General features: G+C 43.6%; 2 protein-coding genes across 6 annotated transcripts; both read left to right on the top strand.

Moving 5' to 3' along the window:
* The first annotated feature begins 30,847 nt into the window (after positions 1–30,847).
* On the top strand, positions 30,848–54,071 carry LOC140504014 (C-signal-like). Its single transcript, XM_072608497.1, has 6 exons — positions 30,848–31,077; positions 38,272–38,323; positions 38,649–38,836; positions 44,000–44,155; positions 51,046–51,156; positions 53,698–54,071. The coding sequence occupies exons 1-6, from the start codon at positions 30,937–30,939 to the stop codon at positions 53,809–53,811; spliced, it is 762 nt and encodes a 253-aa protein (XP_072464598.1). The 5' UTR covers positions 30,848–30,936; the 3' UTR covers positions 53,812–54,071.
* Positions 54,072–55,918: 1,847 nt separating this feature from the next.
* Positions 55,919–59,019, top strand: AURKAIP1 (aurora kinase A interacting protein 1). Of its 5 annotated transcripts, none has more exons than XM_072608499.1 (4): positions 55,919–56,085; positions 57,317–57,407; positions 57,945–58,396; positions 58,859–59,019. In XM_072608499.1, exons 2-4 carry the CDS (start codon positions 57,356–57,358, stop codon positions 58,958–58,960), a joined length of 606 nt encoding a protein of 201 aa, XP_072464600.1. In that variant the 5' UTR covers positions 55,919–56,085; positions 57,317–57,355; the 3' UTR covers positions 58,961–59,019. The 5 variants fall into 5 exon arrangements, with proteins under 5 accessions (XP_072464600.1, XP_072464601.1, XP_072464604.1 ...); XM_072608500.1 differs by having other exon boundaries at positions 56,067–56,176; XM_072608503.1 differs by having other exon boundaries at positions 56,068–56,100.
* The last annotated feature ends 12,332 nt before the right edge of the window (positions 59,020–71,351 follow it).

Raw genomic sequence — 71,351 nt, 5'->3', positions numbered from 1 at the left:
AATGACAGGGAGGCTTAGTTGTGTTGGGCTCAAGCCACATGATTACCTGTGTCAGAGAGGGTGGGATGTGACCCATCTTCTCACACTCTGATTAACTGAGCACACACTTCTTGGGAGGCATACTGGCTCTCCTTGGGAGACCACTGATCTAACCTACATCTCTCCATCTTGTTTACAAGAACTAGCAAGCAGGATCCCTGGGAACAGAGTGAATGAGTCCAAATCTTATTCAATCTATAGCATAAGAGGGAAATGAGGGGTGGGATGGGGTTGGTAAGTCAGGGGCCAAAGGCTTCCCCTGATTGAGGATGAAGATACTGAGAAGCTTCATGTAGAATGCCCTGAATGGGTGAAGTCCTAAGAACCTGACCCTTATGTCTGCTCTAGGCTGTGTTTTCCCCTTTCATCCACTTTGTATGTATGTGTGCATAAACACATAGTTATTTACATGTTGTCTTCCCCATTAGAATGTGTGCTCATGGAGGGCAAGGTCTACTTTTTTTTCTTTCTTTGTATTCCTACCTCTTAAGCTGGCACATAGTAAGTACTTAGGAAATGTTTGTTGAATGACTGACTGTTTTCCCAGGGCCCAGATGAATTGTCGCTCTGTGTCTGTCAATGGGGAAGGAGAGGTAAGAGCCTCCACATTCTTCTATTTTGCCCTTAGCCAATGCATAAAGCGAAGTGAAGCTTCTCCAATGTGGGGAAGCATTGGAGAGGGTTTCCCAAGGCCTTGGGGGCTGAGGAGAGACTCTGAAAGAGTTTCCTGCAGATACTGAAGAGGAAGAGGGGCTGGGGGGTTGAATTGCACAGGGTCTTTGAATAATCCCCTTCCCAGGCCTCGGAACCCAGAGTTACAAAGTCCGAGGAAGTGGGAGGCCTAGATTGGGGGTTGCCTGGAGAAAGCCCCTTTCCTGATTCCAGGGGCTTACCATTCCAGAGCCTCCCCCTCATCTCCCCCCCGACGGAGGGGGACTAAGCTAAGCTGGGCTTTGGGGAGTAGCAGCTGCTGCTAGTGTTGAGGGAGCCCCAGTAGGATTTGGGGGCCAGGAATGGGGCTGTTTTAATAGCCTTCGCCTCCTGCAAGCCATAAATAGGGGCCTGGTGGAAGCCCAGGCCAGGCTTTTTTATGGGCTGTCCGGCACGGAGCCAGCTCCTCCACGGAGCCCTCCTCTTGGGGGGGGGGAGATGGAAGGAGGAAGGTCCACAAGGGCTTTCTTCTTTGTGCAAATACAAAAGGGACAACATTTCCAACCCTCCCTCGGTCCCAGCCCCCCATTTCTCAGAGCCTTGCTGGGGAACAAAGAGGGGGGGTAGAAGCAGCAATTAGAAATGGACGGGGGCTTCTGAGGAGCCACTGCACAGGCTCAGAGACTCCAGCTTCTCTCCTTGAGACTACTGCCTATAGTGAGAGGCAGTGTATGGGGAAGAGAACAGCGGTTGGGGGTCAGGGGGCATGGGTTCAAACCCTACCTCTGACTCCATGACTCTGGTCAAGTCATTTAACGTTTCTTTCAGCCTCCGTTTGCTCACAGGGACAACAGAAACAAGAGAAGTAGAAGAAGTAGCTGTTTCCTGCCAGGGGTGTGTGTATGAAAAACACAGAAGATTTAAAGTATGAAAAGTGTCCTGGAAATTCATCTACATGGTACAGTAGACAGAGCATTAGGCTTGGAGTCACAAAGACTTAAGTTCAAATCTTGCATCAGACGCTAGCTGTGTGACCCTGGGCAAGTCACTTCATTTTTGCCCTGCCTTAGTGTCCCCATCTGTAAAATGAGGACAATAAGATCAGCTACCTGCCAGAGTTATTGTGAGGATCGAAGGATTATCTCATAATCGTTACAAATATTGTCTGTTTGTAAAATGCTTCTCAAACCTTGAATTATTAGGTAAATGTTAGCTATGGTTTCATCATTTCCATTGCAGTTGTTATGTCCAGGCACTCATCACAGCTCTACATCTTCTCTCCTTCACTTTAGATGCCTTGGGTTGGTGTCATACCCTTGACAAGTCAAGCAGGAAGTCCTTCCTGGTATCTGACCTCAATTACTGTCATTCAAGGCCATCTGTGTTTAAATTTCAAAAAAGGAGGCAGCTAGGTAAGCACAGTAGATAGAACACCAGACATGTAGGCAGGAAAACCCAAGTTCAAATATGGGCTCAGATACTCTATACTTACTAGCTGTGTGACCTTGGGCAAGTCACTTAACTCTGATTGCATCACTTCCCTCCCAAAAAAAATTCAGAAAAGGCAGTCTGATAGCTATTAGCTACCTGGTGGCAGCAGGTGGTAGGGGTGAGGAAAGAATGAGTACAGGCGACTCTCTCTCTCCCTAATATCTAAGTAGGCTTCATCTCTGCAAAGTTTGGGTCTCCCTATCTTTTTTATGTTAGTACAGGCATGATAGCATTTTATGATAGTACAGCAGCAAGTGTCACCTTCCCCAAACACTTTCCATTAATTTTCTCACATATAGAATGGGTAAAATATTCTCTCCTATTTCATAGCTAAGAAAGCTAGCGCTATTAGTAACATAGGAACATGCTGTGTGTCATGGGGATTACCCCATCCATGTGTAATCAAGTTTTTGTGGTACCTGTAAAAGGACGTTAATTGAAGAAAGAAACTTATTCCACTTGAAGGAAGTCATCCCACCTTACTTAAAAGAAGTGATTAGATGCCCAGATACTTTAATAAGAGGAGAGCAAAGCTCAATTAATCATTCAGTCTCAATCATAGGTTTTAGATTTAATCAATCACAGCCCTATTTTAGAGTGAAGCTTCTTTTGTTTTTAAATAATCACCCAATTACGTTAGAATAATTTTTAACATTTTAAAAAGTTTTTAGTTCCAAATTCTATCCCTCCCTCCTTTCCCTCTTCAAGATGGTAAGCAATGATGTATAACATTTCCATATTAGTCATTTTGTACAAGAAGACTTGAACAAGAAAAGAAAGAAGGAAGGAAAGGAAGGAAGGAGGGAAGGAAAGGAAGGAAGAAAGAAAAAGAGGAAGAGAGAAGGGAAGGAAAGAAAGAAGGAAAGAAAGAAAGGAAGGAAGGGAGGGAGGGAAGGAATGAAGGAGGGAAGGAAGTAAGAGAGAAAGAAAGAAAGAAGGAAGGAAAGAAAGAGCTCTTGACAACAATAGGCTAGGTGAAACGAGGAACCCAGAAGTACACAATTAAGGCATTGCAAAAGGACATTCCCACTGCAGTCACAATACTTACTACTTACTTGACTAGGGAAAAATCTCTGATTCTCTCCAGTTTCCCACATTTTCTCTAATTATCAATCTGGCTAGTTAACAATCCTAGGGCATGGGGTGCTACCAGGCTGGCAAACTCCTGAGGAAGCCATGGTCACTCAGCTACTTCCCCACCTGGTGGTTGTCTCCACAGCAGGTCCTGGAAGACATGACCCCACTACCCACACTCCTTCTGTTCCCTATCACTAAAATGGCTACACAGTCAAACAAAGGTTGACACATTTTTTATTTTCTATTTCTTTGGGATAGACCGTAGCATGATGAAAACCCAGGAAAAGTCTGGAGAGCAGGAAGAGCTGGAGAGCTCATTTTATCAAAAATTGTTTCCGCAACAACACTAGGCTTCTGTCTCTAGGAACAGGGGTACGTTGCCTGGTTCAAGTCTTTCCCCTCCTCTTACAAAGGAGGAAAGCCAAGTTTTTCTGGGCTTGGGGCTGGGGAACTGTTTGGTTCCCAGAGGCAGAAGGGAAGGTCCAAGAGGAGGGTCTCATCAATCGCCATTTGGCCTGTTGTGGTCTGCCAGGATGGCCACAGCCCCGTCTGAAGGTAACTGTGTCTTCAGTGTGCCTCCAAACAGCACAGTTTTTGTAGAACAAGAAAAGGGAAAATAGGCATCCAACTCTAGCACCTGCATCACATCGAGAATGGAAAGTGACTCTGATGGTCGGTCATTCTTGTGACTTGGCATTATCTGTTATTCTTTTCCCCAAAATTCTTTGCCAAAAATCCCAGGGGGTCCCTCCACCCTCAAGGCCAGGACCTCAATGACCCATGGAATCCTGGGAAATCACTTACATCTCCAGTGACCTTGATGCAGGATCCGCTTTTATATCTCTAGATTTGGAGTCAGAAGACCTGGGTTCATATCCTTGAATATGTTACTGAGGGTAAGTCATTTCCTCTCTGAGTTTTTCAGTTTCCTCATCTGTAAAATGTGGACGTTCCTCTAGGTGACCTTTCCATTTCTAAATACTGGTTATCGCAGAGAAATCCTCCTTTTTTGCCTTAGGATCTGGATGCAGCAAAAGTAAGTCCATATAATAATTTAGAGAATAACAAAGTATGAAAGACAGCAGCAGCACACACACAAGGCAAGGCAAGAAGCACTTATTAAGTGCTTTCTGTATACTTGGCACTTGTGCCAAAGACACAAAGTCATGCCAAGTTAACCTAATGTAGCTGTGATATGTGGGTGATGCCAGCCCCCAAGGGAACTAAATATAAACAAGAAAACAATTAAACAGAAGTATACTCAAAACATGCAGCAATGAACAAACACATGCAAGGCATACAGTCATCACACAGGAAAACATTAGCATTGTCATCCGGAGTGCCACGGGAATCATTTTTCTCACTTTTGGCTGGTCATTGGTCAGAGAGCTGGCTCTCCATGGATTGGCTGACCTGTCTGCTGCTTCCTGTACCTGAACCCGTTAATGGCATAGGCTGCCCATAGTGCTAATCAGAACTAAAGTCTTACATCCTAATCTTTAACCAGTTGATTGATCAATAAACATTTATTAAGCTCCTACTATGTGCTAGGAACTGGGCTAAGCACTTTACAGATACTGTTTCATTTGATCATGACAACAATCCTGGGAGTAGATGTTATTATGATCTCCATTTTACACTTGAGGAAACTGAGGCAGAGGGTACGTGACTTGCTCAGCGTCAAAAGCCTAGGAAGTGTCTGAGGTAGGATTTGAAGGGAGGTTGTGACTAGTGGTAGGAGTCTTCTAGCTACTCTTTCAACTTAGATACCTACTTGGCTGGGAGTAACCAGAAGGCTCTCCATCCTTTTGTCCTTGGTGGTGGTGGGGAGTAGCCAAAGTCTCTCTATCCCAAGAGACTCCAAAGTACAAGTCAATAGGAAGGTGTGGCTCATACCCAAACATTAGCAGACCTGGTGCAGTCACATGTATGTACCAGAGGCCATCTCAAGTTGTGCTGATCTGTATCTGGCCACTGGACCCAGATGGCTCAGGAGAAGAAAGTGAGGCTGGTGACCTTGCACAGCCCTCCCTCACTTCAATCCAATTCACTTGTAAGTCCAGGCATCACCTTCCTGGTGTCATGGTCTTCTTCAAGAACAAAGGACAAACAAGTTGTATGCCAGGAATGCCATGTGTTGATTCCATTGAAATTTTGGTTCTGATCTTAGTGCCCCTCACATCTTCAGTAGGGTGGCATTGAAATGCCAGGCTATGGGTCCCCTTGAGGATGTCAAATGCAGTGTTCCCACTAGCTAAAGTTGACAGTTCCTTAAACAGCATGCTTTCAAAATCTCTGCTATGATCTGGATGGATCCTGGCACAAAGTCTCTGCATTAAGAAATGCTTCTCCTATGACGCATTAGCAACTGTGGAAGCTTTCTTCCAGGTTCAATATGCCCATGCATATCAGGAGAAATGCAGTTAGGTGGTGTAGTAGTGGATAGAGCAAGAGACCTGGAGTCAGGAGGATCTGAGTTCAAATTTGAGTTCAAATCAGATACTCACTAGCTATATGACCCTGGGCAAGTCACTTAACACTGTTTGCCTCAGTTTCCTCATCTGTGAAATGAGTTGAAAGAAATGGCAAACCATGCCAATATCTCTGCCAAGAAAACCCTCAAAGAGGCCACAAAGAGTCATACACAATTGTACAACAACATCATGAGAAATGGTCAGTTGTCACATTCTTACTGTCTCTTTCTAAAGTTAGAAAGTCAATGCAGACAATTTCCAAGGTTTGTGAGTACTTATATTCTGTAATACGGAGCATGCACCAATATTTTTCTTTTTACTCAATGAGCATGAACCTTGTACTTCCTGGTGAAATTTGCAGCCATCTTGGGCCTGTAGAATCTGTCTCTCACAAGCTTCAGGGTCCTCTCTTGACCCTTATGTCCAAAGTCATCTTTTTTAAAATTTAATTAATTATTTATTTATTTTTCACGTTTAACATTCATTTCCATAAAATTTTAAGTTTTGAATTTTCTCCCCCATTCTCTCATCCTCTTTCCCCAAGTTAGTGTGCAATCTGATGTAGGCTGTCCTTATCAATTCTACTATTCATATTAAACATATTTTGTCCAAAGTTATCTTGAAAAATGTTCCTGTAGTACCACCTATGGGAAAAGTAACAGCCCAATATCTCACTCCACTTTACAGCTCCGATCTCTGCCCCTAGATGTCTCAACAACAGAATACATTTGAGGGAACAGAACTCCAGGCTTTTGGAATCATGGACTCACTTTGGGGTTTGTATTACTTCTTGAAGATCTTCATCTACCATCTGTTCTCACTGCTGGTCATCCATGGACAGCTGAGGTGCAGAAGGTTGATTCAATGAAGGAAGATCCGCATATGTTGCTGGCATGTTGTCTGTATACTACCATTTGCATCCTGGATTTCAGAGTTAGAACTCATCACTTTTTAAAAATAGTTTTATTTTACTTATTTATTTCCCACTTAATAGTGTTTTATTTTTTTGTATTACATGATAAGGACAGTTTCCAACATTCACTTTTGTAAGATTTTGATTTCCAAATTTTTTTCTCCCTCACCCCGCACCTCGAAGACAGCAATCAATCTGATATAGGCTACACATGTACAATCATGTTAAACATATTTCCACATTAGTCATGCTGTGAAAGAAGAATCAAAACAAAAGGGGAAAACCACGAGAAGGAAAAAAGTGAGAGAAAATAGTATGCTTCTATCTGCATTCAGACTTCATAGTTCTTTCTCTGGATGTGGAAAGCATTTTGCATCATGAGTTCTTTGGAAATGTTTTAAATCATTGCATTCCTGAAAAGAATTAACTCTCTCAAAGAAAGTCATCTCATAATGTTGCTGTTACTGTATACAGTGTTCTCCTGGTTCTGCTCATTTCACAGAGCATCAGTTCACATAAGTCTTTCCAGGTTTTTCTGAAGTCTGCCTGCTCATCATTTTTTATAGCATAATAGTATTCCATTATATTCATAAATCAGAATTTGTTCAGCTTTTCCCCAATTGGTGGGTATCTCCTCAGTTTCCAGTTCTCAGCCACCACAAAAAGAGATGCTATAAATATTTTTTGCACATGTGCCCCTTTCCCTTTTCTTTGATCATTTTGGCATGCAGATCTAGCAGAGGTATTGCTGGATCAAAGGGTATGCAAAGATTTATAACCCTTTGAGCATAGTGCCAAGTTGCTCTCTGGAATGGTTGTTGATTCAGCTCACCACTCCACCAATGATGAATTAGTGTTCCAGTTTTCCCACATCTTCTCCAATATTTATCATTTTCCTTTTTTCATATTAGCCATTCTGATAAGTGAGAGGTGGTATCTCAGAGTTGTCTTAATTTGCATTTCTCTAATCAATATCATTTATTTATTTCTCTAATTAGAGCATTTATTTTTAAATTTTATTTAGTATTTTATTTTTCTCCAATTATATGTAAAAATTTTTTAACATTCATTTTTAAAACTTTGAGTTCCAAATTCTCTCTTCCTCCCTTCCCACTGCCCTCACTGAGAAGCCAAGCAATTTGATATAGGTTATACTTGTATAATAATGCAAAACATATTTCTATATTAGTCATATTGTAAAAGAAGACATAGGCCAAAAAAGTAAAAAAAAACTCAAGAAAAATAAAGTTTTAAAAAGTATGTTTTAATCTGTATTCAGACACCATCAGTTCTTTCTCTGGGGATGGATAGTATTTTTCATCATAAATCCTTCGGAGTTGTCTTGGATCATTGTATTACTATGAGCAGCTAAGTCATTCACAGCTGTTCATTCCCATTATTGCTGTTACTTTGTACACAGTACATTTCACTTTGCATCAGTCCAGGCAAGTCTTTCTAGGTTTTTCTGAGAGCATCCTGTTCATAATTTCTTATAGCACAATAGTATTCCATGACAATCATATAGTACAATTTGTTCAATCATTCCCCAGTTGATGGGGATTTCCCCAATTTCCAGCTCCCTGCCACCAGAAAAAGAGCTGCTAGAAACATTTTGTACACATAGATCTTTTTCTCTCTTGTTTTTTATCTCTTTTGGATACAGACCTAGTAGTGACACTGCTAGGTCAAAGTAGTCTTTTGAACACAGCTCCAAATCACTCTGAAGAATGGTTGAATCAGTTCACAACTCTACCAACAGTGCATTAATGTCTTGTTTATCCCATATCCTCTCCAACATTTGTCATTCTCTTTTTCTGTCCTATTAGCCAATCTAATAGGTCTGAGGTAGTACCTCAGAACTGTTTCAATTTGCATTCCTTTGGGGTAGAGGGGAATATACATTCAATGAAATGGAAGGCTTTCAAGCATTCTTGAGAGTTGACAGCTCTGGAAACAGCCACTGCTGTTGTTGATTCAGTGGCTCCCAAGATCTGCTCCTGGTTTGCAGGGATCCAGTCTGCAATGGTACTGCCTGCATTGGACTGGACTTTACTCTCACTCAGGTGCATCAGAGCTTTCCTGCTGACTTTCTAAGTTGTCTTTGGCCAAAAAATTATTTCACCCCATCTCACTTCAGTAATTATTTTATGGCATTTTAAAAATGCGTTCAGAAGGATTTGGGGGAGAGCTCAGGAGAATCCCTGCCTTTTCTCTGCCATCTTGGCTCCACCTCCCTCATTTCTTCTTTAAATAACTCTATAAGGGGGCAGAGTCAAGATGGCGGAGTAAAAGCAGGGACTTGTTAGAGCTGTTCCCCCCAAACCCAGCCAAATGCCTTTTTAAAATGACTCTAAACAAATTCTGGAGCTGGAGAACCCTCAGAATGATGGAATGAAGCAAATCTCCAGCCCAAGACAATCTAGAAGGTCAATGGGAAGCCCTCAAGGAGCTCCAAGTCTAATGAGGGAGATACCATGCAATAGCTATGTATAAACAAGACAGATGAAAACTTGTTCATATTTTTCCATCCATTATCAATCATTACTTGCCATTCACTCTGTTTCTGGGTCCCTTCAGTCAGAGAGGCATGAATGAGATCGGTACTTTAGGAATGGCAACATCATTCTTTTCTTCTTTTTTCCCCCAATTACACATAAAATCAATTTTTAACATTAGTTTTTAAAAATTTTGAGTTCTAAATGTCCTCCCATTCTTCCTCTCTTCCCCACTCATTAAGAAGTTAAGCAATTAAATGTCTCAGTATAATTTCCCCCCAGTTAATAGTATTTTATTTTTTTCCAATTTTGTGTTAAAATAGTTTTCAACATTCACTTTTACAGGATTTTGAGTTCCAAATTTTTTTTCTCCCTCACTGCCTTCCCAAGGTGCCAAACAATTCCATATAGGTTATACATGTACAATCACATTAAACATAGTTCCACATTAGTCATGTTGTGTAAGAAGAATCAGAACAGAAGGGAAAAACTATAAGAAAGGGGAAAAAAGAGATCAAATAGTATACTCACATCTGCATTCAGACCCCATAGTTCTTTCTCTGGATGTGGATAGCATTTTCTATTGTGAGTGTTTTGGATTTGTCTTAGATCACTGTATTGCTGAGAAGAGCTAAGTCTATCAAACCTGTTCATTGTACTAAGCAACATAATTCTTTTTAATTTTTTAATTTTAAATTATTTTATTTGTTTTCAGTTTCCTACAATCCCTTCCATATATCTTAGATTTTTCCCCTTTCTCCCTGAGATGGCATGAAATCTTATATAGGTTCTACACATACATTCCTATTAAATACATTTTCACCTTAGCCATGTTGCATTGAAGAATTAAAATGAATGGGAGAAACCATAAAACAAAACAAAACAAAGCCTAACACAAGAGAAAATGGTCTGCTTTATTCTGTGATCCAATTCCATAGTTCTTTCTCTGGATGTAGAAGTCATTTTGCCTGGAGTCCATTGGGAATTTTTTAGTTCCTTGTATTGCTGTGAAGGACTAAGTCCACCAGAAAAATTCCTTGCACACTGTGGTTGTTTCTGTGTACAAAGTTCTTCAGGTTCTGCTCCTTTCACTCAGCATCAGTTCATATAAGTCCTTCCAAGCCTCTCTGAAGTCTTCCTGGTCATCATTTCTTATAGCACAATAGTGTTCCATTACGTTCATATATCACAACTTGTTCAGTCATACCCCAATTGATGGGCATCCCCTTGATTTCCAGTTTTTGGCCACCACAAAGAGAGCTGCTATAAATAGTTTTGTACATGTGGGACCCTTTCCCATTTTAATGATCTCTTGGGGATACAGTCCTAGAAGCAATATTGCTGGGTCAAAGGGTATGCACATTTTTGTAGTTCTTTGGTCATAGTTCCAAACTGGTCTCCAGAATGGTTGGATCAGCTCACAGCTGATTTTAGTGTCCCAGCTTTCCCACATCTTCTCCAACATTTATCATCTTCCTGTTTCATCACGTTTGCCAATCTTATAGGTGTGATGTGGTACCTCAGAGTTGTTTTGATTTGCGTCTCTCTAGTCAATAGTGATTTAGAGCATTTTTTCATATGACTATAGATAGCTTTAATTTCTTCCTCTGAGAACCGCCTGTTCATATCCTTTGACCATTTATCAACTGGGTGGATGACTTGTATTCTTGTAAATTTGACTCAGTTTTCTATATGTTTTAGAAATGAAGCCTTTATCATAGACACTAGTAAGCAACACAATTCATAAGGATTTTTTTCTTTTTAAAAAAATTTAGTATTTTGTTTTCCCCCAATTACATGTAAAAACAAATTTTGACATTCATTTTTAAAACTTTGAGTTTCAAATTCTCTCCCCACCCCCCTCACTGAGAAGGCAAGCAATTCAATATAGGTTATACATGTGTAGTCATGCAAAACACTTTTCCATATTAGTCATGTTGTGAAAGAAAGCATAGACCCCTCCCCCCCAAAAAACCTCAAGAAAATGAACTAAAAATAGTGTGCTTCAGTCTATTAAGACACCATCAGCTCATTCTCTGATGAAATAACGTATTTCATCATAAGTCCTTCAGAGAGGACTTTTTGATAATTACTTAGGAAACTTAGAAAAGTCCTTGGTCTTGACAGTTCTAGTTGTTCAATTATTTTCATTCATGTCTGTCCATGACCTCAGTTGGGTTTTCTTGGAAGAGACACTGGAGTGGTTTGCCATTTCCTTCTCCAGCTCATTTTACAGATGAAGAAAATGAGCAAACAGGGTGACTTGCCCAGGGTCACACAGTTAATAAGTATCTGAGGCAAGATTTGAACTCAGGTCACCTTGACTGATGACAAATCATCTATGCACTGCACTACCTAACTTCCCCTTATTAAGCACTGCCTCTGCTTCTGCTGCAGGTATCTTGGAACTGGTGCTGTCAACTTCACCCTCCAGGAATGGGGTCCCTTGTGCTCTATCCACTGTGACACCTAACTGCCCCTTGAAGTTTCTATAGGTATGGCCAAATAAGGAGCATTCTTTTCTTCTTTTATCAATGATACCCTATGTTGTCACCCACGTACTTACCAGAAACTCTGCAAATCAGGCACTTGTCAATTGACAGCTTCAGGTCACTTTCTTCAGACCAATGGGTCACTTTTATCAATTTCTCCTCATGTTCTTCCAGTATCTTCCCAAAGACAATGATGACATCAAACTATATGAACACTTTTATAGGACATGTAGGTCTCCCACTACTTTCTCAATCCATCTCTAGAAAATGGCAGCTGCCTCCAGGATACTTTGGAACCAATAATCAAAAAGCAACAATCCTACTGAGCAGAGAAACCAGGCTTTCTTCTATCTTCCTCTACCATGGGAATCTGATGGTAACTGGTGCCCAAGTCCAGTGCTGGGGACCACTGTTTGTCTAACAAGGCAGGTCTGGCATTTGATATGGTGTCCTGGCCCATTACCAGGTTCTGAGACTTCAAACTTTAATATTCCCCCAAGTTCCTTTCCTTCATCAGTACTATCACTAGAGGTAACACATACAGGTGACTGGACTCTGGGATGACATCATTATCTCCAATCTTTGAAGTCGTTGGATATTTGAAATAGTCTCTAAGGTCATCTATCACAGATAAAGGGAAGTTTCTGGAAGGACTGGGAGCCATTGAGTTGGATCCTGGAGGTTTCTTTTCAGGCAGATCCTGTATCCCACTAAGGCAGTGAGAATGTGCCTATCCTCGCACTGGTCTTCTGGTCAACTGCTCATTCCATTGTTCTGGTCCTGAGGAGTCACCACAATGGAACCTCTTGGAATCGACTTCTGAGACTGAGGAACCTGTGCTTTTGGGATGGTCACCCTCCCCACTTGCCTTGATTCTTCCACAAGCCTTTGTCCACAAAGTCTGCCTAAGAAGTTCAGGGTGCAGGTACTGGGGTCCCAGCTTTGCTTGGCAGTATTCCCTTACTTGAACAATATGGAATTGGTTCCAATTAGTGATGGCGCTCCATGGACAGATGGTAGATCTGCACGCTGCTCTATTGATGCCACTTCCTTGGGAAATTTCAAGATATTTTTCTCAACTTCTCAGAGGCTGACAGGTGCAGTGGGTAGGATGCTGGGCTTGGAGTCAGGAAGGCCTGAGTTCAAATATGGCCTCAGATACTTACTAGCTGTATGACCCCAGGCAAGTCACTTAATCTCTCTCAACCTGAATTTCCTCAACTGTAAAATGGGATAAAGATAGTACCTACCTCCCAGGGTTGTTCTGAAGACCAAATAAGATAATATTTGTAAAACCCTTAGCACAATGCTTGGCACATGACCAGTGTTTAATACAGGATTACATCCTTCCCCCATCACCCTTTATATGTTTCTTTCATAGTGTCTAGAACATGACAGTCACTTGTGTGTGATTGTCCAGGCTGGCAGCATGTTCATATTAAAAGTCACCTCTTTATGGGCCCCTAGGATTCTAGGTTGAATGGAATCATAAAGAATTCAACCATTTCTTAAGTCAATTGCAACTGATAAACTTTTATTAAGCACCTACTACATGCCAGATACTGTGCTAAGTACTGGGGGTACAAGAAGCAAAAGACAATCTTTGCTCTCAAGGAACTTAAACTTTATTCGGGGGGAGATAACACACAAATAAATATAAAAGCTATATATTGGATTAATAGGAAATAATGACAGAGGGAAAACACTGGAATTAAAAGGAGTTGGGCAGGGAAGAGGAGATTTTAGTGGCATCTTAAGGGAAGGCAGGAAGGTCAGTGGTCAGAGGGGAGAGCATTCCTGGCATGGGGGACAGCCAGAGAGAATGTCCAGAGCCAAGGGACATGGAGGGGGTCTGGTTCCTGGAATGACCAGGATTCAGTTTTACTGGATGGAAGAGTACAGGTTGGAGAGTAAGGTGTAAGAAGACTGAAGAGGTAAGAGGCAGCTGTTATGAAAGGTTTTAATGCCAAACAGAGCACTTTGTATTTGCTCCTACAGGCAATAGGGAGTCACTAGTGTTTACTGGGTTGGGGGTGGAGGGAGTTGATGTGACTGGATCTGTGCTTTGGGTAATAACTTTGTTGTTTTTCATCCTTTGTTCTTGAAGAGGACCAGTGATATCTCAGGAGATATCCTGATTTGCGCATGATTTGGATTTAAGTGAGGTGGAGTTGTCCAAAGTCATTAGACTCACTCTCTCTTCCTGAGTTACCAAAGTCCAGTGGCAGGACAAAAGTCAGGACAAGTCATGATGGCCTTGGCATCTTCAACGTCTGACCAAGGTCTAAGCTCCATAGAGTCTGCTTCAGCTGCCTTCATGGCTCTTGGGACAAACTGCTCTCATCTACCCATTCTGCTGGGGGAAGTCTTCACATGAATGGGGTAGATACCCCCAACTCACTGACAGATTTGATGCATGTTGGTGACCCTCAACCTGATTTAACCTGTCTTCAGAGATGATTTTACTGGGTTAGGGCTTCTTGGAGCAACGGGTGAGAGTTGGGTGAATCATGAGGACACCAAAGGTGAATGAGCAACCCTCACACCAAAGGTGCTGATCCTCCTTGAATGCCCAACTTCAGTGGATGAACGAAGTGTGGATTGGAGGGGAGAGACTTGAGACAGGAAGACACCCCTCCTCCTGGCAGCTATTGCAGCAGTCCAGATGTGAGATGATGAGGATCTGCACCAGGATGGGAGCAGTGTCAGAGGAGAGAAAAAGGTATATTCAAGAGACGTTCCACAGGTGAACTAGACAAGCCTTGGCTACAGCTTGAATGTGGGGGGGGGGGGGGGGGTTGTGTGTGAGAAGTCCAGGATGACTCATTCCTAGGTTGTGATCCTTAAGACTTGGGAGGATGGTGTTTCTCTCTACAGGAAGAGGAAGGCAAAGTTTAAGAGGAAGGTAATAAGTTCTACTTTGGACAGAACGTGAATGCTGAATTTAACTAGACATCCAGTCTACTAGACATCCAGTTTAAGATGTCTGAAAGGCAGGAAGAGTTCAACAGAGAGATCAAGGTAGGATAGGTAGATCTGAGAATCATTAGTATATGTTATTAACTGGTTAACTCTTTGTGACCCCATGGACCATACCACATCAAGCTGTCCATGGGGTTTTCTTGGCAAAGATATTGGAGTGATTTGCCATTTTTTTCTCTAGTGAATGAAAGCAAACAGGGTTAAGTGACTTGCCCAGGATCACAAAGCTAGTAAGTGTTTGACTCTAGGCCCAACTACTTAGCTACCTCTAACCATCAGCAACAGATGGTAATTATGTCTATGGGAGCTGAAGAGATCACCAAGTGGAGTAGTGTAGAGGGAGAAAAGGGTCCAGGACAGAACTTTGAGGGACACCTATGGCCAGGGGAGGATCCACCAAAGGAGACAGAGAAGGAACGGTCAGAGAGTTAGGAGCAGAACCAGGAGAGAGAGGAGTATCCCAAAAATCTAGAGAGAAGAGAGTGTCAAGGGGAAGAGTGATCAATATTGTTGAAGGCTGCAGAGAAATCTACAGAGATTGGGCATCTTTGTAGGCAGTAAGGAGTGAGTCAGTAGAGAGGGAATTGAAAATAAATGAAGGAATGGGGATAACAGAGGGGTCAGTCTGTTGGACATGAGATGGAACGGGATCACTTGAATAAGTAGAGAGGTCAGCTTCAGTGTATCAGGTCTTGTGCAAAGCACTTTATAAATATTAACCTCATTTTATCCTCACAACAACTTTGCCAGGCAGGTGCTATTATTATTCCATTTTACATTTGTGGAAGTGTACTTTTTTTTAAAAACTTCCTTTTAGTTTCTCTAAAAATATTAGGAAATACCATTTCTCCAACCTAAAACCCTTTCTGGACTTTCCTCTTTCTGCTTCCAGTAAGAAGAACAAAAGCCAGAGTCTTACTTGGAAACCAAATGTAACTCTTATCTGGATGGGATGATTGCTTGAGTATTAGACACTCTCTTGGGAAATTCAAGGTTAAAGATACTGGTTCGTGGAAGGAATCAAGGGATGATTATTCTAACGTGATCTTTTCCTTGTTCAAAATTCCTGTAAATGTTATCTGAAATCTTGGGGTGTAGAGAATCATGGTGAAGGGCATGGGAGACTATGCCATGTTCAACATCTCCCTCTCTCCATCCCTGCCCCCTTCTTTCTCTGTCTCTGTCTCTACCTCTCTTAACTAGAAATGGGTTGAATACAGGTTAATGTTAAATTCAATTAAATTTTTTCTGGTAGACTTGAGCCTAAATGACAGAGTACATTATTGGTATAAATTTTTTTTCCCTCTATGCAAGCTTGAATTGGATGATAGGAGCCATCCCATGGAGCCTGCCCAGAGTTGGCATTCCAGATTCCAGATGACTGAGGATCCAGAACCAATGACCTAGAGGATGTATGGAGGGAGCAAGTGCCCTTTAGCTTTGCTCTTCCCCTCAGACTGTCAGGACTGTTTTGAGCTGCTTCCTAAGGCAGAAATGAGGAAGGGGGCTGCTTATCTGAAGTCCCACAAAGGTTTCCATGAAATGCATCTATACCTCACATCTTGCATAGGCAAACCAGACCCTGGGTTTGAGCTGCATCTTTGAATTATTCTTTCCTGATCTGAAGTGAATAAGTATGTATCCTGAGATAAAAGTGTTCAAGGCTTAGAGGAGATTTTGTGATTTCAAGAGGTCTGGAAGTCCTGGGTGCTATCAATTGAGAATTAAATGGCAGCAGAGGAGGACTCCCTGGCAACTATCCCAGTTCTTTTGGAGTGAGTGGTCACCCACAAGAGGATAGACTGAAGACAGGATATTTCACCAGCAGACATGCACCAGAAGTTGTTCGGATAGTGCAGAGCAGAGGTAAAATCTAATGCCTAGTCAGCAGTCCTATAAACTGTTCTATATTCTGATAAGATTTAAGAATCAGTTTCTCAAGGAGTTATAACAGTAGCTATAAATTGTTACCAAATCTTGTTGGGTTCTTTTTTTAGTCTTTTTTTTTGTAAGGCAATTGGGGTTAAGTGTACCCAAGTTCATACAACTAATAAGTTTTCAGTGTTTAAGGCTGGATTTGAACTTAGGCCTTACTGACTCCAGGGCCCATACTCTATCCAGTGTGTCACCTAGCTGCTCTGTAAATCTTGTTTTAATTAATTTTGTTAATATACATTGTGAGTCTTGCCTGTTTAACATTTCTTTTATGTGTAGGAATAAATTGCTTGTGCCTTGACTGATTCAAATTGTATACTGAATACTCTTTTACTTCTTCTTTTTGGGGAGACCCTAGATGTGGATCATCCAAGCCAGGGCTTCTTCAACTCTTTCCAGAGTTCAGTTGAGCTGAAGTAAGGACCAGGCCCAGGAACCTCAGCTGAGCCACCTCCCTAGCAAAGACATTGTGCCCGGGAGGAGTAAAGAAAAACATGAAGAAATAGACTTTGGGACCCTGTTGTGCTGGAAGTGTGTGTTACCTTGGCCAGATATGTTCCTTACATGTACACCATGCCTACTTTTCCTACTGATGCTCTGTGTATTTGTGGAAGAGGGAACCATGGCTTTCTGTGGGAGATGTTTTATAGTTATTGTTCTTACTCAATTATTTCAATTAAAAAAAAACCCAACCTTTTTCTTTGAGTCAGTTATATCTTTTGACTGCTTCTTAGAGTCAAGTGCGTCAGTGGGGGCTCATGAGCTAGTGTTTTCAAAGTGGGAATCCACTGCCTCCGAAGCACCTTCTCAGGATTAGTTCTCATTAATCCTTTTTTGACACCTTGAAAATTCTATTCCTGTTGGCCTATTTACTGTTCACCAAACTAAGCATTTTGTTTCCTACCTCTCTCTCTCTCTCTGTCTTAGTACAGGCTACCCTCCTTGCCTGGAATGCACACCCTGCTCACCTTTTAGAAACCTTAGCTTTCTTTAAGGCTCAGCTCAGGGGCTACCTCCTCGAGGAGACCTCTTCTGATCCTCATAATTACACTCGCTTTCTTCTTCCTTATTTTCTATTTATAGAGCACTTAATATAGTGCCTGACACAAAATAGCTGTTTAATGAAAGCTTCTTCTCTTCCCAGGCAACTACTACACTTTTGCATGTATTCTCAACAGTAGAGTGTAATCTTCTTGAGATCTGGGACCCTTTTTCATTTTTGTCCTTGTACACCCACTTCTTGGGTTGCTCTGGAGATATAAAGAGAAAAATTAAAATCTCTATCCTCAAGAGAATTCAAGGAAGACTTCCTTTAAGTTGGAAGGACCCCTTATGATGAAATGATGAGAGGACACAGGCAAGAAATGGGATTTAGCGAAACTAACCATAAAAATGAACTGAACCTGATAAGATAGAGAGATAGATGGATGGGTAAATGGATAAATGGGTGCACCATGACCATGGGTTGCTTACATATACATGTGTATACATACATATATAAAATAAGAATCTACATATATACACAGATATGTATATATACATACATATGTTGTAGATAGCTACATACATGGATAAACAGAGAAATGGATGGATGGATAGATTTATGAACCTACATATATAATAAGACTCCACATAGATATGTATACACAATGTATATATATAAATATATACATATATATGCGTGTGTGTGTGTGTGTGTTTGTGTATTCTTGAGCTGTCTAATATAAAATTGCTGGTCCATGGGTTATGTGGATAAGTGGATGTCTGATCTGAGTTCTGCAAAGCCCCATTCCACGTGTCCAAAGGGAGGTTGTGATTTCTTGGTGGGGAGTAGGAGGAGGGTTGAGCTGAATGCTCACTCCTTTACTCTCCTATCACCAAGAGGATTATTGGGCTAGACTTTATCTACCATACCTCAGCTTCCCTACAATTCTATCAAGTCAATTGAAGAATTTCTTGGTATCTTCCAAAGGAATAAAAAATGGAAAGAGAAAGAGAGAGACAGAGACAGAAGGAGAGGAAGAGAGAGAGAAGAGAGAGAGAGAGAAGTACAAACAAGGGAGCAGCAAACAAGGGAGATTTTCCCAGAGCCACAGACACATGGGAAGCTGGTCCCCAGCATGTCCCCTGACTACAATACTAAAGACTGTTGAGGATGGTTTCTTCCCCCACAAACACTTTCTCTCTTTTCAGTTTATCTGAGAGCTCATCTATCTTCTGAAAGAGTATTTATATTATGTATTTATTCCTCTATTCCAGGTTCTCCAATTTCTGCTGCTTACTAATTACTCAGATGAAAAAGTATACTAGATTTTCATGACTGTCTTTTATATCACCAGATTTTGGTAGAAGGAAAGGAACAAGGGACAGTAGTTTTTATTTTAAATCCCTAAAGCTGTCTATTAATGTTTTCCCTGATTTTCTGTTTTCCTTCTAATACTGCCTATGTTGGTTTTATTTGTACAAAACCTTTTTAATTTAATGTGACAAAATGATCTATTTTTACATCTCATAATACTCTCTGTCTCCTGCTTATTCATAAATTCTTCTCTGATTCATAAATCTGACAGGCAATATCTTCCATGTCTTTCTAATCTACTTTTGATATCTCCCTTTATGTCTAGGTCATGTGTCCATTTTGACCTCATCTTGAAAAATGATGTAACATATTGATCTATACCTAGTTTTTGCCAGAATTTGGGTATATTTTAAAGGGAAAAAATAATAATTACTTACTTTGTTGGAAAATGAAAAAAAGATGACTTAGAATCCTCTTACTTAAACTTGTTTTGTTACTTGGGACCTTCTACTTATCCAAGGTCATAAAATGTTATTGGCTTTGTGAAATAATTTCCTAATGTTGTGAAATTCTAAAATAATGAATTGGGTTACTGAAAAAATGGGAACCCTCTTCACTAGAAAGTAGGGGCTTATAAAATTGTAAATATTATAGAAATAATTTATATGATGATCTGTGACTATGAAAATTGTGAAGTTATATCTGAAATAGTATATATTGAAGTTACATCTTCAGCCAACTTAGTCTCAATAAACTCTACTTTTAAAGATTTATTTTGCTTTTGGGATTAATATATAATGCTTTTAGAGATGGATATCTGTTAGTCTGGAAACTTGCACTATCTAGTCAATGTTTTTCTGAATTTTGAGTGAACTATCATATATTTACTATCTATGTGAAATTCCAAAATGTGATTATTTTCTTAATTTATAGTGACTAATTTTTACATCAGGATGAGTTTAAATTTGAGAAGAGAAAGAATAAAAGGATGTTGAGTGAATTTTTTTTGAAAGGCCTGGCAAACTTTTTATTGTTAGCTGTTACAGCAACAATACGAGAGAAATAATAACTCTATCTAACCCTAAGCTGTGATTGGTGAAACTTGCTATTTGAGGTAAAATTTCTTGGGACTGTAATTTGATATTGTTCTGAGTCTTGGATTTGGGTATAACTGTCTGAATGATCATTAAATCAGTACTCTGTCATTCAAGGTAGATGCCACAAGCTGCTTAAACCAAGTGTCACCCAAGAACTGCTACAGGGAGATGTCTGTGACTGAGAAAGTAGAAGAGATGACCTTGCATAGGCAAAGGTAAAAGCCTTCTCACTCAGTTTATCCACTGTGCTATTTTCCTTTTTGAATAGGAATGTTTCCCCCCGGTTAATCCTCAGCTTGCCTATGATACCCTATGAATAATGTGGAACTTTGCTTTATGATTGGCTGTTGCAAAAAATTAACTATAACTTATAGAAATCAAACAGAACTAAGGATGTTTTACCCTATCTTACTTACGTTAAATCATTCTGTACCTTTAGGCTTAGGCCTGGAGAAACAGTCCTGATGTTGTTACAGCCATGTCCCTCCTTCCTTTCACGGTAAATCTCTCTAACCACAGAAGGTAAAACTGTAATTTTTATAAAAATGCAATGAATCTTGTTGCTGCCATACTACAGTACCTCTGAAGTGCAAGGATAAGGTACCTTACTGGGTAGCTCACTTTGATGTTTTTCATATAGTTTTGTTGTTCATAAGAATAGTTCCATAAGGTCTGAACTGTTTTTCACCATGTGAACTAATTATTGGAAGGCTAATCAGATTATACTTTTGTCACGTTTTACAAAATTGTGCTAAGTCCTATCACTACTAGGCTTTAGAAGCGTTACCTAGACCTAGAGGATCTCCACAAGTGACCTGGAACCTGGAGATAGTCAAACCTGCTGTGATCCTTGCATAGATGTTGGAGAAATGCTTGCCAGACTTCTGAAAACCATGGACTTTGCCAAAGGACTTGACACTCTAAAGCTACAGCTATATTGGATTTCATCCTATTGAGGTAAATTATGATTATTTTATTAGTTCTGTGTGTATTATGGGACTGTTATCTATTCTGTACACTATCATTTCGGCTTGGACTGATACCTATTTGGGAACTGTTCAAAAAATGATTTTGTGAGACTATTAATAGCCTCAAGTGGGCACTGTGGGGGTACTACCACCCTTGGATTTTTGCAAAGTCTCCTCCAAGCCTAGCCATATCTATCTGGGGATAAACAATTGTTCACCTAAGATCAGTAAAGAAAACACAACAGAAGAGGTATCCAAGGATTTAAGTACAAACTTTAGCTTCTACTTGGGCAGAATTGTTATGACACTAAGTTGGAAAAAGACTAGCTTTCCCCCAGTCATCCCTGGAAATCTCAGAGTTGTAAGATGATGCTTGGTGGGTTGAAGGAAGAGAGTATCTCATTTGAATGGATGCAGCATATCCTCTGCTGCTGTCACAGGTTAGGGGAAGGACCAGGGAACTACTCAGGACTTGGCAAAGTCCTTTCAGTGCTTGATCAATACAAGAACAGAGGTGGTTGGGAAGTTCACCAGTTGATGTGCCCATATGCTGAACCACAACGTTGTCTGCTGGGAGCAGACAAGGGGTATCTGCCTGTTCTCTATAAAGCCCACGTTACATTCTTAATTAGAGTTAGATGGTCATATCTGGGGATAGCTCCTTGTACATTTCACTATAGCCAATATATTTTCAAGATGGGGCAGCACACAAAGAGCAATGTTGCTGAAATGTTGTTTGTACTGTATTTGTATGAGCTAGTGACCAATATTTGTCTTTCCCTGACTTAAAGTCAACAGAGTGACTCTATTATATGATACTAATAATAATATAATATGATATAATATAAAATACTCTATTATATAATACTCTAAAATAAAATTTTGAAGAAATTTGTGTGTCCTTAAGGGCAGATCCTGTTTTTTTATTGTCTTCCCTGGGTGCAAGCCCATTGCCTTGAAATTCAATTAACTGAAGTAGCCACACAATAAAAACAGCAACAACTAGAATTTATATAGATTTTTAAGATTTGCAAAGAGCTTTACATATGCTAACTCATTTGATCCTTACAAGGAGGGGGGTAGGGATATAACATGCATCATTACCTCCATATTACAGGTGAGGAAACTTGGCCTCCAAAAAGCTAAAGTGACTTGTGGATGATCACATACATGGTTGATAATTGTCAGAGGTGGGATTTAATTCAGGTCTTTTCTGATGTCATGTCAGCTAAGTGGCACAGTGGATAGTGTGCCAGACCTGAAGTCAGGAAGACTCATCTTTGTAAGTTCAAATCTGACCTTAGACACTTACTAATCATGTGACTCTGAGCAAGTCACTTAACCCTCTTTGCCTCAGTTTCCTCATCTGTTAAATGAGCTGGAGAAGGAAACAGCAAAACACTCCAGTATCTTTGCCAAGAAAACACCAAATGGGGTCATGGAGAGTTGGACATGACTGAAAATAACTGAACAACAATGTTTTCTGACCTCAGGTCAGGCATTCTAGTTGTGATAATGGGTCCCTGACATGTGCAGGATTGGAGGTCCACATATTCTGAGAGGGAGAGACTTGGATCAAGAGACTGAGAGACACAAAGAGAGGTCAGAGACAGACGAAGAGAAAGAGTCAGACACTGGGAATGAGCCCAAGAGATACTCAAACAGAAAGAGACTGAGACAGAGAGGCAAAAGAGAGAGAGACTGGGAAATGGAGAGGTAGAGAAACTGAGGCACAGGCAAACCAAGGCAGTGCTGTGATATAGACAGAGTCCCAAATTTGTGGTCAAAGAGATTGAATCCCATCTCTACCACTCAACACTGTTGTGATCTTAGGGTCCTCAGTTTCTTTACCTGTAAAAATAAGGCAGTTGGACAAGATGAGTTCTAAGGACCCTTCTATTTATCTCTAAATCTTATGTTCTTTTCAAACATGGGGAGAGACTGGTTCTCTCTCTCTTCCCCTCTGTTCCTCTGAACCCCCAGATGTGACTTAAAAGGCCTTGGTTTTGGACTTGTTTCAGCTGAGAAGTTACGAGCTCATTAACATGAGGCTCTCCAGAGCCCCAGTTCCAGGGAAACCCCCCAGAGACTGGCGGCTTACTCAGAACAGCAGCTGGTGTGTGTGTAAGTGTGTGTGTGTATTTATGAGAGTTGTATATATGGGGATGGAAGTGTGTGTGAACAGTTTGTTCTCCCAACATACATAGATTTCTGGGGACTGATGCAGGGTAAGGGGAGGAGGACTGGGAAGGCCTGGGGGTCAGAGGGGAACTTATATCATCTTTGCTGAGGCTTCCTGTGAGCCCAGCCCCTGGAACTGATGGAGATACCAGCTAAACTGAGCAGCTTCAAGGTCCAAGGGAAAAAGAAGGCTCCTCTTTTACTCCATAATCCAATGGTTCCCCAAGGACAGCACTGTCATGAATCAATCAATCAATCATGGACAAGCATTTATTAAGCTCCTGCCATGTTCCAGGCACTAAGCTCTAAGACGCCTCCTCTTATTACCTCCTCCCCTCTTCCCTGCAATGTCCTGTACCATAGGGATGGAGCATCCTTAGTCATTCCTGAAAAGTTTGCAGCTCTTTCTCAGTTTGTCCCTGATGTGATGCCACCCCCTCCCCACCTCCAGCCAAAAGCTGATGGAAATCCCCGATTTAAGATGCAGGGAATGTAAAGCAGAATTAACTTGTGTGTGGAAGGTGCAGCCAAAGCTATACCTGCTCCCCGAAAATCTACTTCACAGAATATGCTTTTGTTGGAACTGAGCTGGAGGTTGGGGACTATACTCCTTTAGCTGTCTGAGGTCAGGGATATCTCACAATGGCCTCAGTGAGAGTCCACTGGGGGCTCACGTATACAGAGAAATGCCAAAGAGGTTGCTGTTGATAACCAACCAGCTCTGACCCATCTACTCTGCAAGTCCTGGGTGAAGTTGACTTGGGGGAAAAGTCTGGGACAGGCTGTATTTCTTTAATCTTATCTACTCGTCTTATTCCCCAAAGAGACCCTGGACAGCTGTTTATGAGGACCTAGTCTTTCTCTGCTCAAGGAGGACCCTTCTACCCTCCCTACTGGGTAATCTGGATCTTGGGTCTCAGAGCAGGGTCCTAGTAACTTCTCTGGATTCAGATGTCTGATAAGAGAAGGGTAGTTACTACAAGCAACTTTACTGGTGGAAATTCTTCATTTAAGACCCTGGGAGTGTGAGGTGGAAAGCACATAGTAGGCATTTAATAAATGTTTATTGATTGACTGAAATGGAAGAAAATATGAGACTAACTCATAATTTTAAATGTTATTTAAACATTTAAATAATATTTAAATAAATCATCTAATAAAATGAAAAAGTGACAGACTAGATAAGAAAACATCCCCTCCCCCCCAATCTGTGGTTTACAAGAAACACATTTTAAAAACAAAAATATATGGAGGAAAAAATGAGGATCTGGGAAAATATTTACTATGCTTGAGTGCATCCAAAAAAGCAAAAGTTATCATTATGCTAGCAGACAAAGCAAAAATAAACATTCAAAACATAAAAAAGGGATAAATAAGGAAACTGCATTATGCTGAAAGGAACTATAGACAACAAACTAATTACACTTACATGCTCCAGATGTATTAGCATCCCTATTCATAAAGCATATATCAAATGAACTACAAGAATACATAGATAATAACATAAAAGTGGTGGGAGATTTTAATGTCTCTTTCTCAGTTTTGAATAAGTCTAACAGAAAGATTGTGATTTGTCCTTCATTCTTGAAGAGGACCATGACATTAAGAAGATGATGACATGACTTGCAATTGACTTTTATCTGAGTGAGGGAGGATTGTGCAAAGTCACCAGCCTCACTTTCTCCTCCTGAGCTGTTTGGGTCTAGTGGTCAGATATCCATCAGGATGATTAGAAATGGCTCAGGCTGCAGTGGGAGACCTTGGTCCTTTTAAGCTAAGGTCTTTTCAGGTTCTCATTCTGAGTGAGGCAACACCCATTCAGTGAATAGGCCTCTTTACGAAGTGAGTCAAAGATTGTCCCTTTAATTAAAAAAAAATCAAACTGGGAGGGGAAGACCCTCAGGCTTGCTGACCAAAAGAGAAAAAGTTACTATTTGCATTCACTGTGAGCCAAGAGAGCCAAAAAAATAACCATTAAATGGTGCTTGGGCAGGGAGGTATTCTTGTCCAATCCATGAAATCCAGAGTGAATTGGGTTTAAGGCCTGGTCTTTGAGAAAGAAATCTAGCCGGTAAACCCCTAGGTAGCTACATAGCTTTCAGTCATCAAAATTTACCTTCCTTTGTGCAGAATACCCTCAAGTAAGGGGAGAGAAGAGGTGAATTTTTTTGTTGTTGTCATACCCAAACAGAAATATAAACAAAAGGGAAAATAAAGAACTAAACAAATTGCTGGGAAAAACTAGAGCTAAAAGACTCATGGCATCTTCTAAACAGAACTACAAAAGAATGTATGTATTTCTCAGTATTATAAAGAACATTTACAGAAATTGACTATGTATTAGGGCACGGAGATATTGCAAACAAATGTGAAAAGGGGAGAAACAACAAATATGTCCTTTACAAACCACGATGCAATAAAAATAGTTAGCAGTTCAGGGATCACACATAAAAGACATAGACCCAAAATGGAGACTCGAATGGAATGAAATCCTGAATAATGTGGTCAAAGAACAAATCAAAGAAACAATAACTACATACAAGAAAATGATAATGATGAAACAACATACCAAAATTTCTGGGATACAGCTCATGGGGAAAAATCATATCATATTTAAAAAAATAGAAAAAGAGAGAATTAATACATTAAATATGCATTTGAAAATGGAGAAAGCCAATCAACAGATAAACCTAAAATAAACACAGGAGAGAAAATATCAAAAATTAGAGGAGAAATAGATAAACTGAAAACAAAAAATCTCATAATGTTGAGGACTAAGGGACCCCAAAATTCAAGGACAAGCAACATAGGCCCTGCCTCAAATGAATCTGAATTAAGCCTTCTTTCACCCAAAGACAGGATTTATTAGAACACTGGCCTGGGTGGGTGAGATTTTAAGAATCCATACTATTGTGATACTTCTATTGACAAATGGGCCAGACTGAATTTGAGTCTTGGCCAGACTCTTAAGGAATCTGAACAATTTAGTGGGGGGCAAGAAAGTCTTTATATACAGAAAGACCGTGGGAAGCATTTAACCCTAACCCTAAATGCCCTAACCCTAAAAGCATCTAGGAGTGCCCAAATAGTCTGGAGTGACTGGGAGGTAACAGAAAAGGACCAGTGCCCTGGAAGAATGCCAGGGACCTGGGCCACATGGAAGTAGGTCTAGATGAAATCAAGGAGTGGTGGTCTAGGGTGGGGCCGGGTGGGGACAATTAAGGTCACAATGAAAGGATTATTAACTGGAAAGGGCCAGGTGTCCTTTCCCTTTGTGGGGTGCCCAAGCAAGTGACAGGGACCTGGGCCATATGGAAAAGTTCAGGGGCTTTTTCTTTTTTTGGGGTCCAGATCCCAAAGACATGGTCTTTTCCTTTTAGGGGTTCAAATCCCATCCCCCATCACTAGAAAGATAAACAAAATTAAAAGCTGATTCTTTGAAAAGACTAATAAAATTTAGAAATCTTTAACTAATTTTATTAAAAAGAAGAGAGCAGAAAATCAAATCAACAAATAGCAAATGATTAGAATGAATCACAACAAAATCAGAAGAAAAATGATCATTAAAACCAATTTTATATGGCTGTATGCTAATGAAACAAAAACAAAAGAAATTTTTATTAATTACCTAATTTTTAGTTTTCAACATTCACTTCCATAAGCTTTTGAGTTTTAAATTTTCTCTGCCTCCCTCCCCTTACCCCTCTCCAAGATGGCACAAAATCTGATATAGGTTCTACATATACATTCTTATTAAACATATTCTTATATTAGTCATGTAGTAAAGAAGAATTAGAATGAATGGGAGGAACCACAAGAGAGAAAAAAGCAAAACAGAAAACAAGAGAGAACAGATATTATGCTTTCATCTGCATTCAGACTCCCTAGTTGTTTCTCTGGATTGGATAGCATTTGTCATCATAAATCTTTTGGAGTTGTCTTAGATCCTTCCATTGCTGAGAAAAGCTAAGTCTGTCAAAGTTAGTCATCCCACAATGTGGCTGTTACTGTGTACAGTGTTCTACTGGTTCTGCTTACCTCACTTAGTGTCAGTTCATATAAGTCTTTCCAGGTTTTTCTGAAGTCCACCTCCTCATCGAAATATTTTTAAAAATACAAAATACTCAAACTGACAGAAGACCAAATAAAGATCTTAAATAACTCAATCTGAGAAAAGAAAATACAACCAGCTTTAAAGAAACTAACAAGAAGAAAAACTCCTGGTTTTGAAAGGTTCACAGTTGAATTCTATCAACCTTCTAAAGAATAATTAGTGTCCATACTACACAAATTCTTTTAAAAAATTAATAAAGAAAACACCCTGCCAGAATCCTTTAGTGAGACAAATATAATCTTAATACCTAAACCAAGGAAAGATTAAGGAATAAATTATCTGGGTAATCAATCGACTAAACTACACAAAAAACTTGTTTCGACTTTGTTGCAAAGTGTTCCTTACATAAATAAACAAAAATTTAAATGGCTGGAAGAACGTTCAGTGTTCATATCTAGGCTGTGCCAATATCATAAAAGTAACAATACTACCAAAGTTAATTTAAACTTTTAATGCTACACCAATAAAATCATGAAAGAGATACTTTATAGACTTTGATAAAATAATAACAAAGTTCATTTGGAGAAAACAAAATATCTAGAACGTGAAGGGCAATGATGAAAAGAAGTGGAAATGAAAGGAGAATAGTACTTACAGGTCTCAAAGTGTATTATTATAGTTTCTCAAATACTCCAAAGTTCTCAAACTGCATTATAATAGTTTCAAAAATACACAAAAAAATTTGTGGCATCACTTTTTGTGATAGCAAACAATTGGAAACAAAGTAGATGCACACTGATTGGGGAATAGTTAAAGAAATTGTGGTACATAAATATAATGGAATATTACTGTACTATAAGTAATTATATGCATGATGAATGCAGAAAAGCATGGAAAGGTCTATATCAACTGATGCAGACCGAAGTAAGCAGAACCAAAAAAGCAATACACACAGAAACTATAACAATATATATGGGAAAAATGACACACCAGAAAACCAAAAGTGAATATTGTGAAATTATAAAGCACAAGTATGGCTCAAAAGAAAAGAGAGGGGATGACACCAACTCACCCATTTGCAGAGGTGAGAGGTCCACAGGTGTTGCACATTACAAATGTTTGGGGACTTTTTCAGTGTATTAATTGGTTGGGCTGATTCCTCCCCCCTTTTTTCTTTCTTTCTTTTTGTCTTCATCATTTGTTAATATAAGATGGTTCTCTGGGATAGGAAGGGAGAGAAATACTGAGGAAAACTATAATGATGTAAAAAAACCCAAAAAAATATCAATAAAAACTTATTTTAGAAATATACATTCTTCAGATATTATGACTAGAATTTCTCTTTTTCTTCTTGCTTGGTTTTGTTGGTAATGTACAGAAAGTCTGATGATTTTTATGGGTTTATTTTTTGTCCTGATACTTTGCTAAAGTAATTAATTATTTCAATTAATTTATAGTTGAATATTTTAGGTTCTCTAAGTAGATCATCATGTCATCTACAAAAACAACGACTTTGTTCTTCTTTACAAGATTTCATCAGTTTTCCCCCTTATCTTATAGCTATAGCTAGTACTGAAAGTAGACATTCTTATTTTACCCCTGATCTTAATGGAGAGTCTTTTAATATGTTTCCATTAAATATATTGCAGGCTCTGAGTCTGAAATAGTATATTTATCATATTAAAGGAAGATTAATTTATTCCAGTGCCTTAATGTCTTTTGGGGGGGAGGGCAAGGCAATTAGGGTTAAGTGACTTGCCCAGGGTCACAAAGCTATTAACTGTCTGAGGTTGAATTTGAATTCAGGTCCTCCTGACTCCAGGGCCAGCACTCTATCCATTATGCCACCTCGCTGCCCCAATGTTTTGTTTTAACAGAAATGATTATTGTATTTTGTCAAAAGTCTTTTTCTAAACATGTGATTATATCAATAAATCTGTTACCCCTTGATAGCCTTCTCTTCTCTTTCTCTAGCCTAGACCTAATCACTTTCTTTCTCCCTTTTTAACCCTCCTCCCTTTTATGGTCCATCCTCTGAAGTTGGAATTTGTTTTCCTTGCAATTATTCCCTCCTTAAGTCCCTCTCTTTCCTTATTCTTTCTCCTTCAGTCATGTCCTCTCCAGGGACCTCCTCCGTAACCTCCTTACTAACCACCTCCCTATTTTTGGATAGCCCCAGCCATGCTTTAGTTCACACCTCCCCCTTCCTCCCCCGACTACTTCTGTTACAATCTTTTAGCCAATTTCTTCAATACTATGTGTATATCCTTTCCGCCTCCCCTTCTCTCCTCCTCCTCCCAACCCCAGTTCTGGAACTATGAATCACAATCAAATCAACTGTCCCATAGCTCTGTTTGCCATCCTTGTAAACTTTTGGACTAATATGTTTCTTCCTGGTCATGATTCCACTAAGGATGGAACTTAACAAATAATATTCCATTCATTCATTCATTTCCATCTATTTACCTGTTAAATGTATTCCTACAAAAAACTGTGTGTGTTCAATTCTCCTTTGTCTGGTTCAAATATCAGTGTGATGTCCTACTCCTCAGGGAAGGTAGCTACTGGCTTCAGGTGGTCCTGGAGTGTTTCTGGTTAGAGGGCTGGCAAGCTTCTGGCTTGAGGATTTGCAATTCTAAACTGGTTTCCCTTCTCCAAGCCAGTCTGGCCTTTATGTGGGATCCTGGGCTGAATAAAAAACAAAAAGCCAAAAACACCTTAGATACTTTATCCAACCCAACCCAATTTAACAAACATTTATTAAATGATTACTATATGCCAGGCACTTGGCTAGGTGCCAGAGGTATAAAGCCAAAAATAAAATTGTATTTGCCTTCCTGGGGTTTACATCTCCTGGCGTGGGAGAGGGGAAGATGTGTCCGCAGATAAGTAAAAGCAAATTGTATCCACATAATTTCCAGAAGAGAGCCCTGACAACTGGGGAAATCAGAGAAGGCCCCCTGTCGAAATTGGCTGGAAAGTGGGGGAAGTTTGGGAGGCTGAGAGGCAAAAGCAACCGGAGGAGTAAATTCCTGAAATGGGGGAGCAGCCCTGTGGAAGTAGGGGAGCAGCCCTCACAGTTAGTGGAGAATCCTAGATTTTTCTGGGCCCATTCTGGAACCTCAAGTCTATGTCCTGAGCCAGAGGACCCCAGGTCTGTAGCAGCTCAGCTCTTCCTGGTACCCGAAACACTCTCACAGGACTGGCTACAGAACCAAGATCAATTTTCCTTGCCTTGGTGGGGCAGAAATAAGGGTTGGGATCTGCGGAGTTTTGGGTTAGAGGTGGAGGGAAGTAGGGAAGACTCTGTCCTGCTTTGGCCCTCAGCAAGAAGATGTAGGGCTGTATGGAAATTCTTTTTCTAGCTCTCTAAATGCTTCCCCTGGGGAGCTTACAGTCAGGGTGCTTCTTTCTCTCCCTGTACCTCAGTTTCCACCTCCCACCTCTCCCCACCCCTGACACCCTAGATCCAACCAGCGGGGAGTCAGTAGCTCTTTGGCTGTACGTGATGCCAGATCTGTTGATGAACTTCCCTCACTCGTTGCGAGACTCTCCGGACTAGCGACTGATCTGGAGAGTTTGCAAAAGAAAGGGATTTGCAAGATGGGCCAGGACATTCCTGGGGTGGTGGTGTAGCTAGGTGTGATGAAGGAGGGTGGGGCTGAGGGAGGGGCTTGGAGAGAGGCGGAGCCTGGGGCGGGGCTCAGCCCTCTTTATCCCTCTGGCGGCGGACAGCTCCATGCTCCTATTTGCACTTTGGCGCGCTCAGATCTTCGATCGCTTGCACCATGGCACTTGGGATATGCCGGGCGGTTCTCATCACCGGCTGCAACCGCGGCATCGGCCTGGGCCTAGTGAAGGGGTTCCTGTCTCGGAGCCCCTCTCCGGACCTAGTCCTGGCCACCTGCCGCAACCCGGACCAAGCGCAGGTAGGAAGCTGGGATGCCTGGGTCCCTTCATGGAGTCAGGGGTCAATCTGAAGGAGGCGGAGAAACAGCACCTGGGCCCTGGGGCCCCAGCCAGCGTAGCCACAGCAGGATGGATGCAGGTCAGACTTAAGGAGGGACTTTCCATCTCGGGGTGGTCACTTCCATCCCTAACCTGGGATCCACCTTGTGAGAGAATTGGAGTATGGACAGTCTGATTCCAAAAGCTCCCTGCCAGTCCCTGCGCTAGCTCAATTCAGTTCAGCTAGTTTTGACTAAGCACCTCCTAGGCGCCCAGCATTTTTGGCGTTGGGCACACAAAGACAAAACGAAATAGCCACTCGGGCTCACGAGTTGGGCACCACCGGGCAGGAGGCAGCCTGGGTAGAGACCAAAGGAAGTGACAAGATGCGGGGGCGAGAATGCTGTTTTAGCTACTCTTTCTCTCTCTCTCCTCCTTTCTAAGCCCAATTTCCGTCCCTCCCAGTCCCGTCCCTATTGCCTTTCCTAACCTGCCCCTGCTCCCCAATCTTTTCCCCATCCTAAGGCTCTGTGTAGTCTTGGCCGTATGGTAAAGACTGACCCACCTCGCCGGACTCCCATTCTCTGTTCTGGCTGTATCTCCTGGCCCCTTTTTAGAAGACACAGCTAACTCCCAGTAGAGTTCTGCCACACACACCCTGGTCCTGGCCAGGGTCACAGTCTTTTCAAATTCTTTTTTAAAATTTGTGTTAAGGTATTTGTATTCAGGATTTTCTATTTTACTACATGGCAGTTAAATAACGGAGAACTCAGTCCCAACCAGCCTCTCACATAGCCTCAACAATACATGCTCAATTTGAGGGACTTATTCTCAAAACGGATAATCTGTTCCCCACCCCCCCCCCCCCAAGACTAAGGACAGTTGTTCTTAAGAACAGACCAGACCACAAATTTGTAGAAGCAGTTCCTGAAATTCTGTCAGTAAAACACCGAGCACTCCAATCAAGGTCCACTCATTCCATTTCAAAATTGAGTTTTGCCTTGGGTGGAATTTTTCCATCAGGGTGTTTTTTCTTGTCATAAACCCATTTAGACTCAATCTCCAGGCAAGCCCTTTGTCAAAACAGTAGCAAAAACAGTTCCGTCCTGTAATGTTCCTGTGTACCAGCAATGAACACCACCTCCCTTTTGGGGAAAGTTAGCTTTATCTCCCTTCTTAAGAACAGATTTTGTATATTTTGGTGGACCCTCTTCAGGCTTGACTTCTTTGGATTTCTCTTCATTAAATTTCACTTTTCACCTGTTCTGCCACTTTCGCAACACTCTCAGGACCATTGAAATACTTACTTTCAAAAAGGTGGTTAGAGGATGTGACCAAATGATGCTTGATTGCTGTCTTGGCCACATTTTTTATGTGTCCTAGTAATTTATATTTTGCAATAAACTTCATGTGTTTGGGCCAAATTACAACCTCCCTCAGCCTTGGTTTCCTCATCTATTCCAGTCTTTCCAAATCCTTAAGGCTTTGGGGTCAGGAGAGGGAGTAACAGAGTCTGAAGGCCTGGGATGGGTGGGGTTGGTGGGGGCAATGGGAACTGGGAAAGGTGCACAAAAGTCTCTCCAGGTGTCCAGTACTGGTATGTGGAATCCTTTCTCAGTGGCTTCTAAAGTATTTAATTTCATGTCAAGCCAGCGTTTCCTTCTTTTGCTTGATTTTAAACAGCTGCAATTTAGTTTATGGATAATTGTTTAGTGTAGGGAGGTATCCACACAGCCAGCACCTCACTCCACCAGGCCAGCCGAGGAACTCTCAGAAGAAACCGCCAGTGTCACAAAAGTCTAAGTGCCTTTGAGCTTCTCTACTGTTAAAGCTATTAAAAGTTCAAAGGGGCAGCAAGACTTTTGGGGAGCCCTGTGTTTTAATAACAGAGTTAAAGCCCTCTTTCCGTTAGGAGGGAACACAGCCTTAATGTCTAGGAGAACTTCCCAGAGGAATGCATGAGACGCTGGACCTAGCAGTAGGTAGCTGGGTGGGACTGTTAGGAGCCGAGCAAATGCTCAGGATATGATATGATATGATATGATATGATATGATATGATATGATATATGACTGATACATGACATAACATAATAATATATAATAACAGCAATAATTCCCAGGACATGATTTGAAGGCTGGTCCTTTGCTCTTGTTTCAGCCAACATTTCTTAAGTGTGAACTATTCAAGTCACCCTTTTCATCTGTGAGTCACAAAGACTGACCACTCAACCCCCTGAAGGAGAGCTGACACCACTACCCATGAGTCTTGGCTCTGTTTCTCCTCCTTCATCCTACAGAGGGAGACAAAAATTACAACCCTGTTTCTATCCTAACCTGTGTGATCTTGTGCAAGTCACTTAATCTCTTTGTTGCCTCAGTTTCTTCATCTGTAAAATGAAGGGATTGGACTAGATGAACTCAAAGGTCCCTTCTAGTTCTCTGTCTATGAACAGCAGGGGTCTGAGGCAGTGAAGGGCGGGGAGGGTCAGCATCTGACCTCATCCAAAGGATTCTTTTAGCCACAAATTCTTCTTGGAATCCTGAGCTGTATTCTAATGCAGGGAACTGGGTTGGGGAGAGACAAAGGGAAAAATGAATAAGCAAGAAAAAGGAAGAGGGATGAAAAGGAGGGAAAAGATAACTAGGGTGGGATAGGGGAAGAAATGGTGGTAGGGAATTAATGAAGAAAGACGCAAATAACAAAAAGAAACAAGAAGAAAGAGACGAACAAAACTAACAGTCAGGTGATGGAGCGGGTAGAGTGCTGGACTTAGTGTTAGGATTGCCTGGGTTCAAATTCTACTTCCAACCTTCATTAACTGTGTGACTCTGATAAAGTTACTTAGCCTCAGTTTCCTTGTTTATAAAGTAGGAATAATAATATCTACTTCCCAGTGTTGTGTAGATGAAATGAGATAATGGGTATAAAGCATTTTACAAACCTGTAAAGTGTTATATATATATATATTCATTATAACTGGGCTTTTTGGGTTTTGGGGGGTTTGGGGGTTTTTTTGCCTCTTAATCACTATCCACCCCGAGGCTGTCTCTTACCCAGGCATAATCTAAACTTGGATCTTGCCTTGGAGTAGGAAAGAGTTTGGGATAATGAAAAGAGCACTGGACTAGGAGAGAACTGGAAGATTTGGGTTCTCATCCAAGTTATACCAATAATAGTTGTTGATCAGTGCCCAGAAAAGGAAAGAGAGAGGCAGAAGGCAACCAAGAATTGAGAAAAGCACCAGCTACTGTCTCAGGTTCACCGGAGACATACCTTCCACTGTAATGTGTTGCTGCAAGTCACCATGACCACTGGGGGTAGAGTGTCCTGGGGAATTCCTCAACCAAGAGACTCTAAGATCCTCCTGGGGAGTAATTCCTTTCACCGAAGTCCTTTCGACTGGAGGTCAATAAATCACTAGGCAAGTCCGGAAGATTAAAAAAAAAAGTCTTAATCACCACCAGCTGGTGAGTTGCTGCTATGTGGATAGCTATGACCCCAAACAAAGGGAGATACACATATTAGGGTCTTACACAGTCAATCAATTGCAAACAGTAATAAGGAATGCATTAACCTTGGGATCTAAGGAGTTGCCAAAGATCAGTTTTCTTTCAGTGGGATAATTTTTTCTCTGTGGATAATCTTATCAGAGAGCCAACTAAGTGGTGCAATGGATAAAACCCCAGCCCTGAGTTCAAATTTGGTCTCAGATACTAGCTGTGTGACCCTGCGCAAGTCACTTAACTTTGTTTACCTCAGCTTCCCCACCTGTAAAATGAACTGGGGAAGGAAATGGCAAAACCATTCCAATATCTTTGCCAAGAAAACCCCAAATGGGGTCATGGAGAGTTGGACACAACTGAAATCTCTCAACAGCAATCTTATCAGAATCTAATATGCAGGTAAGAAATCTCTAAGGTAATAAGGCCTCCTCCTAGATAGAATCTGTTAGACTCAGCCTGTTCTTACCATCTTGAGGGTCTTGATTTCCATAGTACTACAGCCTTGTTTTTTTGGCCTTTATAATTTCTTTTTCTAGGGAGAAGTTTCCCCCAAACTCACAGTACATAGGTTTACTTACTTCTTCCACATTCTCCAATTTGATACACTTTCTAGGAAGTATTATCAAATCTAGGGTACTTGATATATAGCTTCAGAGTACAACAAGGCAGCTGTTTGCACAGCAAAATTGGAGGACAAATCCGAAGAGAATTATGGAAGTGATGAAACAAAAAAATACGTGGACTACAAATCATACAAAATCCAGAACATTCTCTTAAAGACTAAATAGCGCTCATCAAGTGTACTGAGAGAAACTGAGAAGGAATTTTAAAAGTAGCTTCAACAAAACCTCTTGGCAAGATTGGAGGTTCATAATAATTTCCTCAACTCAGTTCTTTGGAGCTACCATTTTGAATAGTAGTAACTATTTAGCAAAATTATCCACACCTAAAGGTCCAGACACAAACTGCAAGAGTGACATCTTTCTGTGATACATTAACGCCAATAATTTTACAAAGAAACAGAACATAGAGGACCTGGGTTCAGACTTCTAGTTTTTATCTTAAATCTGGCACCTGGGTCTTAACCTTCCAAAAGGGTTAGGATGCTCTAAGAAACAATAGACAGTAAACATAGTTCTATAACTAAGAGTATGTAAGAAATGAAAGTGTAAAAATAAATGAGAGTAAATAAGGGAAGAGAATGCACGGTTTTTTTATAATTAAATTACTTATTTTTAGTTTCAACATTCACTTCCATAAATTTTAAAGACGGCATGCAATCTGATATAGACTCTACATATATATGAGGAATGTATCTTAACATCCATTTAGATAAGAGGCATATTGTTCCATCTTGGGTTTCATTGTCTACTTCATGAAGTTATCTGCTTCAGGAAGCATTTTCCCTTGGAAATTCTGCATGAAAAGAGGTCTGTCCCAGACCACTGACCCTCAATTGTCCAGCTTGGCTTGTTTACATTGAGATGGAACTCCCTACCTTGTTTCTAGGGAGATAGTCACACGTTGCCACTTGAGGAGATTGTCTAGGTAATGTTGCTCAAACCTCCTAGTGATAAGACAGGATAATTTAGTAGGGTCTGAACAAATCCAACTATGATGGCCTTCTAGTAGCTAGTCCATGTGGTAAAAACCAGTGCAAATCTTATGGAGTTAACACCACAAACATCAGGGCCCTGGGAAAAACGGTCAGACTAGGTGATCTGCAACTCATCTGAAAGTTTGGAGAATTTCGATATTCAAATACTAATTTTTCATCCTACCTTTTCCAAACCCTATAGGTGATATGGACAATGTAGTTTATGGATTGGAGGGAGAATTTAAAAAGAATGATTGGTGAGCTAACTAGTGAAATGAGTCCTTTCTTTTGATTTTATCAGAGAGAGAGAGAGAGAGAGAGAGAGAGAAAACAACTGTTAAAGCAATTCTATATACAGAAGCCTGAGAATGTATAGACAATTACTAAAATGCATCCAAAGCTTGGGTATTTAGGCATTTGTATAAAAAGGCATTGGTGGATATTCAAATGGGCCTTCTGGAGGAGGTTAGGCACCTTGTTTTCCTTTTTCTAGTCTTGTTCTCTATTATCTGTTTCCTTTGCCTCAAAGGTTATTTTTCAGGGGAGAAGATATTTTCCCCTCATAGTACATGATTTTATCTACCTTCTTCATAGGGGAAATCCCCACCTAAGTCTTCTACTGGAAGACCCAAGGAAGAAAAAGTCTGTAACAAAGAAGAAACATCCAATAGAAGAAGAGATGTTTTCACTGTTTGTTCTGATAGGCCATGGGAGGGGGGAGGGGGGTTGCTTCTATACATATCTATATCCCCACCTCCCTCAGTACTAGACTCTCCCTCCCTAATCATCTTTGGACCAGGAAAACCAGAGTTCAAATCTGACCTCAACTGTAACCTTGGGCAAATCACTTAACCTCTGCCTGCCTTAGTGAGGATAATATAGATAAAATGTGGATCATCATGGAGCCTACTTCCCAGGCTTGTTGTGAGGAATGAATGAGTTTATATTTATAAAATGCTTAGTATAGTGCCTGGCACATGATAGGTAGAAATGCTGGCTATTATTATTAATATTAATTATTTATAATTAATATAATTATAATTTGTAATATAATTATAATTATATAATATATAAATGCAGGATATTATTATTATTTATAATTACTATAATTATAGTTTGTTATTTGCATACAAATGCTAGCTATTATTATTATTAAATCAAGAATCCATTCTGTCCTTTCAGCACAAGGGCCAGCGCCCTTGTCCAACTCCTTGGGAGGGGCTCCAGTTGATAACGGTCCACACTATGTAACTTCATAAAGTGGATGGGAGAGAGGAGGAAAATTTTGTCAAAATGAGCCTGATTTCCACACTTACCCTCACTGTCTTTGCGCAACCTGGAGAGCTCCATTATGGGGAAAAGCAGCCCCTGTCCATACTACCAAGGCTATTATCTACTTTACTTGAGTTTCATGTGCTAATGCAAACACCCGATTTTACAGATGACAAAAGCAAGGTCTAGAGAGAAAGAATTTGCCCAAGGTCGTGTTGGTTCTCAGGGGAGGACCTGTGTTGTGCTGTGTACTATTGGGTTCCACAGAGAAGATTTCCTTGATTTGGGACCTCAGGGTGATAAGTCATCTCATGAAGACCCCAGCCTCTGGGCATTGCTTATGCCTCAGATCACTTCTAAATGGTTAGGCACAAAAGCAGATGAAATCCTACACTCCATTTTCCATTCTCCCTCATTCTTTTCCCTAAGAAGCTAGGGGATTAAGTGGATAGAGTTCTGAGTCTAAAGTCAGGAAGACCTGAGTTCAAATATGGCTTCAGACACTTATTAGTTGAGTGACCCTGGGCAAGTCACTTAACCCTGTTTGCCTGGGAGGCAGCTAGATGATTCAGTGGATAGAGCACTGGGTATAGAGTCAGGAAGACCTGAGTTCAAATCCTGCCTCAGATATTTACCAGTTGTGTGACCCTGGACAAGTTTCCTCAAATGTAAAATGGGGAGAATCATAGCCCCTGCTTCCCACAGACGTTGTGAGGAGGAAAGGATGAAATTATTTTACAAATAATTGTAAAATGCTGAGAATAGGTCCTGGTGTTTAATAAATGCTTATTCCCTCCCCAGGAACTCCAGCATCTGAAAAAGCAGCATCAGAATCTCAGAATCCTGCAGTTGGGTGAGTGTCCAGGTGGGAATGAGGGCCACAGAATGGCCCCTCCCCCACTGGGCTCTGTGGTTCAAGTCCCACAAGCCCTCCCAACACAGAGCCCAGCATCTGATTTCCGCTATCCTAGGGCTTGGCTGCTGTCTATGGTGTGGATTCCCCCAGACCCACTAACTGGCTTCAGTTCCTATGCCTGGGCTGTTTTGATCTCCACTCTCTGGATTTCTCTAGCTCCCTAACAATTTCCATTGGTCAACTGCCCCAGTGCTTGATGAATACTGCCTTTCCTTGAATTGTCTCCTCTCTCCTTCTTCCTCTGCTCCCATCTCCACCCTAGACGTTGTGTGTGAAAACAGCATCAAGAAGGTGGTACAGGAAACGGAGGCCCTGGTGGGAGAACAAGGCCTTAACTGCCTCATTAACAACGCGGGCATCAACAGACTTGCCACGCTGGACAGCGTCACGGCCCAGGATATGCGGACCATCTATGAGACCAACACAGTGGCCCAACTCATGGTCAGCAAGGTGAGGGAGACTAGGCCCCTGGGTGAGGCAGGGAAGGGCCCCCCAACGCTTGGCAGAGAGGTAGGCAGCTGTCACTCTGTTTACTCATTCATTCAGCACATGTGCCAGACATGCTGAGTTATTAAAGCAAAAGTGAATGGGTCAAAGAACTGACAATCTATGGGGGAAGGGCAACAGATCACAAAGATTAATAAATACAAGATATATACAAAGGGGTTTTCAGGGAGGTGGTGGAGCTTGAGATGAACCTCTCCTGGAAGTAAGAGGCAGAGGTGAGGAGGGATGACATTCGAGGCAGGCCATCAACCCATGCAAAGTTTCAGAGGTGGGAAATGGAATACTGTAGGTGAGGAACAGGAAGCAGGCCAGTTTGGCTGGAACACAGAGTATCTGGGGTAGAGTAAGGCTCAATAAATCTAGAAAAGTTGGCCAGAGCCACGTTGTAAAGGGCTTTAAACGCTGATCAGTAGTTCTTAGTTCATCTTAGAGGCAGTAAGGAGCAATGGATGCTTCCTGAGCTGGGGTGGGGTAGTGCTCAAGGGAGGGCAAGTTGCTTTATCTATGTCTACCTACCTCAGTTTGCTCAACTGTAAAATGGAGATAATAATAGCACCTCTCTTCCAGGGTGATTATGAGGGTCAAATGAGATAATGTTTGTAAAGTGCTTATAGTAGGTGTTTAATAAATGCTTATTCTCATCCTTCCTACAACCTCTATGGACCAGTGTGGTATATTACCTAGAAGCACTGGTCTTAGAGTCCTTAAAATAAGTTACTCTAAGGCCTTCTCAGTCAAGTTAGGCCTTAGAATAAGTTTCTTTTTAGGGAAAACTTCTCTAAGCCTCAGTTTCCTCATCTGAAAAATGGGAGTGGAGTTAGGCTAGATGGCCTTTAGGGTACTTCTATCTCTAAATCTATAGTTGTATGATCTCCAAGTTGTTGTTCAGCCACTTTTCAGTCATGTCTGACTCCACGATCCCATTTAGGGTTTTCTTGGCAAAGATATTGGAGAGGCTTGCCATTTTCTTCTCCAGTTCATTTTACAGATGAGGAAACTGAGGCAAACAGAGTTAAGTGACTTGCCCAGGGTCACACAGCTAGTAAATGTCTAAGGCTGGACTTGAACTCAGGTCTTCCTGACTCCAGACACAGCACTCTATTCATTGTTCCATCCAGCTGTCCCTGTGATCTCTAAGACTGAGATTCAAATCTGGCCTCAGCCACTAAACCATGTGACCTTGGGTTTAACCATCATTAACTTATGGAGCTCCTCAACCAAACATTCTTAATTCCAGGTCCATGGACAAATTTCATGTGGTTCATGAACCAGGATAGGGAAAAAAACAATCATAACCTTATTTTCACTAACTCTATTTTTTAAAATGTACTTAAAAACATAGTTCTGAGAAGAGTTCTGCACAGACTGCCCACAGGGTCCCGGGCACAAAAATGGTTAAAAATGACTCCCTATCTTAGAGACTATTCTTTCCAGCTCCTTCATTTTGAAGATGAGAAAACAGAAACTCAGGATATTGATTTACCCGAGGTAACATAAGCAGTAAATGGCCAGAATTCAAATTCAAGATCTCCCTCCCAGGGTTCTTGTGAGATGATGTTTGTAAAGTATTTTGTAAACCTCAAAGAGCCATTAGCATGCTCCATATTATTGTTAATGAAATCTGTGATCATATGTCATCTTCTTCCCCTGAGCTTGGTGATCAGCCCAGACTGCTGTCAGAGGAAGGAGTGGTACCTCGTAGTGTTGAGGTTTCATGATGTGTTTTGGTGGAACTGTCTCAAAGAATTCAGTCAGACCACCTCCAACTCAAGTATAGGCATTTATTGAGATGGATGCCTCTCATGAAGTGGGCTAAGTTCCAAGAGGAACCAGCAACCTCAGAGAGAGCAAGATGGACTTTTATAGGGTAAAGATGCAATAACATAACAGAAATTTACATAGAATATAGGAATATGATTAATATAGAAAAGGCAGGAGGAGTTTGTTAAGGGATTAGGTCATGGAAGAGGGGCCCATCTATGGTTTGGTGGTTAAACCTTCTGGCCATGCTGCCCTCCAGTTGGCTAGATATTGTGGTCCTGTCTGGTCAAGATACATAGTGAGGTATTGTGGTCCTGTCTTGGGCTATATGGATAACGTGATTGGGATGGACAATATGAACACACTTCTTTCTGTGGAAATGGGTCTGGGGGTCATGGCTGGGTAGAGGCAGTGGATGTGTTCCCATGCCTGCTGTTTTTGTGAGAACCATGAGTTTCAGAGATACACCTGTTGTTCTAGTGAGCAGTGAGGCACATATGAAAAAGTTAGGATGTGGGGTGGGGGGTAGGCAGGTACAGTGAGCCTGTAATGAAATTAGACTGTTGGGGTGGGGGACAGCTCTATTAGGACTCCCATCATTTTCCCCTCAGAGAGTTGGGACCCAAATTCATTTGGGAAAAAGAACAAAGGTCTCTGCTTCAGTAGCTTCTTCAGGCTGAAAAGGGGCATAGAGCTGTCCCTATCTCAATGGGTCTGGGAAAGGAAAATTGGCTGGAATCAAGGATAGATTGCATCCAGGGGATAACGTACGAACTGGTGTCCACTGTTTGATGATGGCTGTAGGTGAATTGGTCTGAGAGATACAAATCTGACAGGCAAGTTTAACATGCAGGGACCCAGATAGAAAGAGAAAGACAGATCTATCTAGTAACAGGCAGTTGACTGTACCAAATATCCATTTACTAAATTATTTGGGCTGTAGAAAGGAATATGATTTTAGGCTGAATAGCTCAGATCGAACAAGTATTTTTAGCAGCTCAGATGTATCCCAGTCTTAGTATGTGGGATAATGCTTAACATTGTGTCTGTAACTTTGTTTCATAATCTTAGCAGGCAGATGATAAGCCTGTGTATTAATTTACCCAGTTCTTTGCAATATGGAATGACTACACATTCAGATTGAAAACAGCAAGATTTCACATGCCTGCATTGTACTCATATCTGTTACGGACCACTTGCTCTAATTAGAGAAATATGCTATAAAAGAAGCCGGGACATGCCAGATATGACAGGATAAAGGATCCTTATCTCTGTTTCAATTCAGATAAGAGTCACTTTAATTCCATCTCATAGCCAGACTCAGGAATAGCCAGGTGCGAAGCATTCCTTTTCATAGGAAAACAATGGGGAAACTGAGCCAGGAGGCTAAGATTGCCCTCTCGACTTCCGGAAAAACCTCCACCTGTAGCAGGATTACCTTGGAATAGCTTGTGGAATTTCTCTCAGATACTGATTCAATGCAGACAACTATATCTAAATTCAAACTCAAAATAAAATTATTTGTGTTCCCACAAATGAACTTTTCCCCTCAAATGACAAGTCTCAGCAATCACAGCTTAAGGCTAGATACAATTGTTTTTACTCTTATAGAGTCGCAATAAGCGATAAACATTTAAATGACTTACTCAAATAAATTTCTCAAATAGTAAATTACTTAAAAAGATTTCATTTCTCAGTAAGCCATGTTCATCGTTTAGGAGCTCCGTAATCCAAACAAACTTTTGGTTTTTTTCCAGGGGCTTATGACCTTGTTCTCTAGTTGATTTCTGGAAATCTGTCAAGTTTGCAAATAAGGAGAAATCAATAGGAGCCCCAAAGAAGGAGCTGATCTGTCCACCCTATAATATTCTTTCTCTGAACTGGTGAAAGCCACATACTTTCTGCAGGGCAAGTCCCCTATTTTCAACTTTAATTTAATTTGTTTTGTCTTGACTGATTTTTCTTTTTCTTTGCCGCAATGTCTTTCAGGTTCCTATATTTTACTTTTAGGATCCTAGTAAATGGTAGCTGACACATGTGGTCTCTGGTCACCTTGGCTGAGGGAGGGGAATAGGGAGTGTCTACCCTGTCTACCCTTAGAGCTGCTGTGGGATCAATTTTAGGTTTTAACCTTATAACCATAATCCCAAATAATTTAGTTCATGATCTTATAATTTTCATATGTGAGAGCCAACTTGTTTTAGCTGTAAGACAGGGTTAGCAGGGCTTAATAAAATAACATAAGTGGTTTTAAACAATGTTCCATTGTCTTTGGGTTTCAACAAATTCAGTTTAAAAGTTGCTTTGTCTAAGTTTAAAAGTTGCTTTGTCTAACACCTTTCTTAGCTCATGGTGGTCACTCAAGTTTTACAATATGAAAGAATTTTACTACAGTTTAGAAGTACAGTTAATAACACAAACAGCAAACTTCACATGACGTTAATTGCATTTTGAAATCATCACGTATAAAAATTATTGAAATGGTCACACAGCTTACCATTTTCATTCATTTGGTTGGGTTTACCAAGTGTAGGGACTGGCTGGATGGCTTCTGACCCTGTTTTCCCCTCTTCTTTTCTCCTCTCTCAACAGTTACAGAGCCTGGTTGTGGCAATGGTAGATGAGGGTTTCCATTTGGTGATTAAACATTCTGGCCATGCTGGTCCTGTGTGGTTAAGCTAGGTATTGTGGTCCTGTCTTGGGCTAGAAGGACGATGTGATTGGGATGGACAACACAAACACACCTGTTTCTGTGGGAATGAGTCTGGGAGTCATGGCTGGGTAGAGGCAGTGGCTGGGTTCCCATGCCTGCAGTTTCTGTAAGAACTATGAGTTTCAGGGACAAACCTGTTATTCTACTGAACAGTGAGGCATATATGAAAAAGTTAGGATATGGGGTGGGGGGGACTAGGTAGGTACAATGGGCCTGTAATGAAGTTGGACTATTGGGGCTGGGGGCAGCTCTATTAGGACTCCATCAATAGGAGCAGGGAAGTGATCGTTCTGTCCAATCTATGGGCCTCAGTTTTCTCATTTTTAAAAACTGAAGGCCCAGTAGCACATAGCTACTAAGGAATAAGAAGTAGGTTCACTTAGGAAGACCTGAGTTCAAATTTGACTTCAGACACTTACTAGCTTTGTGACCCTGGGCAAGTCACTTCACCCTGCTTGCCTCAGTTTTCTCATCTGTAAAATGAGTTGGAGAAGGAAATGAGAAACCACTCTGGTACCTCGGCCAAGAAAACCCAAGTGGGGTCACGAGGACTCAGACACGACTGAAACCAACTGAACAACAACAGATGTTCAAGCAGGTTTTGAGTGTTCCCTCCTTCCCACCTCCCCAAGGCATTTCTCCCCCTCCTGAGGAAGGCTGCATGCCAAGATGTCGTAATGGGTATTCACCGTGCGGCCATCATAAACGTCTCATCCCGAAGCGCCTCGATGCAGCTCTTCTGTCAATACAACAAAACTGAGGAAGTGTACCCTTACAGGATAGCCAAGGTAAGGGGGCCAGGGCTGGCCTGCGGTAACACAGCGGGGGGGCAGGGCCCGGGGTTCCAGGGACAAAGCGCTGGGCAATCCCACCTGACTCAGTTGCTGCATTGGAGACTCTTCATAGCCTTGCACCAGCTGCCCATCGTGACTGGAGGGTTCTCCTTCATCACCCCTCTTCCTCTCAATTGTCCCTAGCTTCCTTCAATGCCCACTTTCTCAGGCCCTCTTACCCCAACTCTCCCTCCCTCACCCTGTAAATGTAAGAGAGTCCTGGATTTATTTATTTTTAAATTTTTTTTTATAAATTAATTTATTTGTTTTCAGTTTTCAGCAATCACTTCCATAAGTCTTAAATTTTCTCTCTCTCCCTCCCTCCCCCAGATGGCATAGAGTCTTATATGGGTTCTACACATACATTCTTATTCTCGTAAAGTCATTAGCCTCCATCTGTTCCATTCTAATTTTGAAAGAACTATTTTCTTCAGTGAGTTTTTGAACCTCCTTTTCCATTTGGCTAATTCTGCTTTTGAAAGCATTCTTCTCCTCATTGGCTTTTTGAACCTCTTTTGCCAATTGAGTTAGCCTATTTTTCAAGGTGTTATTTTCTTCAGCATTTTTTTGAGTCTTCTTTAGCAAGGTGTTGACCTGCTTCTCATACTTTTCTTTTATCTCTCTCATTTCTCTTCCCAGTTTTTCCTCCACCTCTCTTACTTGATTTTCAAAATCCTTTTGGGGCTCTTCCATGGCCTGAGCCCATGGTATATTTATTTTGGATGTGTGGGATACAGAAGCCTTGACTTCTGTGTCTTTCCCTGATGGTAAGCATTGTTCTTCCTCATCAGAAAGGAAGGGAGGAATTATCTGTTCACCAAGAACAGTCTACAGTCTTATTGTTTTTTCCCCTTTCTGGGCATTTTCCCAGTCAGTGACTTGCCTTCTGAGTTTTCTTTCCACCCCCACCACGCCTCCAGATCCACCCAGCCAGGCTTGGGGTCTGAGATTCAAATGCTGCTTCCCAGCCTCAGGGCTTTGGGCGGGGTGGGGCTGCTATTCAGTGTGAGATTAAGTTCAGGTGCTCAGGTGGGGGCAGGGCCTCCACACAAGGCTCAATTCCCTCAGGGGGTTTATACAGAGACCTTCAACAATGGATCCAGGTTCCTGCCTGCTTGGGTAGCCCCTGTCCACCCCTGCCCCCGCTGCTGCCTCCCAAGGGGGCCTGAGTTGTGGGGACACCCCACTCCCCTCTTGGCAAGCCAGAAAGACTCACTCACCCCCGGCGCCGGTGGGTGGAGGGACCTGCGTGGCTGCTGGAGATTCTGTCCCTGAAGCCTGCTGGGATCTGCTCCCCTCAGTGCCGTGTGGCCAAGGCAGGGCTGGGCTCTGCTCCGGTGCGCAACGGACCTTTTATGTCAGGTTTTCTGGGCTCTCTGGAACAGAAATCTCGTCTGCTCCATTGTTCTGTGGCTTCTGCTGCTCCAGAATTTGTTGGGAGTTCTTCTTTACAGATATTTTATGGGCTGTGGGCTCGGAGCTAGCATATGTGTGTCTTTCTACTCCACCATCTTGGCTCCTCCCATACATTCTTATTAAGTACATTTTCACATTAGTCATGTTGCATAGAGGAATTAAAAAGAATGGGAGAAACCATGACAGAAACCCAACCAAACCAAAACACAACACAAGAGAAAATATTCTGCTTCATTCTGCATTCTGATTCCATAGTTCTTTCTCTGGATGTGTAGTCCTTTGGGAATATTTTAGGTCCTTGCATTGCTGTGAAGGGCTAATTCTATCAGAAACAGTCCAGGAAATTTCACAGCAAGACACAGCCAGGAGTGTCTGAGGCTGGATTTGAACTCAGATCTCTAACTCCAGACACGGTGCTTCATTCACTGCACCACTTAGCTAGCCTCACGCTCTGTTGAGTCCAACCCCTTCCTCTTACAAATGAGGAGACCAAGGTCCAGTTAAGTGATTTACCCAAAGTCACATGGACCCCAAACCTCAGCTCCAGGACGTGAACTCAGAGCTAAGGGATTTGATTCTAGAGTTAAGACTTTTCACACTAACGCTCACTCCTAATTCATTCTTCCTTTAGGGCTTAAGATTGTAATACGAGTGTATACGTATAATCTATATTAGATGGGATGCCATTTTGGAGAAAGAGGAGGGAAGGGTGGGCGGGGAAATTTTAGAATTCAAAATCTTATGGAAGTGAATGTTGAAAACTAATAATAAACAAATAAATTTATTTTTCTAAAAGCCAAAAAACAAAGCAAAAACAACCCAACCTAAAAAATGGATCAATCACTTTCAGATGGGGTCTAGATAATTTTTCTTTTTTCCCCCATGTCTGTTGTTTTTACATATTTCTCTGTTTACTTTAATAATTGATGAAATTTATCAAGCATCCCAGTGAATTAAAAAGGACAGCCTTCAATGTGATATTACACACATCCCACAAATTTGTCAAATGAATATGGAAGAAAGAATATGTGTATACTCTAAATCTCTTTAGGTGCTTTATTTTAACCTCAGTGTACTGTATTTCTAATTATTGCTCCCTATGTCCCAAAAATTGAGTTTATTTTATTAAATGTGTATATTTTATTATAGGTGCTTTCGAAAGCAAACTAGTTGTTTATCTCAGATTGATGACATAAGATAAAAAAAGTGCACATTAGATAAAACAAAATATCATCCTCCACTCATCGGAAACTTAAAATTTAAGGGAGACGATGAAACTCAAAGGACAGGGAAACTGGCTTTCTTTTGAAACACAGTTCCTATATTTAAAAGATTATAAGACTATTAAAGTTATTATTATATTTTAATTATTACGCATGTATAATTATATATTGTATATAATAATATATAATTAATTTTATAACTTGTTCTCCTCATATCCTTATTCCTTTAAGTGTGTATTTGTGTGAAATTCACAATACAAACTCCTAAGACCTAAGTTGCCTTTGTGGTCAGAAGATTATAAGATGGTAAAGATGAATAGGATTCTTAATTCTTTTTCAAGTTATCTGCATTAGAGTAGAAGCCGTTAGGGGGTGCCATGGAAACAGTGCCAGATCCAGAGTCAGGAACCCTGACTCTAAATCCTGCCTCTGATACTTTACGAATTATGTGACCCTGGCCAAGTTATTTAATCCTAGTTTCTTTATTTGTAAAATGGGGATAACTGCAGCACCCACCTCCTGGGGAAGTGAGGACCTTAAAGTCCTTTATAAATGCTAGACCTTCTACTGAGTACTATAAAAAAAAAAAGCCGTATTCTTTAAACTGCGACAATGATCTTGGCATTAAAATGAATTCTTTCATTGTGAAAGATCTCAAGAATGGATAGGAATAAAGCTGTCTCTAAGTCAAAATCTGTCAAATATTCTCAAGAAGAGATTATTCTTTTTAAGATTTCCTAGGTTTCACTGGCAAAAATTAGTTCTTTTTTCTATTTAATTAATTTGTTTTTGAAATATGACGCATGGAGCAGGAGGTCTAACTAGCTTGACAGTTGCAATTGATTTAATAGAAATATTGTCGCCCCCTTTATAAAAATATTAGATCATATGGTATCGTTGAATCAATTGGACAATGATGATTGCTAGCAGTTATGTTTTAGGAGTAACTCAAGCAATCAGTAAACATTTTTTAAGCACCTACTATGTGCCGGGCCCTGTGTTAAGCCCTTGGTGTAGAAAAAGAGACAAAAGACACTGCCTGCCTTCAGGGAGTTTACAGTTGTGAGAAACATGCTCCCCTTAAACAAGGAATGACACTTGTGGAATCAGGAAAACTTTTATTAATGTTTGCATTCATCCCTCCTGAATGAATGGGTAGCTCCTAAAGAAGAGCTACAATTATTCGGACTAATGCAAGCCTTCTTATACTGTTCCAATTCAAATGTCCCACCTCATCACCTATTGGCTAGCAGGTGCCCCCTGAACACCTCACTTCATGCTCTCCTCTCCGTTAGCCTTCCCCGCACCCCCACCAACAGCTTGTCAAGCCTTCAAACAAGTTTCTGACCTTTCACCTGACCATGCTACGTCACACTTCTGATTAACTGTGATCACCCTGTGATCACAGAATTCCTTTTTCTTTTTGGTTCCCACACAATCTAATGGGGAGGACGGCATGCAAAGATCTATAGAAAGCAAGCTAGAGACAGAATAAACAGAAAATAATGAGCAGAGGGAGGGCACTGGCATTAAGAGATATCGAGGAGGCTTCCTGTAGAAAGTGGGATGATAGCCAGGACTTAAAGGAAGCCAGGAAAGTCATTAGGTGAAGAAGGGAGAGCATTCTAGGCATAGGGGACAGCCAGAGAGAATGCCCAGAGCTGAGATGGAGCATCTGGTTCTTGGAACAATCAGGAGACCAGTGTCATTGGATCCGTGAGGATGTGGAGAGGGGTAAGGTGTAAGAAGACTGGAAAGGTAGGAGGGGACTAGGTTGTAGAGGGCTTTGGATATCAAACACAGAGTATTTTATATTTTTCCCTGGAGACAGTAGGGAGCCATTGCAGTTTATTGAGTAGGCGAGTGACTTGGTCATTCCTGCATTTTGGCTGAATGGGGATGGATTGAAGTAGGGAGAAAACTTAAGGTAGGCAAGCCCACCCTCAGCTATTGCAATAATCCAGGCATGAAGTGGTCAGGGCCTGTCCCAGTGTTGGGTTAGGGTCAAAGGAGAGATGCTGCAAAGGTGATACTGACAGACCTTGACAACAGCTTGGATGTGAGGGATGAGAGAGAGTGAGGAGCCCTGGATGACTCTCAGGTTGTGAGTCTAGGGGATGGGAGGAGGGTGCTACCTTCTACAGTAATAGGGAAAGTGGGAGGGGTAGGATTTAGGGAGAAAGAATGAGTTCTGTTTCAGACATACTGAGTTTAAGATGTCTCCTAGACAACCAGTTCAAGATGTTTGAAAGGTAGTTAGAGATGTGAGAGGGGAGGTCAGCAGAGAGATTGCAGCAGATCATCAGTATTAAATCCACAGGAACTGATGAGATCACCCAGTGAAGTAGTATAGAGGGAGAAGAAAAGAGGACACGTAGCACGATCTGGAGGAGGATCCAGCAAAGGAGACAGAGAAGCAGTGGTTAGAGAAGTAGGAGGAAAACCAGGAGAGAGAGACAGAGACAAAAGGAGGAGAAGGAGGAGAGAAAAAAGAAAGGAGAGAGAAGGGATTGGAGAGAGAGAGAGAGAGAGAGAGAGAGAGAGAGAGAGAGAGAGAGAGAGAGAAAGGATAAGAGAAGAGAGAGGTGTCCTGAAAACCCAAAGAGGAGAGGCCATCGAGGGGAGGAGAGAGTGATCAACATTCATTCCTAGAGGGTAAAGTCAGGCAGTCACCAAACATTTATTAAGAGTTCACTGTGTGCCAGGTGCCATGCTAAGCTCTATGGAGATAACCAAAGACAGAAGATGATCCCTGTTTTCAATGCACTTAATCTGATGGGGGAGACCACCTGCAAATAACTGTTAGTACAGATACTTGCAGTGTAAATGCAAAGTAATCTTGGAGAGGAGGGATAGGGGAAAACCAGGAGAGAGCAGGAAGTCTCCTGTAGAAGATGTCTTAAAAGAAGTCAAGGAAGCTGTTAGAAAGGAGGAGAGAGAGCATCTCAGGAATGCAGAATGGATGTCAAAAAGGCAGGAAGTTGGGAGATGGAGAGTAGCGTGTGCTGAACATTAAGGAAGTATCTCTGGGTCTCTGGATCAGAGCATTTTGGGTGGGGGGGGAAGGAGAGGTAAGGCAGGATGAGGCAACAGGTGAAGGACTTTAAATGCCAGAGTGTGTTACATTTGTTTCTGGGAGTAATAGGGAGCCACTGGAATTTTTTGAGGGGGAGAGGGGAGATCTGGACTTAAAATTATTTTGGCAGCTGAGTGGAGGACTCACCTAGGCACCTTCTGCTCATTCTTTCATTTATTCTTCCTTTCATTTACTCAGCTGAATGCTGATTTGGTTCTTTTTGTGTCCTGAAAATGGCGCTGGCTGCGAGGAAAATACAAAGTGTAGAGGAGACCCAGTCCTGACCATCCTCATGGCATTCTAAGTCTAGGGCAGAGGTTCAAAACTTTCTTCTGTCCAGAAGTCTTTGGCAGTCCCGTGAAGCCTATGGACTCCTTCAAATTTTATTTTGTTGCCTATATTCGCAATGGAAGGAAATGGTAAATTTCAGTGAGAAATCTTTTTTCCCCCCTCATATCAAGTTCATGGACCCCCTGGAATCTACGATTTGTAGACTCAGGTTAAGAGCCCCTGGTTGTTCCTAGGACCTGGCATTAAATTTGCATTCAAGGTTCTCTTGTTTAGTCATTTTCAGTCATGTCCGACTTTTCCTGAGCCCATTTGAGGTTTTCTTAGCAGAGATCCTGGAGTGGTTTTCCATTTCCTTCTCCAGCTCATTTAACAGATGAGGAAACTGAGGCAAACAGGGTAAAGTGACTTGCCCAGAGTAACACAGCTAGTAAGTGTCTGAGGCCAGATTTGAACTCCGGAAGATGAATCTTTCTGACTCCAGGCCCGGCACTCTATCCACTGCATCACCTAGCTGCCCATTCCTTCTATTATCTGCTGCACCTTCTAGCTGCCCACTTCACACATAGTAAGTATTAATGGAAACTAGGTGACTCAATCTGGGCCTGGAGTCAGGAAGACCAGGGTATTTAGGATTAGGGTTAGGGAATTATGGGGATTTCCTCCCATTTAGAGCTGTCTCAAAGTGGAACAGGATACTTGAGGAAGGAATGGGCTCCCCTGTGCCTGGATGCCCACTTTTTTGGGGTGTGGTAGAGGGCCTTCAAAGGGAGGATTGTTTTGGCCTCCTAAGCTTCCTCTCGGCTCCAAGTTGCTGAGTGTCAATCATTCTCTTCTCCCAGACAGCCCTCAATATGCTCACCTGCTGCCTAGCAGCTGACCTGGTATCAGATGGAATCCTCTGCATCTCCCTGGATCCAGGCTGGGTCAAGACTGATATGGGGGGGAGCAAGGTGAGTGGCCACCACATCCCATGTCCAGTTAATTTAAGGCAGGGAGAGCTCAGTCCTGCCATTCCCCCCGCCCCCCATCTCCCCAGGGTCTCTGACAGCCAAAGCCACTGGTTGTCAACAATTGCCTGTCCAAAGGTCTGTGCCTTTAGATTTTGCTTTGTTAGCCTCTACAGAAAGGGCTGGGAATCCCATGGGGAATGTGCATCTCCAGTGGCCTTTGATCCTGGCGGCTCTCACCTCTCAGGTTCCACTCTGGGAACTGCTGCTTTGTCCACATGACCTGATTTGGTCTGGTCTCTGTCTCTGCCTCATGCATTTGCTGCTGGTGGGTGCTGAGTCTGAGATGGAGAGAGTGGGGAGGAAGGAGCGGTAAGAATTAAAGAGGGTTAAAGAGCTGTCACATCATGGTGAGGGTGATTTGGGTAAATTATCTACTGTAGACTGGCTAGGGAGATGAGGATGGGGAGTTACGGAGTAAGAAGCCGAGGGCAGAAGGAGCAGGAGACATGGAAGGTGAGAGGACCAGAGATTTGACCTTGGCCCTGCCATTGTTAAATGCTTTGACTGAAGGTATCAGTCATATCCGTATCACACTCAGATGACATGAGATCATAGTGTCCTAAGTGGGGAGTTAGAAAGCTCCGCAAAGACCATCTGATCCAATCTCCTCATCGTACCGATGGGGAAACTGAGGGCAAAAAAGGGAAATGATTTTCCCAAGATGATGAAACTGAGTGTTTTAGCTAACATGTTGGAGGAGGGTTTCTGGATCCAAAAATAGAAGAATGTGTCAAATATAACAAGATTCCATTACATAGAGATAAAAAGTGGTCTTGTATTTGGATTAGAAAAAAAAATCTGTTGTCCACGTACAAGATAGAGAGGCTAGAGTCCAAGGGTGGGGAACCTGTGGCCTTGAGGCCACATGTGCTCCTCTAGGTCCTTAAGTGTGGTCCTTGGCCACAGGTTCCCCACCCCTGGCTGCTAGACAATTGTTCATGTGAAAAAGAATGGAGCTAGGAGGGAGTCATTGAACCACTCAGTGCTCCCAGGAGACTCTATGACTATGAGCTGCGGAAGTCATTGATCTGAACGGGTAAATCAGGAGTTAACTTTTTCTCATCATGGACTCCTTGGGCAGTCTGGGGAAGATCCCTTCCATGAGCTGTTTTAAAATGCGTAGAATTAAATACATGGGATGACAAAGGAAGCCAATTATATTAAAATAAATGTGGGTTTTTTTTAAAGTGTTCATGGACATGGGTAAAGGGAATTTCCTCACCTGGGAGCTCCTGACTCAGAGGAAATCGCAGTTCTGAGCACACACTCACAGACTCAATATAGGTCAACAATACAGTATGGAACCTGAGGACACTGATGGGGTTTTAAGAGAAGTAGTGTGGATAGCATGAGGCAGGGGATGAGAATTCCTCTATCCTCTGTCCTGTTCAGACCACATTCAAAATCTGGTGGCCAATTCGGGGAACCACATTTCAGTGAGGCCACTGGCAACCTTGCTCCATGAGCGGCCTTCTCTGATGTCTCGTTGGGTACCACTGCACCATGGAGGTGACTCCAGCATCTCCAATTTTCCACCAGTGAGTTAGAAGCTCCAGTGCATCCTATCTGGCTAGAAATCTTTGAGTGTGGTCCCTGTGGCAGATTACATTCTCTGTCTGAGCACCAGCCTGACTATGTGGGGAGAAACTTGTCATCACATGTATGGGCTGATCACTAGGTGCTGAATTTTGTGGCTATGGCAACCCATGAACCTAAGGAAAATACAAAAAGGCCCTCTACAGGTGACCTCCTTCTGCAGGCACACTTGTAAAGCAAAGGAGACCTTTACTAAAGTAAAACTTTAATTACTGAGTTTCTAAACATAAGAATTTTGTACAACAGCCAACAAAAAGATGTACTTTTGTTGTCCAGTCATCAGTACTGTCTGACACTTCATGACCCCTTTTGGGGTTTTCTTGGCAGAGATAGATACTGGAGTGGTTTGCCATTTCCTTCAAATCCTGCCTCAGACACCTATTAGCTGTGTGACTCTGGACTCAACCCTGATTCCCTCCAAAAAAAAAAAAAAAAGCTCTTTTGGTGTAGACCAGCACATATCAAAAAAAGCTCCAAATAGATACATACATACCTGTCACATAAAAGGTGACAGCATAGAGTGGTCTTGGGGTTTGTCTCATTAACTCAAGGCCCGGTAGTTATGTTCCACCTCCCCTCCATCGTTAAGAGTTAGCCTCCCATTTCCATTTAAGATGGACTCCCTTTAAAGCAATAGAATATAGCTCATGCCTGCATAAAAGGTTCATCTTTGTGAGTTCAATTCCAGCTTCAGACACTTACTAGCTGTGTGACCCTGGGCAAGTCACTTAACCTTGTTGACCTTGGTTTCCCTCATCTGTCAAATGAGCTGGAGAAGGAAATGGCAAACCACTCCAGTGTCAAGAAAACTCTAAATAGGGTCACAAAGTCAGAAATGATATAATGACAATGTTTCCATTGTTTTTTCTTTCTGTCTCTTCCCAGGCTCCCTTGCAATTACAGGAGTGCATCCCAGGGATTCTCGATGTATTGGCCAATGTCAGAGAAAAGGACCATGGGGCTTTCCTGGATTGGACAGGAGAGGAGATCCCCTGGTAGTCCTGGCTGTCCCCACCCTGGGCATCAATCGTTTGATCCCACCCACCCCTTTGCCCACTGAATCCCATAACTCTGGAGCCATTCACTCCCCAGAGCCTTCCAATCCCTGGCTCCATCTTTACCTTAGCCCCCTTACTCACTGACTCTCTCACCCCTCAGGTCCTAGTGTTTCCCAGTCCCCATCACTCCCTGTATCCCATCAACCTCTGGATTTAGGGTATTAGGGAAATCCTTATTAAAAAAAAGGGAAAAAAAAAAAAGGAAATGTGTTGTTGATTTTTCCCCTGATACAAATCTGAACTCAGAGTCAATTCTTTCCATATTTAAAGTTGCAGGAAAGTTAATAGTAGGTGTGGGCCTAGCCTGGTGCCTCTTCTGCCCTATACAAGCCAGGTGGAAAGAATGCTAGATTTGGTGTCAGGAAGAACTAAGTTCAAGTCTTGCCTTAAACACTTTACTAACTGTATAACTCTGGGCAGTTTCTGTCTCAGTTCCTTCATCTGTGAAATGGGGATAATAGAATTACTGTGAAATAAAGCTATATTTTGACATAATAATCATTGGAAGAGGGTGGGGTTTAGCTCTAGACTGCGGCTGTTTTCTAGCCTCCTTTCCTTAACACTAGATTTCCTTAGGAGTACAGACCCACACTGAGGGGTTGTTGAATTGAGGCTAGGCTTGCTGCCCAGGACCACACTGGCTAGGCCTGTGACACTCTCCTAGCTCCAAAGGTAATCATTTATCAAGACCGCTCCTTCCCCCATATCCCAAAAAGTCTGAGGAGGGAAAATGGAGTGGTTTGTTCCTCTGATATAGAGGGGGGAACTGGGGCACACATAGGAAGTTAGTGATGGGCTAGTGATAGAGAAGACTCAGGGCTTCTGGTTTCTAGACCAGGGCTTTCTCCTCTGTACTAGGGGCTCCTTATGCTAGTCATGGTGAGCTTTGGGCCTTGCCTCTAAGGCCCAGTTAGTAACAACTTATTAATCCCCTACATCAATCGTTTGATCCCACCCACCCAAAGAATCCCATCTGAATCCCATCACTCGGTGGAGCCATTCACTCCCCAGAGCCTTCCAATCCCTGGCTCCATCTTTACCTTAGCCCCCTTACTCACTGACTCTCTCAGCCCTCAGGCCCTAGTGTTCCTCGGTCCCCATCACTCCCTGTATCCCATCAACCTCTGGATTTAGGGATGCTATTCAAACCGGTCCCTACTCTCCTTCCAGATTAACATTACCCTTGTTCTAGTGCACCCTCTCAGGTCCTTGTTCAGCCTCCGACCCTAACCCTGGGACCAGCAGTGAGCCCTGACCCTGGACCCTGCTCATAGCCTGAGCCTCCATCCTTGCACCATACCCAGTCATGAACTTCCACCTGAACCTAAGCCTTGACTCCAGACTGGATGTGGCCGCCATCTTAGACCGTGTCCAGACTGAATCCCAAGCCCAGTCCCTGACCGTGGCCCCAGACCCAGGCTAACTGGGCCTTCACCTTGGCATGATCCCTGATACATCCACAGATGGTCTGAAACATGACCGACCCCGTACCAAGCCCTGCTGCCCTCTTAGACCAGTGTCCAGCGTGGCTCCAGGCTGAGGCAGTGCCCGCTGCCAGACCCTGCGCTCACAGGCTGAGTGCTGACCCTGGCACTGTCCCCCAAACCAGCCCCGGTCTGAACCTTGATCTTAAGTGCAGCCCTAGACTGGGCCCTGACCTTGGCCCTGGACTGACTCGACACTGAGAACTGACCCTGGCTGTGGCCATTAAGGGAGCACACCTGACCCCTGACCTCGGGGTGCCACTGAATTCTGGGCCCGTCCGCACACTCAGTCCTGATTGGCCGGCCTGGGGGCCAGGGAGCTGGGCTCTGGGAAGCTCGTGTTGCGTGTCTGCAGGCCGCGAGGGGGCGCTGTGCTGAGTCTCCAGCCCAGCCTCCGGCAGCTCCGCGCGGGGGCGCTGTGCAGCCTCGGGCCCTCGCCGGTCTCAGGGCTGGCCGCGCGGGGGCGCTGCGGGGTTTCTGTTCTGGGTTTCTCCCGGCCCGGCCGCGCGGGGGCGCTGTGCAGCCTCGGGCCCTCGCCGGTCTCAGGCCTGGCCGCGCGGGGGCGCTGCGGGGTTTCTGTTCTGGGTTTCTCCCGGCCCGGCCGCGCGGGGGCACTGCGCCATCGGCGCGGCTCGCGGGAACCTTGGCGCCGCGGAACCTTTGGGCCGCAGCTCGGGAAGGGCCTGTTTCCTCCGAGGACCCGGAAGTGCCTTGGAAGAGGCGGCAGGATGGTCAGTTTGGCGAGTGTGCGGCTCCCTGAGCTCCGCGGCGTTCTTGCGGGGTTGGGGGGGGGCGGTCACCACCGCGAGGCGGGGGCTGGAGGTGGGAGGGGCGGCCTGCGGAGGGGGGCTGTGGGGGCGGGGCGTTGGCATTCCCGAGGGGTCCCCTCCCCTGCCCCTCTTCTCCCTCTTCCTCAGCCTGCCGGGATTTGGGGAGGGGGGCAGAAGAAAAAGGGTGAGGGCCCCTGCCATCCGCGCAGCCTTCCCGGGGGAGGTGGCCTTGTACCCCGGAAAGCCAGGGGATCAACCCCAGAAGGATGCTTGGAGATGCGGGCCGCGGCCCCCTGCTGGGGCTGGCAGAAGCTGGAACCAGCCCTGGTGTGGTGGGGGTGGGGGAGGGGAGAAGGGACCGACCCGGGAGGCGCCCCTCCCCCCAGCCTGGACCACAGCGTCCCGGCTCATCCTCGTCCTCGCTGTTATTCCTGTTAGAAGCGTTAGAGGGCGCCTGCTGTGTGCCTGACTCAGTCGTGACTTGTCCAGGGTCACGCAGCTACAAAGTATCCCAGGCTGGATTTGATCCCAATGAGAGTGAGCTGGAGGGGCTGGGGATGTTGCACTTGGGTAGAGGAGGCCAGAGCCCAGAACCAGGGGCCACAGGAGGCTGGAGGTCAGTGAGACGCAAGGAGAGCCGACCCCGGGGATGAGACCCTCTGGGGAGTGGGCTGGACCAAGGGCCAGGTCCGCAATTTGAGGGGAAGGTGCTCTTTTGTCCCAGGGACACTTGTCCTGGCAAGGACGCCCCCCTGAGGAGGAGTGGGCCCCTGACCCCTCACCTCACCAAGGCTCCAAGTCATTAACTGACTCAGACACGAGGTCATATAGGGAATGAGTGTTGGGCAGGACTTGAGGCCTTCTGGCTCCACTTGCATCCTCCTGTGATCTTTTTCTTGCAGGGTGCATTCCTGGTCAGGGATGAGCTGCCTCGGTGGCACCTGGGGCCTCCCCAGAGCTCCTGGAGTCTATAGAGAGAATGAGATAATGTCTGGGAAGCCCCCTAAGGGGCAGTGTAGATGGAGGCTACCCCTGTTTGCCTTGTGTTCCCCCAGGATCCTAGATCTTTATGATTAGGGTCCGAGTCTTATCTGCCTAACCCCCGAGGTGTCCCCCTCCTGTCAGTGCTTTGTGAAGTTACCCAGGGCACCTTAATCAAGGTTTGATGAATGATTAGATCCTTGTTTTGCAGCCCTCCTGAGTCTCCCCTTAGAAGGACAAACCCAACACCATGTTTCTAGCTCGAGTGACCTCTCAGCTATCTAGGGCTGTGCCCTGGGCAGGTAAGAGCCTGTTTTGTGGATGGGCTCAGGCTACCCCTGGACTGGGATTGTAGGTGATGCCTCATGCCTCCTGAGTCTGTGCATTGGGTCTGCCCCTCCCAGGCCAATGAGAGACCCTCTGGTCAGCTTGGATGGCCTGTGGGTGGAGGGAGGCAGGAGAAGGCTGCTCTTAACTATTCCATGTTGCTATGGCTTGACCTTGGGGACCATCTCTGTGGAAGGTTTCACTCTGCATTATGTGCTCCAGAAAGATGAACTCATGGGAGGGCCAGTTGTGTGCCAGCCCCACCCTCCCCGCCCCTAAGCTTATCTCTCCTTTCCAGCCTGGGCCTGGAGGCTTGGGACAAATCTGCCTTGTACATGTAAGGTCATGTAAGATCACCGAGCAGTGGGCAGACCCCCTAGACAGTCACTGCAGAATGTGCCCCTGGCTGAGTAGAGGCCCACACAGGCCTTTTGAAAGTAGCCCATGATCCCCCACTTGCTGCTCGGGGCCTGGTCTTCCTTTCCATAGTCACTGGCTCTCCTTCCTTGCAGGCAGACGTTTGTCAAGGCCAGGCCCTGCATTGCCCTCTCCAGTCTTTGTGGCCAATCATTGCTGTTATGGTACCTGGCCAGCAGACAGGAGTGGGCCAACTCCTCAGCCTCAGGCACAGAGGGATCCAGAGCTGGAGGAGATGCTGGTTCCCAGGAAGATGTCCATCAGCCCCCTGGAGAGCTGGCTCACCGTTCGATTCTTGCTCCCCAAGCCTGAGGCCACCAGACCTGGAACAGTGAGCCTGACCTTGCTCTATGACTGTCCTCCAAGTGAGGCCAAGGATGGGGAGGAGCTGGGAGAAGGAGGCTCCCAAGTGGCCCCCACAATGCACTGCAAGAATGTGCTGAAGATCCGCCGGCGGAAGATGAACCACCACAAGTATCGCAAGCTGGTGAAGAGGACCAGGTTCTTGCGGCGGAAGATCCGAGAAGGGAGAAGGAAGCGGAAGCAGGTGAGCCCTAGACCCCTCCCCAGACCTCATCCTCTGTGGACTGAATTGTGCCCTGGCCCATGTGGAAAAACTCTGGTGTTGAGTGTACCCATAGTTGAGTTCAGCGCTGAGCATGGCCTTGGCCATGTGGCTGGGCCTCACTTTCCCCATCTGTAAAGCAGAAATTTCAGATTAGGTGATCTCAAAGGCCCTTTACCAGCACTACTGGGGTCTGTTTCTGCCTCCGTTGCCCTGGCGACCTCTCCTGGCGATGCCCCTGGAGGATCGGCCTTCCCACTCCTGGACTAGTGTCTGAGGTCAGTGGGAAGACCAGCCCTAACGCAGTCTGAGGGAGCCTGCCTGCAGCTTCCTGCTGGTTTCCTCTGGGGTTCCGGGACAGCAGGAGGTTTTGTGTGGGTTTGGTGGCCAGGTACCGCAACTTTGCCCTCAGTCACCCTTCTGTCCTCTTTCTGCCCCTCACAGATCAGGTTTGAGAAGGACCTGAAGCGTTTATGGAAGAAAGCAGGCTTGAAGCAAACTCCTGAGGGCTGGCAGACCCCCAAGATCTATGTGAAGAGCACCTGAGCCCCCCTGGGGGTGTCTGTGACAGCATTTTAATAAATGTTATAGAAACAGTGCCCACACCTCTGCCCAGAGCCTACATCCTTTTTTCCTGGGGCAGTGAGGGGAGAAGGGCTTCCTGGAGTTGGGTGGGCCAGGGAGTGTGAGGAAACCCCAGGATTCTGGGAAGCTGGCTGGGTCACAGGGCTCAGTGGTTAGGCCTTGATGTGTCCCTGGAGGGCCCCTAGCTGAGGACTGGCCAGGGTCTTAGGGAAGAGGGGATGACATGGCTGCAGCAGTGGGGTGGGGCCATTCACACTCACGGTCACTTCTTTTATAAAGCGTTGTCCTCATCCCCAGCCTCCAAGACAGAGGTAGTGTAAGGATTGGGGAGGGGAGGTTTGGTTCAGTTCTGCAGGAACTCCAGGCATGAAAGTTCCATTTAGAGTGCAGATTGCCTTCTCATTGGCAACTGAAATCTTTCCTTCCTTCCTCCTCCCCTCCATCTCACACACGCACACACACACACACACACACACACACACACACACACACACACACACACACACACACACACAGTCATGCCAAACATTTCCATAGGGAACTTAAAATCTCAGAGAGCTGTCTGGGTCACTAAGTGGGGCTTTTCCAGGTTTTGCCACTACCCCATACATAGGGATCCCTGAAGACTGCATAGTGGCTTACTTTTAAAATCCAGTGTTAGCTATATTTTATTATGTTTGTTTACTTTGTTAACTGTTTTCCATTTACATTTGAATCTGGATCTGCCCCTCTCTGGAATGTTGTGGGTCACATGTTTGATCTACTCCAACCTCACTTTTATGGTGAGCTAGGACTCTCATTCATAAAATCAGAGCATTTGAGGGCTGACGGGAATCCACATCCATCAGTCCAATGTGTATCCTAAGGACACCTTCGCTGTGACCCACCTGCCAAGTGGGCCTCCTGTCTTCACTTCTTGGCCTTCGAGGAGGAAGTCCTGAGACTGCTGTTCCGCTTTTGGACACTCATTCAAAATGAACTTTTTTCCTTAAATTTAAATTTTTCCTCATATCTCCCGAGTCTTCTTCCACTAAACCTCCTAGGACATCAACTCAAGGTCCTTCATCATCCTCTGGACATTCAGGCTCCATTAGTGTCCTTAGATTCTCTTCTAATAATTCCAGTGATGAACTCCTAACCCCTAGGACTAGGTGGTTTTCTTCACAGAGCTGCCCTCTAACTCTACCTAGGATGCAGTCACAGCAGCAGAGAGACTGATGTTCCCCAGATTCCTCAACATCTTCAACCTGCTTGAGAGACTTGCAGGCTGGAGTCGTGGTGACTGACCAGGGAATACTGGTTGGATAGAAGGTTTCACTTCTTAACTCTTAATTGTGGATTCCTAGTGGTTTTCTGATGAACAGAGGGGACTGCCACCTGAACTTCTGTCTCCTAACTCAGTCCCCTATCATAGCACGATAGGGCAGCCTGAAGTCAGAAGGATTCCTCATTCTGAGTTCAAATGCAGCCTCAGACCCTTACTAGCTGTGTGCCCCTGGACAAGTCACTTTACCCTGTTTACCTTGGTTTCCTCCTGTGTAATATGAACTGGAAAAGACAATGGCAAAGCACTCAAGTATCTCTGCCAAGAAAACCCCAAATGGGGTCATGAGGCATCAGAACTGAGCAACCCCAAAAACCGCAGCATGAGTAGATGCACAGATGTCTCCTGCTGGTCACTCTCATTCCTGTTGACAGCTTTGGTGATAAGTATATGGCACTGAAAATAAGTGATCACCTCCAGTATTCTAAAATAAGAACGTTGTACTGTGCCTTCAACCTGGTCAGTCAATTAGCCCTGAGTCAACTAATGTTTATTAAGCACCTTCCAGGCACAAAGAATCCTTGTTCTCAAGAACCTCACAGTCTAATGGATGGCCCCTGACAACCCTACAGTTTAACAGTAAACCCTTGGAAAGGCCAAAATCTACCCTTCCCTGATATTGGGAGTGCTAGGGGTTTAAGTCATCTGTCTAAGAAAGGAGATTATTAATAGAGAAACAGTTGATAAAAGTTGGATCTTTCTTCCTGGGGGCTCATGAGGTCTTCCCTATTGAATTGATGACTTGTTAGACACAGACACCCAGCAAAGGATACCTGGTATTGATGTGCTGAGGAGTAGAAGTGTGGGGGGAGATACAGGTCCCACTGTCCTCTTAAATCAAATATGGGCATTAGGAATATACCTTCCATTCCCTGGCTCCTATGATCTCTGCAGAATCATACCTGGCTCTCACGACCAACGTGGAGTGACCTCTCTGGTCAGCTAGCACATCAGAGGCAAGACTAGAGCCCAGGTTACCTGGCTGTGCTGTTTAGTCCATTAATCTGAGCAGGAACCAGTTGGACAGAAAGAATCACATTGGCCACATCCAACAGCTTCAGCAAGCTGTCTTGTGAGGTGGTACATTCTCGGTCACTCTCCATGTCCAGGCTGGCTACTCTTGGGGCTGGGAATTTTCTGAGAGTAGGAAGGCTGCAGGTTTGGAACAGAAGAGAAGAAGGCCCTTGACTTCATAGGCTGTTTCCTCATAGGTGTCACAAGGTGGCAGTAGACCTGCATCCTTCATCCATCTGGACCTTACCATGAAGAGCTGGCAGTAGGTGGGAATGCCAATGAAGGCAAAGCCCCATCCTAATCTTCCAAGGCCATCGCACCAGGGTCCAGGGGCCCCAATCAGACTCCCCCACTTGAAGAGAGTGTATCAGGGACTTGGGTGTTATACAGAATGTCAGAAGTGGGAGAGACATTCACTTAGAAGCGAACCCACTGTGGCATTGTGGAGCAGGTCAACCATCCTTAAGTATTTTATGAGGAAGAAGGATGATCCTTGATCTGCGCAACACGTGGGCAGAATCAGGAGCAAAGGGGAGAGTGGCAAAGGGGCAAATTGAAGCTTTCTAATATCAAAGCTCTCCAAGAGGGGGATGGGCTCCCTTTGTAGGGCTCTAAGACTGCAGCCTGAACTTTTCTTGTCCTGGATATTCAGAGGAAGTTCCCTTTTAGGTATACTTTGGCCAGACCTCTGAGCCCCCACCAGCTCTGAAGTCATTGGAGCACATCAAGTTCCCAGCAAGGGAATGACGGTTATCCACAGCATCCCATAATAGAGAGGTTTTCTTTCTCATCACTGCTCTCTTTAGGTCCCAAAAAGTCTTCTGCTGGCATCTGCCTTTAGGGCATACATGCTGCTTAAAGGGGCTCCATATGAATCCTTCCATGAGACCATTCACTGGGGATGACCACCTTCTAATTCACAGGCTCTCTATTTAGATTTTCACCATACAGAAGCATGACCCGTCCAACCTTCCCCTGTTCTTAGCAAACATGGCATAGTCATCCCCTTAATGGGACTTGGTGACGATCCTTTTTAACAGTAACTTCAAATCTTTATTGTTGTAGTTTGTCCATAGTTCTCTAAGAAAACCATGACATCAGGGAGGTGGTGCCATGGCATGCAAGTGAACTTGGTTACAGTGAGGCAGGGCTGCTGTGCCAAGTCTTGAGCCTCACTCTCTCCTCCGGAGTCCTCTGGCTCCAGGGATGAAATACAGGTCAGGACAAAGATATTGAATCTTTAGCCAAATAAATGAATGCATAGGTGGATGAATGAATAGGAAGCATGTTAAAGCACTGACTATGTGCTTCTGGCTGGACATAATAATAGGCCAGATCCTCAAAAAGCTCACATTCTGATGGGTCTGTGGTTTTGGGTGTACCTCACTAGAAACAGGGGGTAGCCTATGAGTCAGGAAGACCTGAGTTCAAATTCTATCTCAGTCATTCCATGGGTGTGTGATCCTGCCCAATCTCAGTGATCCAAGGAGCTCTTTAAGGCACAGAGCAGGCAAAGGTTCATCTGTGTTGGTGGACGGAGCCTCTTCACTTGAATTCCTTTAACCAAAGAAACCACAGAACTAAACCAGGAGAAAAAAAACAACCACCACTGTTTCAAAACAAAAATAAGTATTCTTACCTGTTTTAACTTGAAGTATATATTCATAGGACCCCTTTTTTTTTTTTGACAAGGCAATTGGGGTTAAGTGACTTGCCCAGGGTCACACAGCTAGAGTGTTCTATCCACTGCACCACGTAGCTGCCCCTACCCCTTCTCATTTTACAGATGAAGGACCTGAAGACTCAGGAGGATCACATAGATATGTGTCGATGGTAGGTCCTCAGATTCCAGAGGCAATGGTCTTGGGGGCAGCTAGGGGGTGCAGTGTATAGAGCATGGGACCTGGAGTCAGGAAAACCTGAATTCAAATTCTACCTGACACTGATAGCTGTCTAACTCTGGCAAATCATTTAACCTCTGCCTGCCTCAGTTTCCTCAATTGTAAAATGGGGATAATAATTACCGCCCAGGCTTGTTGTAAGATCGAATAAGATAATATTTGTAAAGTGCTTAGCACAGTACATGGCACATAATAAGTACTTTATAAATGTTAGCTATTGGTATTACCATCATTTTCTCAAGCCAACTCTGGATCTGAAGTCAGAAGACACAATTTAGTTCAGTAATCATTTGTTAAGCATCTAATGTGCACAAGTCCCTCTGCCAGGTGCTGAGGAAATAGAAAATGGACAAAAACTTTGCCGTCAAGGACCTTGCGTTGTATTTGGAAGGGGGGCGGTAAATGAAAACTACACCTATAAATACAAAGAATGATGAACAGAAACAAAGAATAAATAGGGAACTGTTGGGAGAGAGAAAATATTCAGGGGAAGGACGAGGACAGGCTTTAGAAGAGGTGGGATCTAAACCAGGTCTTGAAGAAAGAGAAGAATTTGGAAAGGTTCTTAGGTTCCTAGATTTAGAGCTGGGAGGAGCCTTGGGGTCTACCAAGGACAACCCTCTCATTCTACAGATGAGGAACCTGAAACCTGTCCTGGAGATGTGACTTGCCCAAGGTCACACAGCAAGTAAGTATCTGAGTTAGGATTTGAACCCAGGTCTTCCTAAGTCCAAGTCCAGTGCCCTATCCACCATGCCATACTTCCTTTCACAACTGAGAGGAAGGACTATATGGGGAACAGCCAGTGCAAAGGTTTGGTGATGGGAGATGCAATAACTTGTGTGATAAACTTCAGGTAAGTCTAATTTGTAGATATAATTGGAGGGCAGGGAGAGTAACGTGTAAGAAGTCTGGGAAAGGTGGAAGGTTCTAGGTTGGGAAGAACTTAAAGTGTCAAACCCAGGACTTTATATTGAGTAAGGGTGTGACATGGTCAGACCTGTTCTTTAGAAAGGTCACTGTGCCGGCCGATTAGAGGATGGACGAGTGGGGAAACTCGGGGGAGTAGGACTCACCAGGAGGCTATTGAAATAGTGCATTCATGAGGAACAAGGGAAAACAATTTCTATAAAAGAGATTACAAGGACAAACACATCTGAATACAATGACCAACCACAACTTTGAGGAATTATGATGAAACACACCACCACATCCTGATAAAGAAGTGATGGACTCAGAGTGCAGATTGAGATTTTTTTTAAATGGCCAATTTGAGAATTTGGTTTACTTGACCGTATATGTTAGTAAGAGAGGTGTTAACAGGGTTGGGCTTTTTCTCCCAGTGAAGGGTGGAAAGAAAAAAATGGAAATCTGAAAATAAGATAAAACTTAATGAAAAAAAGTTATTTTAAGTGATGATGAGGCCCTGGACTGGACAGGTGACTGTGAATAGGAGAAGGGAGTATATATAGAATATTGTGGAGGTAGGAATAATATTTGCCAGAAATAGAAAAGTTCTGAAAGGAAAGAATTGGTTGGAAGGGGGGAGATGATGAGTTCTATTTCGGAAATGTTGAATTGACCATCCCAGTCAAAATATCCAAAAGGTAGTTGTTGATTAAGAACTGGTGCTGAGGAGAGAGAATAGGGCTGGATATATAGATCTGGAAACCATCAGCATAGAGATTATTAAGCTCACTGATAACTGAACTCAGCGATAAGGTCACTGCAAAGAAAGGTGTAGAGAGAGAAGAGGACCCAGAATAAAGCCTCAGGAGACATGCATGGTTAGTAGGCTTGAAATGGATGAAAATTCATCAAAGGAGAGAAGGTCAGACAGGTAGGAGGAGCACCAGGAGAGGACAATATCAGTGTCCCAAAAACCCAAAGAGGGAGAAGGTGACTCAGAGCCAAAGGCCGCAGAGAAGTCAGGAAGAATGAGGAATCTAGGAAAAAGCCATTGGATTTAGCAATTAAGATATTGTTGGTAACTTTAAAGCCAGCAATTTCAATTGAACAGTGAGGTCTGAAGTCAGAAGGCAGAGGGTTAGAAGAATGAGAAGGGAGATGCAGACAGCTGTTAGAAATTTATGTGAGGAGGGGAAAGATATAGGACAACAGCGGGATGAGAGGAATTAGGGGTTTTTGAGGACAGGAGAGACGTGTATGTTTGGAGTCAGCAGAGAAGAAACCAAGAGATAGGGAGATATTGGATTGGAGAGAGTGGGGGTGACAGGAGAGGCAGCCTGAGGAAGAAGACAGGAGGGGATTGTATCAAGGGGACATGTAGGGGGCTTGGCTTTGGCAAGGAGAAGGGTATTTCTTCAGATACTGGAGTGAAGGAAGAATGAGTGGGGAGGTGATATTAGAGTAACGGGAGATGGAGAGAAGGGGAGAAAAGGAAATTCGTTCACCTCTTTTGTTTGTTATTTTTAGTGGAGTAGAAAGAATCAAGAAGTTAGGATATTTGAGGGAGCACCAACTTTTTTATTGAATTCTTAAGACTATGAGCCAGATACCAAGTGCGCTGAGGAAGAAAGTTCAGTATCGTGAGAGCCTATGGATAATGGCCACAAGGATCTGGACTGTGTGATGAATGGGAAGAGTGTGGACCTCACAGGAAGAGAGGCTTCTGGATGATAGTAGTAAAGGGAGAGTCTGGGAGTGGCGATGAGCAGCAAGTTGTCCTCTGACTGTCACCTCAGTCACTAAATCAAGAGAATGAAAGAAAGTGTAACTAGCGCTGGAAAGGGTGGCCAGGGCGCAATGTGATAAGGGGAGTGCCTTTGGAAGGAGCAACGAGGAGGCCCAGTGAGAAGAAATCTGTTATTTATGGAATAAGTATTCTAGAGGGCATGGGGAAGGGGCCAGCAGATATGAATTAAAACAGGGGATCCAGAGGGAGAATGTTGAGTAGGTGGGAATGAGGAAGGAGATTGCTGGCCTTAAGGAGAGGTGGTTTATTCTTCAGTGATCTGGGATTTATTATTAATGGAAAGGTTAGCTAGGTGGCTCAGTGAATAGAGTGCTGGGCTCAGTCAAGAAAACCTGAGTTCAAATACAGCCTCAGATACTTACTAGCTATGTGACTCTGGGCAGGTCATTTAACCCTGTTTGCCTCAGTTTCCTCTTCTGTAAAATGAGCTAGAAAAGGAAATGGCAAATCGCTCCAGCATCTCTGCCAAGAAAAGGCGTCACAAAGAGTTGGACATGACTGAAACAAGAAAATTAATGGAATATAGAAAGTGAAAGGGGTTGGGATGATGCCAACCACTGGAGAAAGAATCCAAACAGATTATCAGTGGATAGGGGTGAGGGAAGAGAAGACAAGGGCATCCTTCCAGGTTCCAGACTGCGGCAAATCTTCAGAAACCCAGAGCCTGGGAAGCAAGAGCACAAGAAGGTATATCTGGGAGCCTAGTTCAGAGGCAAGAGAATGGGGTGGGAGGGAGGTCGAAGGCTTGCCTCCAGGCAGAGACAAGGAGATCTTGGCCATTTGGGATGGGGAAGTCTCTGTAAGAGGCCAGGAAATGTGGCCTAAAAGAAGATACCTCCCAGCTATGGAGTCTGATTATGACTTGAAGCAGACTTTGGGGGCCTGGTCTTGACGTACACCCCCTAAAGGACATTTAGTGTGCTTGTACTGAAGGAGCAAGGAGCTGGAGTGTATGACCTCTGTCCATCCCTGTAAAGAACCAGCCTCCAGGAAGAGAACTGGCAGGATTTAGGAGGAGCAAACTGACGTTTTTCAGCCTTGCTGTACTAGAAGGGGGAGCCCATGAACAGATCTGACCTCTCAGAAATGGATCCAAAAATGCCTCCAGCCAGTGTTCTGTGCTGTGTAATTTTAATTTCTTGAACCAATGGGGATCTTGGAGGTTTTGAGTAAGGGAAGGATGAGTTGCAATAAGGCCACAGCAAGAGGGTGAGCAGGGATGAAGGTGAAAGGCCCAGTCCAGGAAGATGAGGCATTGGCCAGGTGGCCTAGAAGGTAGACCATAGACCTAGGACCCTATGAAAGCCCAGAGCAGTCATGGCCTCTCTCTGCTGTCTTGGGGCAGCTAGGTGGCCCCATAGTGTACATCAGGAAGACTCATCTTCATGAGTTCAAATCTGCCCTCAGACACTTCCTAGCTGAGTGACTCGCTTTGCCTTGTTTCCTCATCTGTAAAACGAGTTGGAGAAGGAAATGGCAAACTACTGCAGTGTCTCTACCAAGAAAACCCCAAATGGAGGCATGAAATCAGATATGGCTGAATGATAACGCTGCTGTCTCTATGGGAACCTGCAGATACAAGAACTAGACCCAACCAGCAGGTGGATACAGTCTAACATCATTTCCACCTTGGCCTTGCCTTCCTTTCCTTACCTCAGATGGTGCCGGCTTCTCTGAAAGTGGACCCCCTCTTTGCTGCCAACTGGACAATGCCAAGGGGTTTGGGAGTGGGTAACTGGCTGCTGTCAATAATCCACAAAGCAGAGAATGAGGAGCTGGCCTGTGTCCCCAGGGAGCCATGTGGCCTCAGGCCAGCTCCTCCCTGTGGTCAGGGCCCCACACCACCAGCTGCTAAGGAGCCCCAAGTCTGACCAAGCAGAGTCTCATGGCGACTGGCCACTAATTGCATGGTAGCCGTGGGGTAGCTACATATGCCCTGCTTTGTAGTTACAGGGTGGAGTGGGCCTGAGGGTTACGTATGTACCTCAAATTTGCTGGAGTGGGGTGCAGAAGAGTGGGAACTCTTAAGGTCTCAGGGTGGCCCAAGTTGATGAGAAAGAATCTACCTTTCGGTGTCTTCATGAAACCTAAGAAATGGGGGAGTTTAGCCTGGCTTCATGCAGAGGAGGCCTTTGTATGGAAGGGGCCCAAGGCTCCTGTTTTCCTTTTGCATACTGGTGCAACTTTCCCAGATATTTCCATGTCCCAAAAGTCTGGGCCACAGCAGTAGCTCACTCTCTGGGGGAGATGAAGCAATCGGATGCTTGGTACATTTCCCTAGACTGGAGATATCCGGCAGCGAGGACAAGCTGCTGGATGTCTCTTCTTGGGATTTGGCTCAGGATAAGCCCAAAGAAGTCAAGGCAGACTCAGTCAGATGCAGTGTGTGCCTAGCGAAACAGACACACAGTGGCATGTGTGCACAGACCAAGACACAAACACACAGCTTGATGTTGTCAGGAGGACCCAGACACCCAAAATGCTATGGATACAAACACAGGACAGACAGAAAAACCCTACACCAGCTGCACCGAGTGGCCTCAATGACCCTGGCACCCCAGCCTCAAGGCTCCTCAGATCCCATCTTCTGTGGCCCTCAACTCGCTTCCCCAATCCCAGACTTACGCCCTGGAGACTGAGCTAGGAGACAGAAGCCACTTCTTAGTGCTGGGTCTACACTGCTCACCCCCTCTCTCCATCCAGGTAAGTCACAGGAGAGGATGGGCCTGCTCCTACTCTCTCCAAAGTCCCCAGCTCCTTGGGTGAAGCAGGTCCCCCATTTTTTTTAATGAACAAAAATATTTTTCCTTCCCTTTTCACCCATCTTCCTCCAATGAAAACTTGAAAAACAAGACTCATAACAAATCTGCTTGATCAAACACAACAAATTCCAGCATTAGCAATGTCCAAAAAATGAGTCATTCTCCATCTTGGGTCTATCAATTCTTTGTCAGGAGGTAGGTAGCGTGTTTCACCAGCAGTCCTCCAGAAGTGATTTAGTCTTGCAGATTCCACCCATTTCCCCCCCTCCCCCCTCCCCCGCCCCAGCTGCCAATGCTCCCCCCTGCCCAGATGACTAAGTTTTTATTTGGTATTTAGATTACTTTTTGGGATGTTTTTCTCCCTAATAGCTCCACTGTTCTGTTTTTGTCTATGGGTTCTTAGGACTTAGCAGTGTCTGGTACATAGTAAGAACCTTGTAAATAGGAACTGAATTGAATTTCTTCATTTCCCCCCACGTGCCCTATTATAAGGATCCCTTTCTTGTCTAGTACAAACACAAGTGTAAATGGCCAAAGGGACTAGATTACATACTTATAGGGCTGTGGTGAATATACGTCTCTCACTCAGGAGGCCATTTGGCCCCCAATACCCCCTGATCTGAGGGGGAAACACATGGTTCCTTGCTCTTGGAAAGTCCTTGCTTTGAAGGGGAGCCACAGCCCTGAAAGGAACGTCCAGTCTGAGAAGGGTTCATGACTTTGCCCTATCTTTGGGGAAGCTTCCCCTCCAATCTGAAGGGAGGGCTTGGTGTTGGCCATCAGGAGCCCCCATGTGAGGGAAGGGCTTGGTGCTGGCCTTCAGGAGCTCCCCCATGTGAGGGGAGGGCTTGGTACTTGTTATTCCAGAGCCCCCAGTGAGAGAGGGCTACCTTAGGGTGTGGGTTTTCCTATTGAGAAAGGCCAAGATGGGAGATGTTCATTCCTTGTTTCTCCCCTTCAAGCCCCCAGTTACAGGCCACCCACAGAACCATATTTCCACAGAGCCCCCTCCCAGCCCTGGTGTAGCCCTGAGCCACTAAATTTGTCTAAGATTATAGGTGGTAGCAGTGGTGAGGCAAGAAGTAGGGATAGGAGCTGTTTGAAGCTGAGAATGATGGGTTGGAATTCTTGAAAGCAATTAGGACACTGGGAAGGGATTGCTCACCCTATTTTTATCTCTAAGGGGCCCCACTATGGCCACAGTAAATTATCTCCCCCGTTTGTACCTCTGATCTCTTCCCCCCACTCTACCTGTCCCTGATTTCTATGTCTCTCTGCCTCTGATCTCTCTCCCTCTCTCAGTCTTCTCTTTGCCTTTCCCTATTTGTTTCTCTCTGTTTTTTATCTCTTGGTCTCTGATTTCTGTCTCAGGCTTTCCCTGAGATTTTTCATTTTTCTCTTTCTCTGTTCTCTCTTTGTTTATCCCTGTTTATATCTCTCTCTATCTCTGCTCTTTTTTTTGAGGGGTCAACAATCTACTTTAATTACATTTGCCAGCAGAGAAATAAAGACCAACAGACAGGGCTTCTAACTGTCTGACCATAAGCAATACACACATCACAGATCAACAGACAGATCCACCTGTCTGACCATTACATACATACATAGTTACCAGAGAGAGAAGCACCAACCTCTGGGTTTTCAAAGCCAGGCGTCTCCTTAGCAGCTTCCCAGAGTCTCATCTGGCCAACAAACACTTCTAATGAATAATCCCCCTATCTCTATTCTTAGTGTGTGTGTATGTCTGTGGCTTTTTTTTCCCAGATCTCTTTGAGCAGCTCTGCCTGGTAGGGATTGTAATTACCACTGATTGAGAAAGGGCTGGAGACAGCAGATTGGGGGCAAGCTCCTTCAAAAATTGTTAACAGTAGAGTTCTATGGATTGTTATTGTTCTGTTGTTTCAATCATGCCAATTTTCTGTGACCCTGTTTGAGATTTTCTTGATAAAGATCCTGGAGTGGTTTGCCATTTTCCTCTCCAGCTCATTTTACAGATGAGGAAACTGAGGCAAGCAGGGTTAAGTGACTTACCCAGGGTCACATAGTTAGTGTCTGCAGCTGGATTTGAACTCAGACTTTCCTGACTCTGAGCCCAGCTCTCTTTCTACTGAACCACCTAGCTCCCTGTTCTGTCATCAAGTCCCCCTCTTCTGTCAGGAAGGGTTAGAGGTCAGGAGTTAAGAGGGTCTTCCAAGTCCCTGGGCAGAGTGGGAGCCCTGCAGAGAAGTTTTGGGTGTGTGTCTGATCTAGGACTCTTTCCTGAGGGGATGGGGAACAGCCTCCATGAAAACTCTAGGTGGATAGGGAGGAGTTAGGCCAGACTTCTTTGACTGTCCTCTAGGGTCTGGATCTCATTGAGGACCTCTGAACACTCTCAGCCCTTGGTGAGCCTGAACAGATCCGGACAAAACCCTCAAGTCTCACCTGCCTTAGTTGTACCATCTGAGAAATGGGTCATGGTGGGAGGGGGTAGGGAAGTTCAAAGACACGGATTTGGAGGGAGGGCAGAGGATCCCAAGAGATTCTCTGGCCCATGGTTTTCCTCTTCTTCTTCCTCCTAGTCCTGAGATCTAGAGTGCTTCCAGAAGAGGCTTCACAGAATTTGAAAGTCTCAGAACTGAAAGGGACATCAGAG

Source organism: Notamacropus eugenii, chromosome 5 (assembly GCF_028372415.1).
Source record: "Notamacropus eugenii isolate mMacEug1 chromosome 5, mMacEug1.pri_v2, whole genome shotgun sequence".
NCBI classification, from domain to species: domain Eukaryota; kingdom Metazoa; phylum Chordata; class Mammalia; order Diprotodontia; family Macropodidae; genus Notamacropus; species Notamacropus eugenii.
The sequence above is the reverse complement of the archived record's forward strand: the minus strand, read 5'-3'. Positions and strand labels throughout refer to the sequence as shown.

Bases quoted from the DNA above. Each gene is read 5' to 3' on its own strand.
- AURKAIP1 (XM_072608499.1), top strand. From the start codon at position 57,356: ATGTTTCTAGCTCGAGTGACCTCTCAGCTATCTAGGGCTGTGCCCTGG. The intron at 57,408-57,944 runs GTAAGAGCCTGT...CCTTCCTTGCAG, and splicing joins TAGGGCTGTGCCCTGGGCAG to GCAGACGTTTGTCAAGGCCA. The intron at 58,397-58,858 runs GTGAGCCCTAGA...TGCCCCTCACAG, and splicing joins GGAGAAGGAAGCGGAAGCAG to ATCAGGTTTGAGAAGGACCT.
- LOC140504014 (XM_072608497.1), top strand. From the start codon at position 30,937: ATGGCACTTGGGATATGCCGGGCGGTTCTCATCACCGGCTGCAACCGC. The intron at 31,078-38,271 runs GTAGGAAGCTGG...TTCCCTCCCCAG, and splicing joins GCAACCCGGACCAAGCGCAG to GAACTCCAGCATCTGAAAAA. The intron at 44,156-51,045 runs GTAAGGGGGCCA...CTCTTCTCCCAG, and splicing joins ACCCTTACAGGATAGCCAAG to ACAGCCCTCAATATGCTCAC.